The sequence below is a fragment of the Copadichromis virginalis genome, linkage group LG14, assembly GCF_057382275.1.
Source record: "Copadichromis virginalis isolate Kocher_CV1m ecotype Utaka linkage group LG14, C_Virginalis_male_GT1.1, whole genome shotgun sequence".
NCBI classification, from domain to species: domain Eukaryota; kingdom Metazoa; phylum Chordata; class Actinopteri; order Cichliformes; family Cichlidae; genus Copadichromis; species Copadichromis virginalis.
Window position 1 is genome coordinate 7,000,069 of NC_140631.1, and position 72,089 is coordinate 7,072,157.

At 41.5% G+C, this 72,089-nt stretch overlaps 2 protein-coding genes and 1 pseudogene across 2 annotated transcripts; 2 read left to right on the forward strand and 1 right to left on the reverse strand.

The window, feature by feature from the left end:
• Positions 1-13,653: 13,653 nt before the first annotated feature.
• LOC146693317 (uncharacterized) lies at positions 13,654-17,288 on the reverse strand (annotated as a pseudogene).
• A 5,145-nt stretch (positions 17,289-22,433) lies between these two features.
• LOC146693318 (UDP-sugar transporter protein SLC35A5-like) lies at positions 22,434-43,985 on the forward strand. Its single transcript, XM_085479113.1, has 4 exons — positions 22,434-22,802; positions 22,956-24,259; positions 42,223-42,491; positions 43,115-43,985. Exons 2-4 carry the CDS (start codon positions 24,172-24,174, stop codon positions 43,181-43,183), a joined length of 426 nt encoding a protein of 141 aa, XP_085335239.1. The 5' UTR covers positions 22,434-22,802; positions 22,956-24,171; the 3' UTR covers positions 43,184-43,985.
• Positions 43,986-46,375: 2,390 nt separating this feature from the next.
• Positions 46,376-47,984, forward strand: LOC146693319 (syncytin-2-like). The gene is made up of 3 exons (XM_085430069.1): positions 46,376-46,387; positions 46,662-47,618; positions 47,880-47,984. The coding sequence occupies exons 1-3, from the start codon at positions 46,376-46,378 to the stop codon at positions 47,982-47,984; spliced, it is 1,074 nt and encodes a 357-aa protein (XP_085286195.1).
• The last annotated feature ends 24,105 nt before the right edge of the window (positions 47,985-72,089 follow it).

Sequence of the window (72,089 nt, forward strand, 5' to 3'; positions counted from 1 at the left end):
TTCTTGTCTCGTCACCGTCAACTCCTAATGTGTGTTTCCAATCCAGCTCAGTCATTCAGTTCAGCTTAGTTTAGCCTTTTATGTTCAGTTCATCTAACCACTATAATAAACACTGTAAACTTTCTCAGCCATCCTATGTTTGGGTCCTCTCTTCTTCCATCCATTTTAGCTCTGGGTTTGCCACTTATCTGTACTCTAATTTTGATAATTGCACAGTACCAATTGGCAACTATTTTCAATGATGTAAATATGTAAAAAAAAAATAGTGTGCTTCTGTTCTATGTCCTGTCCTGTTTTTTTTTTTTTTTTTATATATGTGTCTTTTTGCTGTTGTTACAACCAAATTTCCCCTTGTGGGACAATTAAAGGATACTCTACATATGTGATGAAAAGAGTTCCAATCAGCCCATAGATGAAAAAGGCATTTTTATCAAAGTTGGGGATTAAAGATGGTTTTACCTTTTTACAAGTAGCTTGAAACATTATTTATATGATACAAGGATCAAGAAGTGGTCAATTTAAGATCAATTCAGAATTCAAGATGAATTTGATGATTAGAATATCGGATCTTCCTTTCGGAATGGTTGTAAATCATGATGTTATGGCATAGTATATGGTTTTTAATCTTTTTATCCAATACTTTACAGGTGTGGTGAAAAGCATTCCTGAAAAAACTCAGTTCACAGTGTCATTGAAATTAAAGTTTGTAATTCATATAATTTATACTTATCAGGGGCAGCTGCTATCACGCTGACATATGTTACGAGACCACATCATCAGAGAATTGTCTGCTGGACTGAATGAGTAAGCAAAGGTTATAATCCTTTTAGATTAGGAGATAGACAGTGGGGAGTCAGGTAGGTGAATCATTCAGCAGTCTAATGTAATGTAAATCAGTTTAACAAATGCAATAGTTATCACCTTCTTCTAATTCAGGAGAGTAATGCAAACTAAGACTACATAATAATTCACAATCTTTAATTAGGGGTATAACATGGCATAAAATAATATTATAATCTCACACTGTTGTGTGTGCCTTCGCTCCGCTCTTGTGGGGGGGGGGGGGGGACTTTTTCGCTTTATTTTGACCACGAAAATGGCGCATCAGGCCAAAATCCTTTCCACGCCCACCCCTGTGACATCACGCTCCAAAGCCATATGGTAACTAATGTTATAAAAATGCTCCGCCCCTAATGAGCATTTGAGCAGCCAATCATAATCATCTATGTCATGTGATCATGAGTAAGGCAGCGGATTTTTCTACTGAAAGTTTCGAAGCACCATGGATGAGGAATTTGAAGGTACCAGCTCTCAGGTATGAAGCTAACTTTCAAAAGTTACATGAATATAAACAGGTACCTTGTCAGGGGTTTCTTTGTTTGTTTTTGTTTGTTTGTTTTTTTTAACCCTGTCCTGTCTGGCAGGTATATTGCAATCAGACTTGTGATCTGAATGCAGGGCTCTAGAGTGCGACCAATTTGGTCGCAAATGTGACCAAATTTTTCAGTGGTGCGACTAAAAATAAATATTTCGTCGTGCAACCAACTATTCTGGTAACAAAAAAAATATCTCTGCAACTCTCGGTGTGGTCAACAACAGACACACATTATGCCCCTATCGTGGACTAAACCAATCAGAGATAGTCACCGGCGGGACCTCTCTGATTCACAGATATCACAGAGCGGACCCCACGCATCAGAATCAGCTTTGTCTTTCTCGGCTTTCTCACCCGACAGCCCGAACACGGACACACTGTCGGAGCTGTCGGGTCCGTTCTGTGTTTACGTCTGTTTTGCGCTGATTCTGAGCTGCAGGTTTTGTTTCTCTCCAACCAAAATTCGCCGAGCCAGCAGCAAAAGAAGCAGCAAACTACGCTTAACATTTGATCAATGTCGTCATGAATTCCCTCTGACTTTTGCTGTTTTGCTTCCACCACGATAAAAATCACACTTCGTGCAGAGCTCTCTCTTCAGGAACAGTTTCCCGTCTCAAATCTCTGTTTTCGGCATTATTCATTCGCTTGTTACCCATCAGTCTACCGTTGTTTACAGCGCTGTCTTTTTCTTTTTTCACTTAAATGACCTCGGACAAGAAAGCCTAATTTCTGCTGTTCAATACTGAAGAAATTTAAACTTCTTAAAATTATGCAAAATTGCAGAATTTTGCAGAATATTTTTAAGGTTATCTGCTATAAAAAGCCAGACCAGGAAAATCTTCTTCATGTTTTTCTGTGTTTTATTCTCAGTTACTTTCACACAAAGGCATGTGCTGTGATGTTCACAATTCTGATGAAGTCTCACATGTATTAGTACTGATAAATGATCAGAACTATAATATTTCTGACTGCCTGAGGCTAAATTGAATCAAATCAGGACTTTGAGAACTGGAATTGAATGGATTATAGAAATCAGTGATGATACCCAGCCCTAGTGAGCAGCCTAGGCCTGAGAGAAGTGGATATAGCTGTGGGTAATAAGAAAAGATGAAAAGAACTATTGATAACTTTTTTGTTAAGGCCTGATCTGTCTGAAATTCATAGCCAGTGATCTGACACGGTGCCATCAATCTTTGAATGCTGAAAAAGCACAGTGTATCCAGGAAACACATTATATGCTGCAATAAATGCACTGCCCAAGTGTCCCCTCTCCCCACTGCCTTTCAGCAACAGACAGCAGCAAACAGGTCGTCAGAGGAGGCCGAGATGATGATTAAGTTTAACATTTTCTACAATATTGACAAAGCACTTTAAGCACAAGTTTGTTAATTAATAATTTAGAAATGAATATTGTTTGTATGGACTTCCCCCCCTGTGATGGACCAAGTTGAAAAACAGGAGGAGTCCCAGGAATTATTAGAGAAATATACTTTTCATTTATTTAACCCCAAAAAATTATATTTACAAAAGCAATAAATGTTGAGCTCATAAAAGAGGTCAAAGAAACAAAACTGAACACAGGCAAAGACTGCAAACTTAACAAACCAAATGACTGCCCAAACATACATAATTGACCTAAACATGAAATGACATACAAGGGTATATTTAATGGCTGATCAGACCATTGTGACACATGAGGGGTAACAAACAAAACACAATCATAAATCACAAACAATGCAGTACAATCTAGTTTGTTAATAAACTAAACACTAAAGAAGAAAATCAAAAAACCCCATTAAACCCTAAACTCAAATATTTAATTAAATACAAATACTTTGTAAAGAAAACACACATTCCCCCCCTTCAGCAGGAAGTGGTGGTGTGGTCCAATTATCTTCCTTCATATTTAATGGTTTCAAACCCTGGCTACCATCTTTTGTCCAGCAACTCCCAGGGATGATGGCAGGTAAGAAATAAAAAGACAAAGGTTAGTCAGAAAGCAAAGAAATGAAGTAGTATGAATTAGAGATGGCACGATACCACTTTTTTATGTCCGATACCGATATCATAAATTTGGATATCTGCCGATACCGATATGAATCCGATAGTGTTTTTTAATCAACAAAACAGTTTTTTTAAATATCTTGCTGCATTTTGTATAAGTTCATACTCAAGTTTAAAACAACAACTACACTAAAGCTATTCTGTTATACCTGTATGCAAAAACAATATTTCATAGTTCAGCAATACTGATCAATCTAATAAACTTAAACCTACACCATCCTCCCTATTCTGGTATTTTAAAGAGTACTTAGCGTAAATATTAAGCAACCTAACTAATAGGATTCCAACTCCCAGCAACAACAAAAATAAATAAATAAAAAATAGGGAACCACCCCTCACGCTCCACCTCATGATGCTTAATCGACGTAATCAACCTTAATTTGATGCAGTGTGAAAAAAAATGCACAGAAATCAATTATTTTTCAAGAAATATTAAATAGATTCAACATCTTTCTTCAACAAAATTGCAGACTCCACAGATGGTACCTTCCCAAAGGAAAAAGTACTATAGCTTACTAGGGTATACACTCAACAAAAATATAAACGCAACACCTTTGTTACTGCTCCCATTCCCCATGGGATGGACGTAGAGACCTAAAATTCATTCCAGATACACAATATAACCATCCCTCCCAAACAGTGGTCACAAATCAGTCCAAATGTGTGGTAGTGGGCACATCTGCTATATTGAGATAATCCATCCCACCTCACAGGTGTGCCACATCAGGATGCTGATCTGACATCATGAGTAGTGCACAGGTGTACCTCAGACTGCCCACAACAAAAGGCCACCCTGGAATGTGCAGTTTTGTCTCACAGCAAAATGCCACAGATGCCACAAGCAATGAGGGAGCGTGCAATTGGCATGCTGACAGCAGGAATGTCAACCAGATCTGTCGCCCGTGCATTTAATGTTCATTTCTCAACCATAAGCCGTCTCCACAGGCGTTTCAGAGAATATGGCAGCACATCCAACCGGCCTCACAACCGCAGACCTCGTGTAACCACACCAACCCAGGACCTCCACATCCAGCAGGTTCACCTCCAAGATCGTCTGAGACCAGCCACCCAGACAGCTGCTGGAACAATTGGTTTGCACAACAAAACAATTTCTGCACAAACTGTCAGAAACCGTCTCAGGGACGCTCAACTGCATGCCCGTCGTCCTCATCGGGGTCTTGACCTGACTCCAGCTCGTCGCCGTAACAGACTTGTGTGGGCAACTGCTCACATTCGATGGCGTCTGGCACGTTGGAGAGGTGTGCGCTTCACGGATGAATCATGGTTCACATTGTTCAGGGCAGATGGCAGCTGAGAATGTCCCAGTTCTTGCATGGCCAGCATACTCACCGGACATGTCACCCATTGAGCATGTTCGGGATGTGCTTGACCGGCGTATACGACAGCGTGTACCAGTTCCTACGAATATCCAACAACCTCGCACAGCCATTGAAGTGGAGTGGACCAACATTCCACAGGCCACAATTGACAATCTGATAGACTCCATGCGACGATGTGTTGCACTGCATGAGGCAAATGGTGGTCACACCAGATACTGACCGGTTCTGGGTCCCCAGACCCCCAATAGCGCAAAAAACTGCACATTCCAGGGTGGCCTTTTGTTGTGGGCAGTCTGAGGTACACCTGTGCACTACTCATGATGTCAGATCAGCATCCTGATGTGGCACACCTGTGAGGTGGGATGGATTATCTCAATATTCTTGAGATACCCCAATATTCAGCAATTTCCTAATGTTGTAAACCTCAACATCTGGCAATAAACCCCATTCTGATTCTGATTCTGATTCTGAATATAGCAGATGTGCCCACTACCACACATTTGGACTGATTTGTGACCACTGTTTGGGAGGGATGGTTATATTGTGTATCTGGAATGAATTTTAGATCTCTACGTCCATCCCATGGGGAATGGGAGCCGTAACAAAGGTGTTGCGTTTATATTTTTGTTGAGTGTATATTAGACTTAATAGTCACTATATACAGTAATTGACTTCAATTCCTTTTACATCAAATTAAAACTTTGGGTGTCAGATAATTATTTATTAAAAGCTAGACATTTTAAATGAGAATAAGAAAGAAAAGTATGTCTTTGTGCCCCCTTTTCCCTGTTAATGCCCTATCGGCCCCCCTGGCTAAACTTTGCTAGATCCGCCCCTGCACAGTTACCAGCGTCAGCTACGTAGAAAAAGATCCTGGTGTAGAAAGTAATATTAAATACATTCTAACAACAGCTTATCAAGCTTAAACGTGCTGCTGTTGTTCAGCCGCTGGTTTCCTCTTTCTGGTGCAAAGTGGGCCAAAAACAAACAAGAGAGACGTACTGGCGACAGAAAAGCTGATCAGCTGATCATTAAGCAGTTTCATGATTGAAGTAGCATCAAGAAGAGGCAGTCGCTTGTTAAGCTTAACGCAGGAATGCTTTACAAACATTCAGAGATGGACTTACACACTTGCTGTACTTCTCTCGGGATAACTTTGTCGGAGATGAAATGCCGGGTTGCTAACGAAGCTCCAAATGCTATCCAGACCACTGACAGGTCCTGTATGGCAAGCCATTAGAGCCAAAATTCACCACTTTCCTAACCCGTTTGGTTAAGAAATGGCGTAAAAAACGCCGTTTAATTATTCAAAACGCCAAAAAAAAAAACGGCGTTCTGTTCCGACAAACGCCGCTTTTTCCGCCACTCGGATGGCGCCCTGAACGCACCATCCGAGTGACGTAAAAAGCGGCGTTCATAGACAGACGGAAACGCCGTTTTTTACGCTACTCGGCACAAAACGCCGTTTTTATGCATCTTTGAACGGCGTTTTTTACGGCGTTCTCTGCCAGCTGTAACGGCGTTTAAAACGGCGTTTTATTGAAATTATGCAGGGCACTCCCCATGGTTCCCTCATCCAATTACTTTCAACTCATTTCACCCAATCAAAGAAGAGGAAGTGCAGACCACACTAATGCATCACCGATTCACCTTGCTGCTAAATGATTGCCTATTCAGTACCAGTGCTTGTCACAGTATTCACTTGTATTATAATCCCACTATGCATTTTGATGTGTTTAAGGCATGATCGAGCAAACAAACGACAGAATACTTTTTCTGAAACCTTAACTGTGTTACCTGTTATGGCAGCTAACAGGTAATGAGCAGAGCTAGCTCTGCTCATTTCTGAGCTTCTTTCTTATTTTCCTCTTTACTTCTCTTAACCTTTAACTTATGTTTTAGCAATCAGATCCTGCCATCTTGCATTACCGCTTCGCGCTAGTTATGTTGACTTTTCTCTTCTTTTGTCTCCACTTTTTTCACCCGTGTTTGGACACTCGGCGCATGGCTCCTTTGTTTACATTAGGGATCAGCTGTTAGCACTGCGCCCTGCAGCTGCGCTACCGGCAGACAGACCCTACATCCCCAGTGAGGGAAGAAACGGGGGTGATGTCTCCCGAGGACACCTCACACACCATCTCTCCTTCCTGTAATCACTTTAAATGTGAGATCGCTCCCTGATATGATTGAGGAGCCAATGACGCTAACCCGGTCACAGTGGCAGTATCCCGGCACTGCCCGGTACTCCCTCTGTGAGTAGACTGCCCGGCTTCCAGCTGCTGCGGGCGGACAAGACGAGAGACAGCGGTGAGAGGAAAGGAGGGGGGCTGGCAGTGTTTGTTAAAGACGGTTGTGGTATCTCTGGGCACATCGCTGTGAAAGAACAACTCTGCAACACAGACATTGCGCTATTAGCCGTTAGCATCCGTGGAGGTAGCCTGTGACTCTCTGTGGTCCGCAGACTGCAAACGCAATCTCCGAGAGCTCTTCTTCTAATATCAGGGGACTTTAATCATGTCTCGCTGGACTCCACACTGCCCACCTTCACCCAGTATGTGACCTGCCCCACCGTAGGCAATAAAACATTGTACTTAATGTATGCCAATGAAAAAGTGGCATACAGTTCATCACCTCCCCCTGCCCAGGGAAGATCCGATCGTAACCGAGTGCGTCTTGTCCCTGTGTGCAGCCCTTACTGTGCAGGGAGCCACTAATCACCCACGCAGTGCAGAGATGGTCCGCAGAGGGCATATAAATAAATAATAAAAGCAAGTAAATGACAGTATGCTCTTTTTTCTTTTCGAAATAAGTGGAGACATTAACTTTGATTAAAATTCTTTCCCCCGCCATCTCCCTCCTAAGTGGTTAAACTGTCACACTGCTAGACTGCAACTGCACTCTTTGGTATCAACTTCTGTAATCCTGTAATTTCTGTGTAAAAGAATTAGATTGTGTATTATATTGTTAGTTTATACACCTGTGTGCGTGTGTATTTATGTATGTCCATACACATATATGGATTGTGTTTTACTTTTTTGTGCTTGAAAGACGCCCTCAAATGGAACCAAATTCCTTCTATGTGTCTTAGCAGGGCAGGATTGCTTTGAGTAATTATTATTATTTTTTTTAATACAATGCTTTGCATTGTATCCTTGCCCAAGGATATTTGGCATGCAGCCAGGAGGCAGCCTGGGATCGAACCACCGACCTTCTGATTAGTGGCTGACCTGCTCTGCCACCTGAGCTACAGCCACCCCAGAAACTTACTTTGCTTATAGAGCGCTATTTTGAAACACAGCCTGGGGTGATAATGCACTCATAGCCTGACTCGAGCACAACAGGCAAATTGTTCAGAAGAAAATGGGAAAAATGTTGAAACTGGGAGTGATAGAAGAGTAACACATTGTGTAGTGTTTCCTCATAATTCTTGTAGGGAACAAAGATGCGTCTATATAATCTATAATTGTTAATCAGTTCTTGATAATCCCCTTTCCGAAACACAGACTAATCAGTGATTACTACCACCTGGACTATTGAGTCTTGTACTAAATTAATCTGGATTAAGTTAAAACCACTAGTGCTAGGGTGACTTAACCAAACTCAGATTGCCTATAAAACATGGGGTGGAATCAAATTAGCTATACCAATGGCTGCAGAAAAGTGACAGTGGTCAAACAACATCATTGAGCATGACAAAACACTTTTGAAGACAGCAGTCTCCAGATACCTCATCATTGAAGACAAACGACACACATCTATTGTGGAGAAAATTCGGTTCAAATCAATTTTATTTATATAGCGGCAAATCACCACAACATTCGCCTCAAGGCACTTTATATTGTAAGGTAGACCCTACAATAATACATACAGATGTAAACCCAACAATCATATGACCCCCTATGAGCAAGCACTGTGGCCAAAGTGGGAAGGAAAAACTCTCTTTTGACAGGAAGAAACCTCTGGCTGAACCAGGCTCAGGGAGGGACGGGGCCATCTTCTGCGACCGGTTGGGCTGAGAGAAGGAAGACAGGATAAAGACAGAAGAGAGAAAGAGATTAATAACAGATATGATTCAATGCAGAGAGGTCTATTAATACATAGTGAGTGAGAAAGGTGACTGAAGAAGAAATGCTCAATGCCTCATTGGAATCCCTCAGCAGCCTACACCTACAGCAGCATGACTAAGGGAGGATTCAGGGTCACCTGATCCAGCCTTAACTATATGCTTTAGCAAAAAGGAAAGTTTTAAGCCTAAACTTTAAAGTAGAGATAGTGTCTGTCTCCAAAATCCAAACTGGTTCCACAGAAGAGGGGCCTGAAAAGTTATGGCTCTTCCTCCTATTCTACTTGTAAAATACTCTAGGAGCAACAAGTAAGCCTGCAGTGCGAGAGCAAAGTGCTCTAATAGGGTGATATGGTACTACAAAGTCATTAAGATAAGACGTGGGGCTGATTATTTAAGACCTTGTATGTGAGGAGCAGGATTTTGAATTCAATTCTGGATTTAACAGGGAGTCGATGAAGAGAAGCCAGTACTGGAGAAATATGCTCTCTCTTTCTAGTCCCCGTCAGTACTCTTGCTGCAGCATTTTGGATTAAATGAAGACTTTTCAGGCAGTTTTTAGAACATCCTGATAATAATGAATTACAGTAGTCCAGCCTAGATGTAATGAATTCATGAACTAGTTTTCCAGCGTCGTGCTGAGACAGGATATTTCTAGAGATGTTGCGCAAATGAAAGAAAGCAGTCCTATATATTTGTTTAATATGTGCATTGAAGGACATATCCTGGTCAAAAATTACTTCACGGTTCCTCACAGTGTTACTGGAGGCCAAGGTAATGCCATACAGAGTAAGAATCTGGTTAGATACCATATTTCTAAAATGTTCAGGGCTGAATAACCTCAGTTTTATCTGAATTTAGAAGCAGAAAATTAGAGGTCATCCAGGTCTGCCCTGGGACAAACTTGTTGGACTTACAACAGATGGAGCACCCGCAATGTGTGGTGAAAAAAGTGAACTATTTGGCAGGATTCGAGTAAAAGATGCAGGATGTGAAGTGTACGGGTGAGTTAACAGCATATCACTGCATCATACACCAGCAAACGCTGTGTAGTAAAGTCCTAAAAATGGAGCATGTAATGAGTACTGTAACGCAAAAAGGTCAATTGTATTCTAGCTAAAGGTTTAAATTAGAGATGGCACGATACCACTTTTTTTTTATGTCCGATACCGATATCATAAATTTTGATATCTGCCGATACTGATATGAATCCGATATAGTGTGTTTTTTAATCAATAAAACTGTTTTTTATTATCTTGCTGCATTTTGTATAAGTTCATACTCAAGTTTAAATAAACAAAACACTAAAGCTATTCTGTTATACCTGTATGTAAAAAATACAACAAAATATTTCATAGTTCAGCAATAGTGATCAATCTAATAAACTTAAACCTACTCCATCCTCCCTATTCTGGTATTTAGACTTAACAGTTACTATATACAGTAATGGACTTCTATATATTTTGCGCAAGATTAAAACTATGGGTGTAAGATTCAGATAATTATTTATTAAAAGCTAGACATTTTAAATGAGAACAAGAAAGAAAAGTATGTCTTTGTGCCCCCTTTTCCCTGTTCATGCCCTATCGGCCCCCTGGCTAAACTTTGCTAGATCCGCCCCTGCACAGTTACCAGCCGTCAGCTGCATAGAAAAGGATCCTGGTGTAGAAAGTAATATTAAATAAATTCTAACAACAGCTTATCAAGGTTAAACGTGCTGCTGTTGTTCAGCCGCTGGTTTCCTCTTTCTGGTGCAAAGTGGGCCAAAAATATATTTATTTATGACTTTTAACCATTATTTCAAATTCAAATAATCCTGTTTGAAATATTGATTCAACTTATAGAATCAAATTTCTGCTAGCTGTTTTCTGTTGCAAAGAAATCTAGTACAATAATATTTAAATTTACATATATTTTTTCACATTTTCAATGCCAATTTTGTGTAATATCGGAGTTTTCCACTACCCGTGAATGCCTCTTTCTTTACGTCTCCGGGTCACTCCTGCATCTCCGTCCACTTTCTCACCGATCACTGCCGGTGTTCCAGATCTACTGGCGTTTAGATCAACTGGCGTTGGTCGAACAGATATGTGGCAGTCTTGCGTTTCAGGAGCTGCTACCGACAAACCAGCGAAAAAAAAAAAAAAAAGCCAAATGTGTCATCTGTGACACTTGTGAGGTTATCTCAAACACACTCTGTCAGCCTCGATGCTGTTGAACAACAAAATGTTTAAAAATGTCGCGAGTTTACCTGGTGATATCTTCATGGGCGACGCGATCGCGAAAACAGCAAACAATTAACACCACGCCGATGTTGTAAACGATCGGGAGACTCTTGTCGTCGTTATCGTACCCCTCGAACGTTTTATTTCTCCGGTTTCAGCGTTTTTGCTTCACAACTACAGCGTGCAGTTTACTTTGTGCACTAACATGGACTCAAATCAACCAGCGTCACCTCTGACCAAGTGCCACAGCCTACAGCCAGATCAACTTGTGACACACATCTGCACGACGTTTGAATTCGTTTCATGCACATTTGTACCTTTCAATTGTGTCTGTTTGTGCGTCATGCAAATAAACCTTTGAAATGAATGAAATGACACTAATATTTCACTAGTGTTGTAACATCACATGTTGTTAGCGTAGTCTGCCTGTGTCTTTTCTCCGCGAACAAACATTTTAGAGTTGGTTGTACAGTCTGCATAAGTGTGGTCAATCTAATAAACATTTGTAAGGAGATGGCAGTTACTGTGAATGTACAGCAGGTGATTAGTAATAAACAGTCAGACAATGACTCTGACAATCTCTTTCAATCTTGCAGATTGAATGCACTTTCTGCGGAAAGTGGTACCACACAGTGTGTGTGGACTTCCCCTGTGCAGAAGGCGACTACAAATGTTGTGGGTGCTAAATAAACAGAAAAAAAGTGATCCCTGTTGTCTTTGCTTACTGATTGTTTTTAGTGTTGACAATCCACATTGCTGGCATTGCATCTTTCAACATATTTGTGGGTAGATTTGGATGTACCAGGGGTTAGTGCAGCCACTCAGCCTCTACTCAATGTGATCATAGCAGCAGGTGCAGATGTGTCACAAGTTAATCTAGTAGTAGGCTATGGTACTATGGCGTTATTTTTGTGCCACTATTCTGAGCGCACGTAAAAAAAAAATTGAGCGCACGTAAGAAAAAGTTTGCAGGTGCAAATGATGTATTTTGAGGAGAAATTTATTTTGAGCAAAGAAAAGCTGAATTTGAGCGAACAAAACTAATTCCTGCATGCAAAAAATGTATTTCAGTGTTTGCTATTATCCACACACACACACACACACACACACACACACACAGGCAGCCCCTCTCGCTCAGTTTTTGCATTTGCGCTCGCTCGCAATGTGTCGCTCGCGCTCTCAACATTTCTGCCCATGCGTGCTCAACTCTCTTTCTCTACGCCGTTATATTTGTCCCACAAAACCAGCCAATCACAGACTGGCCCATCGCGTATAGGTGTAACGGAGTAACAGCCAATCAAATCGCAGCTTTTCAGCCAGTGTAAAAAGAAATATTTTTTTTCCACTGAACCGTCTCAGCGCAGGTTCGAGTCCTGGTTGGGACAAAGCCTGTGTTACATTATCAAAAGATAAACACCATTTTTAATTTAGTTAATGTGGATAAAATTTATTTTTCACTTTGCTTTTTCTTATTATTTGATTATCATTCTATTTATATCATAGTGTTTTTGGCCTGTGGAGTATTATGTACCAATACTGTGTAAAGGAATATCTTTTATTTATATTTATGTATTATTCACATTATTTTATTGTACAATGCTTTGGTGCCACGGGCTTTTAGCATGCCTCAATGTCTCACACATTCATGTTGCTAACGGAAGGTATCTCAGGAAGCTGGAAGCAGGCATTCACACGGGAAAAGTTCATCTTTTGTCTTGTTTATATCTATTCATTTTCCAGCACAAACTCAGCACTGACATCATTACTTTATTCCAGTTATGCTCTTGCCTGCCTTCACCGAGCATGCCAGCCTCCACTCTGCATGCTTTAAATCTGTTGCTCTTCTGCTTCTGCCATTCTGCGTTTCAGATCCTCAGCTATGCAGCCCGCCTCCTCTCCTTTCTCCTCCTCACCGTGGTCACTCAGAACCCTGTCCCAGCTTCCATCTTCATCACTACCAGCATTTTGACTCTGGGGTGTGGCTTGTGCAAAATCCTGTCACTGCTGAGATTTCTTCTGCTATGATGGGTCATTGGAATTTAACTGCCTAACAGTTACATTTATTTCTGTATCTCAATAAATCATGTTCAGTATATCCACATGATCTCTCATGATCAACAGTTTCTCCCCCATTTCCGTTTTTCTTCCACCCATCTTTGTCTCTCTGCCTTGTAGAAAGGAGACTCCTGAAACTCCTTCCAGGTCATCTCCTTGGCCATGCCCTTGTCCCTGTACAGAGAATGCACTTTTGAAGGGCAGTAGATATATTTCCCTGCCACTCCAGGGAAGCCTGTGTGAACATGTGGGCTATTTGGGCCCTGTTTCAGATCCATGTGGCAGAACCTGTAGAGGCGGCCTGTTTGTTGGGTTTCTGGCCTTTTCCTCTTTTTCTCCATCCTTTCCTCTGACCTCTTCCTGGTAGCATCCAGTTCCCTTTGGAAAAAGTCTGTCTGGGCAAATTCCTCAAAGGGCATTTTAGGGTCAGTGATTCCCTCAGCAGCATAAGTTTGATGCACCTTGTTGGAACAATAGAAATAGCGCACAGGCCCTCTCTGGTAAAAATAATGGACGGTGGATCCATCTGTCTCATATTGAGACTTGGGCTGTCCACAGGCAAGACAAGTCTTTGTCTGCCTTTTTTTCCCCTCAGTCTGCTGCTGCTGCTGCTGCTGCTGCGGCTGCTGCTGCTGCTGCTGCTGCCTTTCTAAGATGCCCTCCACAATCTTCTCTATTGAGACTTGTGTCAGTGGTGTAGACAGGGCAGGAGGAGGCGGGTTAAAGACGGCAGGCTCTACGGTGACTACAGGGACACTAGTTGTTTCACTGCCTTCAGTTAAAGACTGCCACAGCTGCTGAGTCTCCAGAAGTTTTTCTGGGCTTATGTTCAAAGATGAATTGGTGTTGAGAAGTTTTGCCAAGTGCTTCACATACCGGGATATGTGCGCCTTGGATGTGGGATGCAGCAGGCTGTTGGGATCATTAGCAGAGCAATGGACCATGTCTGCATGATCTTGATCCACAAGCTTCAGCATGTCCTTCTTCCCATGGTACTTTTGCAACAGATCATGTATTGCCTCTTTCATGGGTCATGGCCAGCGTGTGTGGTCCAGCACAAAAACCCATCCACCTGTTTTTATAGGTCCAGTGCGAGCACTCCTTGGTGAGGCCCGCAGCGGCAGAGGTAGAGCTTCAGAGATTTCTGGGAAACAATAGTAATAGTTACTCATATATCATGTAATGAACTAATAATAATAACTTACATATTAATAATAATAATAATAATAATAATAATAATAATAATAATAATAATAATAATAATAATTACACGGAATTATTTAACAATACCATTATGTTAACTTACCCATGACTGTTGTATTTATTTAGTTATTTATTTAGGACAGTGCATGTTAATGAACATAAATGTAAAAAAATAAATTACATGCCAGATTATAGCCAAAGGCTAATTTCCATCTGTTGTCCTTAAACATAAAAAAATAGACATAATAATTCATAAAAATTCATCATTCATTCATAATAAAAACTCCATCACCAAACTTACACACACACACCATTCTGTTCCCAAATAAAACATTAAAACTATACAGCTCATACATGATCACACACTTGATTTGTCTATAACCAGTTTTTAACCTTTGCCTTAAACAAATTGAATGTCGAGCATTCTCTTATGGGTTGAGGAAGACTGTTCCACAGCTGGCCACCCTTAACAGAGAGGACGTTCTGCCCAAATGCTGTCCGTCTGTGGGGTATAAACAAGCCTCCTCGGATTGTAGCTCGAGTGGTCCTGTCTGAGCTTTCTTTATGCCTAATGAACTGCTTTAGTGGTGGTGGAGCAAGGGAGTATAAGACTTTATATATTAAACACACTCTTTTAAGTTTCACTAAGTTATTGAAGTTCAGTAATTTGTTTTTTTAACACATGACAGTGGTGGTGGGAAGTCGGTTTTTTGTCAAGTAGTTTTAAACTTCTTTTATAAATGTTTTCAATAGTTTTAAGTGTTGTTGGACAAGCAAGTGACCAGGACGTCAAACAATAGTCCATATGAGAGATGATCATTGAGTAAAAGTAAGTTTTTGTAGGTTGCTGGGTGTCTTCTGATGCTAACTCCTACTTTAAAAGTGCACCAGAGAAAGGGTGGGTGACAGGTGGTGCTGGGTGCGGAGGATGCCACACCAAGCGGTGCCAGGCTGGAGAAGGGTCCCGCTGCTGGAACCTGAAGTTGGGCAGCCACAGGTTTTGGAACAGAGGATGGGGGCTGAAGGGCAGCTGGTTCATCTTTTCTCAGAGTTTTGTGTTTGTCCCAGTTCAGAGGGACTGGACGGCAGCCTGGCTCTCTGTATTCAAGCCCAAATTGCTCTCCAGTGTCTCTGTCAGAGAGGTGAAGTGCAGTGTACTTCTCCTGACCAGTCACTCTTCTGGAGGCTGCATTCAACTCCACCACTAGAGCTGGATCAAAAACACAAGGTAGCATGACACCTGGCTGCTTAAGGTCCACCAGTCGTTGGTAGTTCCATCGTGCCACCCCTGTCATGCCCTGGGCCTGGAATAGTTCAGTGGAAACGTGAGTCCCGGTGATCCACTGGGCCTGGTGGAAATGATAACCCTCCTGCTGTGAAGTGCCTCGGACAGGAATCCAGATGGGGACCTTGGCACCTTCACCAGGGACATGGTTAAGCTGAAGAGTCCCACCGTACCTAAACATTACACCCTCTGAGAGTTCAGGGTCACTTAGGCAGCCACGCAGAATGTGCACTGCGTCACGTCTTCAGCATGGATGGCTTGAAGAGTGGGACGTTGTTGGGGTCTGTGGCCAGGTGAAAATGGTTCAGGACCTTTTCCACTCTGTTCAGCAGCTCAGTGGGTTGTGGTATTTGGATCCTGCAGTGCTCCCTTATGTGTTGCTTTGTGGGATTAGCAGGATGGATGCCACAGAACTTATAAGCATCCTGGAGCCTCTTCAGGTCTGCCTGATCAACCACTGAGAATGCCGCAGAGAGAAGCTGGCAGAAAGTGCTGAACAGAGGAAGATGCTCAGAGGTACACTCCCGCAAAAATCGCCTCAGGCAGTGGAACAGGTCCAGTTTTACAATAATGTTCTTGTTGTAGTGGGTTCGAGAGGCACAGCTGTTTGCCACTGGTCCAGATGTGGCCGCAGCAACAACAGCAGGAGTGGTTTTTCAGGCATCCCACGATAGATTTTCGACAGGGATGCAGTCTGGGATCTTAAATGGAGCACAGCAATCCCTAAATGTAAGAAATACAAATACATGTAAGTATATGGAATATTATGTGTGTGCATCAAATTGATCTGAAAAAGAAAAACTCAGTTTTTCCAGACAGATTAGCAGTTTGAATGACAACGATGATTACGGTTTTTACCTTTCCACCCAGTGGTAGCCGGCCTTTTCCACTCCTGCATCACTGTACCTCTTGGCCATTCCCTGGTACATGGGCTCCAAGGACCTTTCTGTGTCAGACTGAACCATGACCCACGAAACAATCAGCCAGTTTTCATTCATTATGGAATAACTGGACATGACCCCAGATGCCAGCATGACTTTTCGTGCCACCTTCCTGATGTGGTCAGACCTGGAAATGTGGCCAAAAGTGCCCTGGAGGAGTTTGGATATGGCTGGATGTTGACGTCGGAATTCGTCGAGCAGGCAGTCAGTCAGGTAATGGCTGGACACAGAGACGCCACACCAGGCATGTGGGTCTTCATAAGACCTGAACTCCTGTGGCTTATTTTCCTTCCTCAGGAACTGCCCAATGGTCCTCTGTCCATGAGCTCCTGCCTCAGAATCCCAGACCGATCCTGTGGCATGGAGGTACGTCAGGTGAGCTCGCTCGTACTTGAGGTGCATGAGTTCATTTATTTGGTTTGCCATGTCTGTTGGAGATTTGCCAGTCCTCCTGAGCTCATCCATAACAGACTTGCAGATGGCCTTTTTGTTTGTAAGAAAAGGGAGAAGGTTGGTAAACCTTTGGGCAGTTTCTCCAGCCATCGTGGATTGTCAGCAAACCAGTTCCTGCGACAAGCCCTGCAGCAGAGTCGTGAAGACAGGATGTAATACTGACCACTGGTGCCAACAATTACACGTGGCCTGCCCACACCAGCAGAGACCACTTGTGAACGAAAGCACCCATGGAGACATGGCAAGATATAATTGTTTCTTAACCTGACCATGATAGCACTCTCAGGTTTCATTTTACATTTTATGCACAGGGCGATTACATCTGATTGGGTCACTTCCAAACTCGTCCTGCCTTTGTCATCATCATCATCTTCATCTTCTTCATCCGCTTTATCCGAGGCCAGGTCGCAGGGGCAGCAGCCTAAGCAGAGAGGCCCAGACCTCCCTCTCGCCAGCCACCTCCTCCAGCTTATCCGAGGGAACACCAAGGCGTTCCCAGGCCAGCCGAGAGATATAATCTCTCCACACCCTCACCCTGTACACACCCTCAATCCTGCTGCAGGTGCGAAGATGGTCTGGCAACGCCTTGAAGAGTGCTACGGCTCACATGAGGCTATTGAAGACGCACTCTTAAAAAAGGTAGAGGACTTTCCCAAACTCACAAACAAAGACAATGTTAAGCTGCAGGAACTTAGTGACATCTTATTGGAGCTACAGTGTGCTAAACAAGATGGCGCACTCCCAGGACTTGCTTACCTGGACACAGCCAGAGGAGTCAGGCAAATAGTGGAAAAACTTCCCTTCAACCTACAGGAAAAGTGGACAACTGTAGGAACACAGTACAAGGAGACTCATAGTGTGTCATTTCCTCCTTTCTCAGTTTTCACACAATTTGTCCAGCGGTAAGCGAAAATGAGGAATGACCCAAGCTTTGCTATGTCCAAGGCCAACACCAGTGTCCCTTCCCCCACAGAAAAGCTGAGGTCTTATAGTCGCAAACCTACCGTGTCAGCACACAAAATGGACATTACGGCAGACCCGGACCAGAATAATCTCAGTCCAAAGAAAATGGAGGAACCGGATCGCCAGTGCCCAATCCACAAAAAACCACATCCACTCAAAAAGTGTAAGCTCTTTAGAGACAAACCTATTGAAGAAAGACAAGCCTATCTCAAAGAGCACCACATATGTTACAGATGCTGTGGGTCTGTCCAACACATTGCGAAAAACTGTAAAGCAACGGTGAAGTGTATTGAATGTGACAGCCTTAAACACTTATCTGCAATGCATCCTGGTCCTACTCCTGTCCCTAAGAGTACTACACCAGGAAACAACGACAATGAAGAGCAAATCGAGAGTGCACCTTCAGTCGAGTCAAAGTGCCCAGAGGTATGTGGCCAAGGTGATAGCCCACGTTCATGTTCTAAGATCAGTCTGGTCAAAGTGTATCCCGCAGGCCAAAAAGAGAGAGCTGTAAAAATGTACGCTGTAATAGATGATCAGTCAAACAGGTCACTGGTTAAGTCAGAGTTTTTCAGCCTTTTCAAAATCAATGCCAAACCCACTCCATACACCTTAAAGACTTGCTCTGGCAGAGAACAAGCCTTAGGTAGGAGAGCTGTAAACTTCTTCCTCGAGTCCTTGGATGGAGAAGTCAACATCCAACTACCCCCTTTAATTGAATGTGACTCTGTTCCAGACAATAGATCTGAAATACCCTCTCCAGAGATTGCTCAGCATCACCCACATCTTCTTCCAGTGACAGATAACATCCCACCTGTCGACCACCACGCCCCAATCCTTTTACTCCTTGGAAGGGATGTCATCAGGGTCCATAAGGTACGTGAGCAAATCAACGGACCCAATGATGCACCATACGCCCAAAGGCTAGACCTGGGTTGGGTTATTGTGGGGGAGGTGTGTCTAGGAAAAGCACACGGTCAGTCAGAGGTCAATGTCTATAAAACACACACCTTAGATAATGGACGTGCATCCTATTTTGAGCCTTGCCCAAACACAATTCACGTTAAAGAGAATTATGGGGTCACTATGAATGCAACCTGCATCACAGACAATTTGGGACACTCTGTGTTTGTTAGATCTGAGGGTGATAACAAACAAGCCATGTCTATCGACGACAGAGCATTCCTGACAATAATGGACAATGAAGTTTATCAAAACCAAGAGAACAGCTGGGTTGCACCTTTACCCTTTCGCTCACAGAGAAGGAGGCTCCCTGACAACAGAGAACAAGCCCTAAAACGCCTCTGCTCTCTCCGAAAGACTTTGGAAAAGAGACCAGAAATGAAAGATCACTACATCCAATTCATGCAGAAAATGTTGGATAACGACCAAGCCGAGCCTGCCCCGCCTCTGCCGCAAAATAAAGAACATTGGTATCTGCCCACGTTTGGTGTATACCACCCACAGAAGCCACAACAAATACGAGTCGTGTTTGATTCAAGTGCAGAATGTGGTGGAATTTCGCTCAATCAAGTGCTTCTTGGTGGACCTGATTTGAACAACTCCCTGTTGGGAGTGCTGTTGCGCTTCCGCAAAGAGCCCATAGCCCTGACAGCCGACGTGCAGCAAATGTTTTACTGCTTCGTTGTGCGCGAAGACCACAGAGATTATCTCCGTTATCTGTGGTATGAGGACAATGACATTACAAAGAGCATAGTCGAGTTTAGAATGAAGGTCCACGTGTTTGGAAACAGCCCGTCACCAGCTGTCACCATCTATTGCATGAGACAGGCAGCACAGCAGGGTGAACGAGAACACGGATCTGATGCAAGACAGTTTGTTGAGCGTCAGTTTTATGTTGACGATGGTCTCACATCAGTCGCCACACCAGAGGAAGCAATCAACCTGCTCAGAAGAACGCGAAACATGTTGGCAGAGTCTAACTTACGCCTTCACAAGGTGGCATCAAACTGCAGTCAAGTCATGGAAGCTTTCCCTGTTGAGGATCGTGCAAAGGACCTGAAAGATTTAGACCTAGGAGTAGACCCTCTTCCAGTTCAGAGAAGCTTGGGACTCTGTTGGAACCTACAATCTGACAGCTTCACTTACCAGGTGTCAAATGAGAGCAAACCATTCACACGGAGGGGAGTATTGTCGACAGTTAATAGCCTCTATGACCCTTTGGGATTTGCTGCTCCCATAATAATGCAGGGCAAAGCATTACTCAGAGAACTGTCATCTGATGGAAAAGACTGGGACACACTCTTACCCCCTGAGAAACAGGAGAGGTGGGACTCATGGAAAGACTCTTTGCAAGCCCTTGAGAACCTCCAAATACCAAGGTGCTACAGCCCAGGTACGTTAAGCACAACGAAAGTGAAAGAACTTTGCATTTTCTGTGATGCCTCCACTGTCGCTATAGGTGCAGTAGTCTATCTGCGTACAGTTGACAGTGAAGGACAGTGTCATACTGGGTTTGTGATGGGGAAGTCTAAACTCGCACCTCGCCCCGCACACACTGTACCACGCCTGGAACTATGTGCTGCTGTGCTCGCGGTGGAAATGTTTGAGCTCATCAGAGATGAGTTAGACATTAAAGTAGACAATGTGACTTTTTACACAGACAGTAGGATTGTGTTGGGGTACATACACAACACCTCCAGACGATTCTACATGTATGTTGCCAACAGGGTTACGCGCATTAGAGCATCCACCCATCCGAGTCAATGGCATTATGTACCAACTGAGTTAAATCCAGCTGATCAGGCCACTCGGTTCATTCCAGCAGCAGACCTGCAGAACAGCACCTGGTTCTCAGGTCCACCCTTTCTGTACTCCGACCCACACAAAGAACCGCACACTGGTCCTTTCACGCTCATCGAACCTGAAAGAGACGGAGAGATACGTCCGGAAATAAAAGTAATGAAAACTACTGTAGCAGAGCCACAGTTGGGTTCTGACCGTTTCAAAAAGTACTCAAACTGGATCACTCTTTGCAGAGTCATAGCCAGACTCATTCATGTAGTTACATCCTTTGCACAAAAGACAAGTGGACAAAGGGGATGGAAAGGTTTCAGTGAGACACCGAGCGTCCAAGAACTCACCCGAGCCCAAGTAGTCATCATTCGAGCTGTCCAACAAGAAGCTTACAAAGGGACGCTTGAAAACATTAAAGAAGGAAGGAAGGTCAGTGGCGTGTTTGATACACTCAAAAAGCTCGATCCTGTGGTGGACAAAGACAGTCTCTTGCGAGTTGGTGGACGTCTTTCCGCCGCCGATCTCACAGAAAACGAAAAGCATCCTCTGATTATCCCATCTACCAGCCACATCGCTATGCTAATTGTGACTCACTACCACGAACAAGTGGCTCATCAAGGAAGACACATAACTGAAGGAGCTATCCGTGGTGCTGGGTACTGGATAATTGGAGGGAAGCGGCTTGTGTCATCTGTCATTCATCGGTGTGTCACATGTCGCAAGTTGCGAGGCAAAATGCAGATCCAGAAAATGGCAGACTTGCCTGCAGACCGAGTCACCCCTGAACCACCCTTTACCACTGTAGGCCTAGATGTATTTGGGCCATGGACTATTGTGACGCGTCGTACAAGAGGTGGTTGTTCCCAGAACAAACGTTGGGCTGTGTTATTCACATGCATGTCAACTAGGGCTGTGCATATCGAACTGATAGAGACTATGTCTGCTGATAGTTTTATCAATGCATTAAGAAGGCTCTTCTCTATTCGGGGCCCAGCCAAGTTTCTGCGCTCGGACAGAGGCACGAATTTTGTGGGCGCTTGTAAGGAATTAGACCTAAACTCAGGAAACAAAGCAGTAGGAAAGTACCTGCAAGAGAGAGGGTGCGTTTGGACTTTCAATCCCCCTCATGCGTCTCATATGGGAGGCTCGTGGGAGCGCCTTATAGGCGTCGCCAGGCGGATTCTGGATGCAATGTTGCTACGAACTGAACAAACACGCCTTACTCATGAAGTGTTGTGCACCTTCATGGCCGAGGTGATGGCAATTATTAATGCAAGGCCTCTTGTCCCCATATCCACCGACCCTGACAGTCCTGCAGTACTCACTCCAGCAGTGCTACTAACGCAGAAGATGAGTGCTGTGTCCGCCCCACTTGGGAACTTCTCATCAGGGCAGCTGTTTGGGAAACAATGGAAACATGTTCAACTCCTCGCTGACACTTTTTGGAAAAGGTGGAAGGGAGAGTATTTATCCACCTTACAAGGTCGTGCAAAATGGACAGAGACTAGACCTAATGTCAAAATAGGAGATGTGGTCCTGCTAAAGGACTCCCAAGCCAGCAGGAACGAATGGCCCATGGGACTAATAGTAAAAACATTCCCCAGCAGCGACAAGAAGGTCCGAAAAGTGGAAGTGCGGACTGTAAAAGATGGGACTGTTAAAATGTTTCTCAGACCAGTTTCAGAGATTGTTTTGCTTGCAGAGACTGAATGAATATTCTTCAATGCTAGATGATGTTTGAATATGTTGTATTGATGTTTATTGTGATATAATGTGTGTATATCAAGCGGCGAGTGTTATGCCCTTGAGTCAAAGGTCAGCGGTTGGTGTGTGTGCTGATTGAGCCACATAAGCAGAGTGATAAATAAGCTCAGAGTGAGACATCATTTCCACAAGAGATCTTTGTATCCTATGTGCGGAAATGGAGCGAGGGAGCGTCCTGTTCACTAACCTATCTTTGATGTACCCTTTCGTTTATGATGTCGTGAAAAGTGCTCCGGCAGTTATTAAATAGGGACTAGTTCATGTTCACACTAAGAGTGCTCTACACGTTCGCACCTCGGAAAACGTTCGTCTTTGTGAGTATTGACATGTGTAGAGACAGTCGTTATATGTGTTTACATGGAGCGAACTGTATGCTGATGTAATGTACATGTTAAGCTAGGCTAATCGGCAAGTTGTTATTAAGATGTGTATTAGCTAGCAACTTATTTTTATTTTCTGTGTTTCAGTTACAAATAAGAAATAGCAAGGAGAAGCCTTGAGAGACATAAGGCTTTAAAAGGATCTTCAATAAAAACAAGAAAGTCAAGCCTTGTGTGGAAGACCTCTTCTATTTGTTCGCTAGCTGTCTAACCTCACAGGGTCACGTGTCGTGAGGGCAGCATAATCAGGGTTTCTTACCATCACTGGCTCTGAACTTTGCAGTGATATACTCATCTCCAGGGAACTTGGCTCTTTTCTTGTTGGCTGATGCTCTGGGACAACCTGACAGACTGAGAGAAGCAGCTGATGAGGATCAAGAGCTCTTACATTCTCACACAAGGCTGAAATAGTGGACATGGATGAGAAGGGAGACACACACACACACACACACACCTTGAGCAACCCCTCACTTTTTCAGATTTTGCCAGGGAAATGGAAAATAGGTTTTTATTTAAATGTACAAACATACATGAAAATACAGCAAAAATAGAATTTGTACATTTCAAATGAGCTTTATTGTAAATATTTTGCATGGCCACCTTTATTATTTGTCAAAGAACAATTCAAAAAACCCTCATGGAACTGAGTTCTTGGGGCTGGTTAACCTTAAATTGTGGCCCACCATTGGATCCAGCCCTGGGTCCATGGGGCCTGTTCGGGCACAGCACACAAAAATAACATAGTTTTGCCACCCTGTGGATCCACCACCCATGGGTGCAAGCACTGTGGTTGGGTGCAATGTTTCTCTATAGAGACTTCAGTGCCCACAATGTTATTGGAAATCTGTGCAGTGAGTGAGTGAGTGAGTGAGTCCCATCCCAGGGGAGGGTGGGGTAAATAAAGTCATAATGGGCCATGTTCAGGACCAATTCGGAGGAATCCAGCTCATCTGTACCTGTCACGGCAGTGGGACCAGGGGTGTTGTGAAGCAGTAGAGCAGTATCAGAGCACCAAAAGGGCTGTGGCTTTGACAATTGTAGAATCATGGGTGTGAGCACCATGTTTGGATGAGATTCACCCTCGCATCTCAACATTGACACTGACATTGTGGGGCTGTCAAATTTAACAAACAAATGTAACAAATCTAAGCATGTTTTCAGCAGGTGTTGGATTCAACCCCTTGTCTCTAACATTCTTGATTTATATTGACAGGATTGCAAGGCATTTCCAGGTTGAGAAGGGTGTGGAAGAGTAGAGCGCAATCTTCAGCATGCACTGGTGCAGTTTGCAACAGAGTGTGAAATGTCTGGGATGAGAGTCAGCACACCCAAGAGTCTGAGGCCATGGTTCTTTGCCAGAAAAAGAGTGGAATGGTCTCTCTGGGTCAGAGGTGAGAGGCCTCCTTAATCAAGGGAGTTCAAGTGTCTTATTCATGAGTAATGAGTAACGGAGTACAGGTTGGACTGGCAGATTGGTGTGGCATCAACTGTAATGTGAGCATTGTACTGGATTGCCATAGTGAAGAGGAAGCTGAGCTGAAAGGCAAAGCATTCAATTTACCAGTCCCTCTACATCACAAGAGTTTTCTCTGTAGGATGGCTGGGTTCGGCTTTAGAAGAAGGTTAGGGAGCTCAGACATCCAGAAAGATTTCAGAAGAAAGCTGTTTCTGCGTGTGAAAAAGAGCCTGGGCACCTCCTTTTGGAAATGTTCCAGGCACATCTAACTTGGAAGAGACCAGATCTCCAACCCTACTGGCTGAAATGTACCACTAAACCATGACAGAGTTCCAGTTTTTAAAAAAAAAAAAAAAAAATACAACTCCCTGTAAACAACTACTATTACACCTGACCTTTTCTGAAAATATTTTTTTTATAATTCCAAATTTGAACTCATTACTTCATAAGACCTATTGCCTCTGATTGCCTCACCTTGAGGCAACAGTTGTTGCCTCAAGGTGAGGCTCTAAATGGGTGATATGGTACTACAAGGTCATTAAGATAAGATGGGGCCTGATTATTAAATACCTTTATGTGAGGAGCCAATGAAGAGGAGCCAATATAGGATAAATCTGCTCTCTCTTTCTAGTCCCTGTCAGTACTCTTGCTGCAGCATTTTGGATTAACTGAAGGCTTTTCAGGGAGTTTTTAGGACATCCTGATAATAATGAATTACAGTAGTCCAGCCTGGAAGTAAAACATGCATGAATTAGTTTTTCAGCATCACCCTGAGACAGGATATTTCTAATTTTAGAGATATAGTACAAATAAAGCAGTCCTACATATTTGTTTAATATGGGTATGGAAGGACATATCCTGGTCAAAAATGACTCCAATGTTCCTCACAGTGTTACTGGAGGCCAAGGTAATGCCATCCAGAGTAAGAATCTGGTTAGATACAGTATTTCTAAAATGTTCAGGGCTGAATACAATAACCTCAGTTTTATCTGAATTTAGAAGCAGAAAAATAGAGGCCATCCAGGTCTTTATGACCTTCCTGCAGTTTAAATAATTGGTGTGTGTTATGGATGATAGATAAAGTTGGGTGTTATCTGCATAGCGTATGTATGTATTAATAGCTCTAACCTTAATCCTACTATTGATCTTGTTTTTAATGTGTCTCTCTTACTTTTTGGATCTTACTGTGACTCTATCCTGGGCATAGATATATTTGGCTGTGACTGACCTTCTTGCTTCTTCATGATGGTCCCCATTGGCCTGTTGGGTACCTATGTACCTGGAGCTGTGCTACACGTATGCTATCGCACCTTCTGTGAACTTCATCCCTTTGGTTTGGATCACCTACAGTTAACTGATGTCTTGCTCACTCCTGGTGTATAGTTTCATGACATCCTTGTACAGGAGTGGCTGAGGGTTATTCCACTCATTTCACTCCTGAAACGATATCTGTATCCGCTCTTAATGAACTGGCTTAGAAGGTTGAGGTCTATCCAGGCTAGGTCCACATGTAGATGGTTCTTTTTTCTTTCTTTTTTTTTTTTTTTTTTTTTTTTAAACGCAGCTTTTTCTATGTGTTTGGACCTTTTGTCCACACGTAAACAGCATTTTGGATCACTGAAAACTGAGATTTTTAAAAACTCCTGCCAGGGTGGAGATTTTTTGCATTTACATGTGGACAAGGAAAACTGAGATTTAGTCACGCAATGTCAAAGGTGTGCGCCACATTATTGTTTACATGAGATGAATTTCAACAATGGTGGATATAGACAAAATACTGTTGCTGTTAATCTTACAATCTACAGTTCTTACACGCTTACATATCAAAACACAGTTACTGTCCCTCCATTTACAAAGACAGAGGCGTCAGAGTGAACTTTGGACGTGGCTTCTACATTCAGCTAGTGATGGGCAGATGAAGCCCCATGAAGCACTGAAGCTTTTCATCCAATTGGTTCACCCCAACGCGAAGCTTCATGAAGCTTCATTTGCTCTAGCAGGACACCTACTGGACGTAAAAATAATAGCTGGCATGAATTTGAAGAGTGTGGCATTTTGCACACAGCCTGTAAATGTCAACAACAAAAGGAGTGTGTAAAACATGTATATTGTAGTGATGGCAGTATACTGTGTATATTTATAGTGGCAGTATGGAAAATGATCATTTGGAAATGCTTGAAATGGAAATGATCATTTACTGTGAGGTGAGGTGTGGACAGTAGTTGTGCTTTTGTAACGTTGAGGTATGGACAGCTACACACTGAGCCTCAGTCCTGCCTGTTCACATTTTATTCTGTAAAATCTAAATTTTCACTGCTTTTACGACCTTTTTAGTGGGGAGAACATAGCTAGGATTTAATGATTTAACAAATCTTTTAAATCCTTTGTCCTCCACAATGCTAAATGGCTGTGAGTCCTCAATCACCATGCTGACCAGGTCTTCTTCTATTTGAGATTGTTCTCCTGAGGAAAGACAATAAAGATAAAGCACAAATATAAATATCACACACGTAACTTATAACAGTTGTATAATATTGTTATATCATTTAGTAACATTACTGCATGCTATATTATCCTGGCATTTGATGGCTCAGCTGGTCTTGCTCCACAATCGGTGTTCCCCTTATTCTCATGCAAAGCTCTGTAGTGCCTAAGCATGGATGAGGTGTTGTTGTTATATCCCAGCTCCCTGGCACATAGCAAACACTTCACCTTGTACAAAAGTAACGACAGCTTAACATAAATTGTATTGCACCATCAGTATCATGAAAATACATCTTCTGTAGAAATTTACATACCTTGTTGGGAGGAATAAGATCAAAATGTTCCCACACAGGGGAGGACATCCTCCTCTTCTTAGCTGGCTCGATTCTCTCCTGACTTTCTCTCCTCACTCTCCTAACCCTCCAAACTCTCTCCAAACTGTCTCTAACTCTCACTAACCGCAACTCTCCATCAAACACCCACATTTTGAATGGAGTCTGAGGGGTTTATATCGCTGTCATATCTCGCGGCAAAGTTCGAACCGCTTCATGAACCAGTCACGTGGTACAGCCGGGCAGCGAGGCTTCGGACGTCATCATTTTCAGCTCCTCCCATAAATGAAGCAAGCCTCGATACGCGCTTCGCGGAAACGCCCCCTCCATTACTCGACACACGCTCCGAAGCCTCGATACAGAACGTCCCATCACTACATTCAGCACAGACACTTTCACAACCCAAATCCTGATGCCAACGCTGTCGTTGGGTTTGAATACATAATTAAATCATGTATTCTGCATGGATTTTGTCCATTTTTGAGTTTTGAGTCTACACTAGCCATATTTCACAGCACTGTGACTTATGATTATGAATCACTCAGACTAATGTAAAATTTTCAGTTTCTTTCTTAATTGAATAAACTCTGGCCAAGAGAGCCAGTGAGACAAAATTCAAAATACTGTCTTTACTTTTTAACATTTGAAATGATACAGAAGCTTGAAAAGTAACACAAAATTAGCTGTGTTTCCAGAAAAAACACAAAAACTTTTCAGAAGTACTTAAGGTTTTGTGAGGGCACAAAACCCTGTTTAAGCTTCTAGACTTCTGATTGGCCAACATTTCTATACGGTTAGGATTTGCCATGTTCTTGACAGCGTTTGACTTTATTTTTTGCGTTTACATGTAGATGGAGATATTTTTCAAAACTGCATGTGTGGATGGGATTTAAAGTAAAAAAAAAGAAAACTGAAAATATCTGTTTCAAAAATACGCACGTAGGTGTGGACGTAGCCCCAGAAGAGCAGTGGGGACAGTACATCTTGGTATTTTCAATTGAATTAAATTTTAATCATACAGTGCTAAATCATAACAACCGTTACCTCAAGATTCTTTGTATTATCGCGAGTGATGGGAGAAGGGAGCCGGAGATCGACAGACGGATTGGGGCTGCAGTAATGCAGACGCTGCACCGGTTCGTCGTGGTGAAGAGGGAGCTGAGTGTAAAAGCGAAGCTCTCAATTTACCGGTCGATCTACGTCCCTACCCTCACCTATGGCCACGAGCTGTGGGTAGTGACCCAAAGAATGAGATCGCGGATACAAGCGGCAGAAATGAGCTTCCTCCGAAGGGTGGCTGGCCTCTCCCTTAGAGATCGGGTGAGAGGTTCGGCCATCCGGGAGGGGCTCAGAGTAGAGCAGCTACTGCTCCACATCGAAAGGAGCCAGCTGAGGTCGTTCGGGCATCTGACAAGGATGCCCCTGGGCGCCTCCTGGGTGAGGTGTTCCAGGCATGTCCCACCGGGAGGAGGCCCCGGGGCAGACCCAGGACACGCTGGAGAGATTATATCTCTTGGCTGGCCTGGGAACGCCTTGGTGTTCCCCTGGATAAGCTGGAGGAGGTGGCTGGGGAGAGGGAGGTCTGGGCCTCTTTGCTTAGGCTGCTGCCCCCACGACCCGGCCTCGGATAAAGCGGATGAAGATGGATGGATTGTCCTCTTCACAGGGTCAGTGTGCTGTCCTGTGACAGCCCTGAAGGTGGTGTAAGAACTAAAACTCCATCATTCATCTGAATCATCATAATTCATCTTCTGATACTTAATATCTATGATACATTTCTTTTGAGCCAAAGTAAACCAAATTATAATCTGGCAAACACACACCCAGTGCTAATGAGCTATTGTTGCCAACCTGAGCAGCTCAGAATCTTCTTTGTCATCCTTGGTAGGAGTTGATTTGACTCTACTTTTCTTGGCTCGGGGGCATCCAGACAAACTGGCACAGAGGAAGAAAGTGGACCACACAGAAAAGACAAAGCTTTGCTTAAACATGGGCTAAATAAAATTCTTTAAAAGAATGATCTCAAAAAGTAAAAAAGTCATTTGTATATTTTGAAACATGTAAGCTAATATGGGTGAGGCTGATTCTGTTTAATGTGCATTTTAACAGTTTACAAGGACTCAGTACATTTACAGTGAGTTTATGTGAACATTATATTCTGTTAGCTTAATGTTTGTCACTCAATGTCAGCTTCTGTCTTAGTGAGACTGGTGGACTGTGTAAGCAGTAGGGACCAAGAAAATAAGTCTACACACTCTACACACAGACTTTTTTTTTTATTATTGCCAAAGTGTGACATAAATACACTGAGTAACTGATGTAGTCTGTAACGAATATGTGATTAGAGAGGCAAACTCTCACCTGCAATGTGAAGCATAGTTTCCAGTGATGTGGCCTGATCCATCACAACCTGGAGTTGGACACCTGAGACAAACACACCCACACCTATCTGTGTGTGCGTATGTGTGGTCGATTTTCATGGTGGAGTTGGTCAAAGACCTCCCAGGCAATGAAGCATGTGGTGCAATCCAATTAGGCTGTCAGTAGTACTTCAGGTCTCCCAGCCCTTTGCCACACCTTTTGCCAGACAGGAGGAGACACCAGGTGTTGCTGTGGATAACAATATCATCCAAGTAAGCAGCAGCAAAGTCAGAGCAGTCATGTAATACCTGATCCATCAGCCGTTGGAAATTTGCTGGAGCTCCATGTAGTCCAAATGGTAAGACTGTAAATTGGAAAAGCCCCCATGGTGTTCTGAATGCTGTGAACTCTCTGGACCGTTGAGTGAGTGGGACCTGCCAGTAACCCTTACACAGATCTATTGTGGTCAGGTACCTTGCTTTTCCCAGACGTTCAAGTAGATCATCAATTCTTGGTGTCGGGTAGGAGTCAAACATGGATATGGAGTTCAGGTACCTGAAATCAATGCAGAACCTCATACTCTCATCCTTTTTGGGTACCAAGACCACAGGGTTGCACCATTCACTCTTAGATCTTTCGATGATCCCTAGGGATAACATCAAATCAATTTCCTTCTTCAATGAAGGCAGCAGACGTTCCGGGATCCTGTAACTTAATCGTCTCACAGAGGCACCTTCTCGTACCACAATATCATGTTCGACAATGTCAGTTCTCCCTGGATTCTCTTGAAAGACTGCTGATTTACACATTTCTCTCACCTGCTGCTGCTTGTCCTCTGGGAGATGGCTGAGATCATAATCCAGAGAGCCAGCAGGTGGTAGATATTGCTCATCTGCTTCATCTTCTTCAGGCACTCGCCGTATGAGCATTGCATCTGCCTTGTGTTCAATACGCTCCACCCACTCCTTCAGAAGGTTTATATGCAAGACCTTGCTTGAGCGCAACTGCCCTGGGGTGGACACCTCATATGTGGTGGGTCCCAGCTTCCTCATGACTTCAAATGGCCCCTGCCACTTTGCCAACAATTTGTTGTTGTCACTGGGGAGGAGCACGAGCACCTTTTGTCCTGGCTCAAACGCACGCTGACGAGCAGATTTATCATACCAAGACTTCTGCTGCTGCTGGGCCTCCACCATATGTGATTGAGCAAGTTCACTCATTTTCTCCAACCGTTCTCTCATCTGAATGACATAAGACAAAATGTTCTTGGGTCCCTCCTCCGCCTTGTCTCCCTCCCAGATCTCCTTTAACAGAGTTAGAGGGCCGCAAACCTCATAACCATACAACAGCTCAAAAGGTGAAAAACCTGTGGAGGCTTGGGGGACTTCTCTATAAGCAAAGAGTAGATATGGCAGCCATTGATCCCAATCGTTACCACTGTCGTTGACAAACTTCCTGAGCATCTGTTTCAATGTCTGGTTAAACCGTTCTGTCAGCCCATCAGTTTGAGGGTGGTATGGTGAAGTTCTCAGACTCCGGATACCCAACAACTGATAAACTTGCTTTAACAAAGTAGACATGAAGTTAGTGCCTTGATCAGTTAGTATTTCTCGTGCAAAGAACTGCACTAAACAAAATGCAATGGGCTTGGCCTTTATAGATTTTAAAGGGAACACCTCAGGATATTTTGTGGCATAATCTGTTACAACAAGCATGTAACGATTTCCTGCTTTGCTCCTCTCAACAGGCCCTATTCATCCATTCCAAGACGCTCAAAAGGAGTGCCGATGACAGGGAGAGGTTGGAGTGGAGCTCTATGGGGGATTTTAGCAGATGTTATCTGACACTGTGGGCAACTTTTACAAAACTGAGCCACATCTTTGCTAAGACCAGGCCAGTAGAAATGATGTTTGATGCGAGCTGTGGTCTTGTGTTTACCAAGGTGGCCAGCCCACGGAATAGAATGCCCTAAGGTGAGAATGGCGTTTCTAACCTTCTGGGGAACCACCAGCTGCAGCACCGACCCCTGCTGACGATAGAGAATGTCATTTTGCAAGATGTACTCACTGTTAAGAACCTGCTCCACTCCAGCTTCCTTTTCTTTGGCCTTCCGGAAAAGAGATATTAAAGATTGATCAGATTTTTGGAGTTCAGCAATTTCAGTTGGAATATTAAACCCTAGGGGTGACGGTGTTGGCTCGGCGTCTGTTAGTGTATCCACAGGTGAAAATTTGAATTTCTCCTGCCTTCTTTGTCTGCGGGTCTTCCGTGGCTTCACCACAGTTGTCTCAAACTCCTCATTAAAAAAAGGCAGGGCACTCAGGATCTCAGAGTGGGTACTGACTTGCTTAGCCTGAGCTCTGGTAACAGCTACATTACACTCCTCAGTCTGCTCAGACTCCAACAAATCAAAAAGCACAGGAAGGTCACGCCCTAACACGACAGAGTAAGGCAAACTGTTCACAACACCCACATTCAGCAGATACATCTGGTCCTGAACTTTAATGTAGATGTCAGCTGTCGGATATCTTTTCTCATCTCCATGGACAAAACAGATTGAAATTGTATCACTGGTGCGAACAATATTAGGTGGGGCAAAATCTGAGTGAATAAGAGACCGAGAACTGCCAGAGTCAAGAAGGGCATTGAGTAGAACCCCATTCACTTCAATCTGACTCATTTTGATGGATTTGTCACTCTCCTGCTCAGGATCAGCATTAGAACGAGGGGCAAAGCACATTTGCACCATTTTAGCAGAATTTCTTGGGCACATAGGTTTTGTATGGCCCTCTAATCCACAAAGATAACAAATGAGCTTCTTACCAGAGGCCTTTGGTGGTCTAGTGATAGACTGAGAGGTCTTACTGGTGCTTGTATTTGCTGAATCCAGATGGTTTTGCTGAGATATCTTCCGGGTGTCCCTCGATGCCTTCCATGCATTATGGCTCCATGCTTGCCCCTTCTTTCTGGCAGCAACAAAAACATCAGCTAACCGAGCCGCTTCCATTGCTGAACCAGGGTTGTGTTCTCTGATCCAAACCTGAAGCTCAGGAGATAACATTCTGAGAAACTGCTCCAAGATTATAGTTTCACCAATGTCATGAATAGTTTTACCCTTTGGCTGGATCCATTTCCCATAAAGCTCCTTCAGTCTCGCATATAGCTCACGAGGGCTTTCATCTGGTTGAACGTCCAGGGATCTGAATCTTTGCCTATATGTTTCAGGGTTAATGTCATATTTTGGCAGAATAGCTGATTTCACTTTATCATAGTCTAATGAATCATCAATGTCCATGTGAACATAGGCACCTCTAGCTTTACCAGTAAGCAAGGGTATCAAATGAAAAACCCAATCTGATTTCTGCCATCGATAAGCTGTAGCCATACGTTCAAATGTGATCAGGAAATGTTCAATATCATCAGCTTCAGTTAATCTTTCCAATCTGCCCTCTATTTGTAGGGGAAACTGAAATGCTGGTGAAATGGCTGGATTGGAATTAGTCATAACTGGTTCAGCCTGGGCCTGCTGAGCAGAGGAAGAAGGATGAATATCAAACTCTAATGATTCAGAGCGAGCTTCTGCAGAATCTGATGGTGCTGTTCTGACTTGGATTTCTGACTGCAGAAGTCTAAACTGATGTTGAAAGGCTTTAAATCGCTGTTCTTGTCGTGCATTTAACTCACTCTGTTTTGCATCCCGGACATCCTGTTGTTCCATGTGAGCATGTAGCATATTGACTAGATCAGACAAAGTAGGCTCCTTTTCCACTCTCTCCACAACTTCAGTGACTCCTGAGGCTCCATTTTCCTCCTCTTCGCAGGTTTGCTGAGCAGATCCCTTTTTCTTTTCATTCTTGCCACCACGATGCATTCTTCTTCCTCATGGGGAAAACAGAAGAAAGAAAAAAAAAAAGACCTGTGTCCAATACTGGATGATCCCACTGCTGCCACCAATTGTCAGGGACCAAGCAGTAAAGCATAAAGGACACAGGTGGTTTTAATTCAAAAAATGGGTTTTATTGACCCAAAAATATGAAAATATATATTTAACAAAGCCAAAACTTAAACAGGCAGACCAATAAAAGAGGTCAACTCAATAAACTCAAGATTAGTGATGTGTCCTGTGTGTCGAAGCTTCGAATCGTGCGTCGGGTAATCGCGGGGGCGTTTTTCTGAAGCGCGTATCGAGGCTTGCTTTGATTACGTAGGCAGTGACGTTCGAGGCCTCGCGGGCAGTCCGTACCACGTGACTGATTCAGGGACTGGTTCACCGGTTCGCGCCAGATTCGAAATAACATGGGCAGGAAAACAGCTGATTCCCCATCACACCGTGTTGTGGAATTGGATTACGTACGTGCTACATAGTTACTTGTGCATTTCTTCTTCGATGGAACCAGCAAGGAAGAGATGTTTTGTTTTTTTTAAATTTTGTCTCTCCTAATAAAGTATGCACACAGTAATAAATATCACAAATGATAAACACCAAAATATAAATAAACAACACTACACATCCTATAATCTGATTTCTGTCTTTTAGTTTATTAAAAAGTGAAGCACCAAACACTAGTTTTTGTCATTATCCAGATGTACATAAGGTTTACACATCATTATAATCAAAGAGCCCGCTTCACTTGAATTGTCCACTTGATGGCGCAGTAGAGCAAATGAATCATCACAATGCTTCGAACCATGAGTCGACCAATTGGATGGAAAGCTTCAGTTCATCATGAGGCTTCATCTCACCATCACTACTCAAGATAATAATTAACAGAACCTCAAACAAACATATGACAAACTGACCTGCTGAAATGACACACAGGGGGACTTAAATACTGGTTTAGCTAAACCAAATGACACACACGGGGGAAAATAAGATGGCTGCCATATAACCAACTAATACAAAACATTTAAACAAACATGAAACACCCCCCAGGCAATGAAGCATGTGGTGCAATCCAATTAGGCTGTCAGTAGTACTTCAGGTCTCCCAGCCCTTTGCCACACCTTTTGCCAGACAGGAGGAGACACCAACCCCCAGGTAACTCAAACAAAGAAAGATGTATTAATATAACATAAAACAGAACTTTGACCTTGCAAGGTTAATATGTGTGCACGCCATATAAACATTGGAAGGTGTGATGGAAAAATGAATACATTTAATAAAGAAACGATATTGAACAATAAGTAGAATATTTTAAAGTAGTGACTGTAAATTAAACTAAAGTGAACAGCGGGTGGTGAGGTGTGGAGCTTACCATGTGTGGCATGCCATCACAAAGTGACACTGTACAATAAATTGTACAGAGGTGCTTACCTGTTTGTTGACTAGTTTAAAATTAATCAACAATAAATTATTTGTCCTGATGTGAGTCTTTAGAACATTTCAGTACTCTGTCTTGGAAAACAAAGTCTTTCCTTATTGGAGCCGCACCAACTTTAGGTCACTTCCTTCTGCTCCACACTGTCAGCTGCTCAGTGATTCAGAATGGTGTAATGCTCAACTTCCCAACTCGAAACCTATCCAGTTGATCAAAATTTGAAGTCCAGAAAAAAAAGCACTAATTTCATGTTTGACTAATGAGTTTGGCAGGCACGTCTGTTGGATCACTGATGGCTGTGTCTTTTAATTTCTCTTATAGCTGCATTCATTACTGTAGTGCTGATGTCTTTCTTTAAAGAAACTGTTTGAGATTTTAGGGAATTTTGCTTATTTGCTTCCTTGCTGCAAGTAGGATGAAGAGATTGATCCCATTCTCGAGTTTGTTTGGGAAATATATTAAGTTACAGCTATTGGCCAGTTAGCTTAGCATAAAGCTGGCTGATAGTTGTATTTGACAGAAAACTCAGTTAATTACTGAGGAGATATTTAGATTATTACAGAAAGGAGGCAACATCAATTAATTACTGAGGTAATGCTAAATCAGAAATTAAATCACATATCATGCTTCATCTGTTGGAGCCATTTTTTGGCTGGGTGCAGAGAAGTCCATGCTATCTGCTTATCAGGAAGTGGCTGTGTTTGAAATATAATAGGCTAATAAGCAACTGTTCCAGATGCCCATAGTCTGACATTTGAATTCATCTGTATTTTGGCAAGAAATCAAATAAGCACTTTGGCCAAAATGTTAAACCTGTCCTCACACTTAGCGATGGTGCTCTGAGTACTGACATTTCCCTCTGGCCAAAGCTCGAAGCCTGGAGTTTTGCCAGGTGAAAGAGCCTCTTATGAACTGTCAATATTATGTCATGCTATTACGTCTCACCAGCAGCCGCCTCCTGTTTTCAAAGTAATCCAGAAAGGAGGCAAGGGCACCCTTTGGTGGTGGCGTTGGCTTTTTAGTGGGCTTTGGATAGTCCACTTTGACGCCTTCTTTCCATTTTTCTTTCCCCCAATCTTTCCCTCCTTTCCTGGCTTTCCTCTTCTGTCGGCTTTCTTGGCACCCTTGTCATTCGGTTTCTTCTTCTTGTCATGCTTATCGTGCTTTCCCTTCCTGGTAGGAGTGATAACAGTGATGACTTCTGACTCCTCTGGATTGCTTGCTGTTGGCTTGCTAGGCTCATACTTGTCTTCATACTCGTTAGTCAACACCAGCGCACAAAAGCAGATATTATTTTTCATTTTCTTCACTGATTCAAACATTGTGAGAATGATTTGGTCTTGAGCTGGTGTCGTGGTAAACTTTTCTTTGTACACATAAAAAATGATGGTGAAATGAGTTATGGATCAGCGGCCTTTTTGTGGTGGGTTTTCTGGTTGTCATTGTAGTTGCTCTGGTTGTTGTAGTAGTCGCAGTGGTGGTCGTGGGCTGGGTTGAAACCCAAGTTAGTAAAAATAAAACAAGCCATTAGTAGGATCAAGAAATTGAAAGCCAAAATTGTGTTTCTACAAGAAACTCATATGCTAGGCAGTGAGACAAATAGAATCAAACACAGATGGCCAGGTCAAATTTTATCACCTCCTTACTCCTCCAATTCTAGGGGCGTTATGATAATGATACACAAATCCATACCTTTTCATGTTGAGCATGTGCTTCAGGATTCTAATGGACGTTTTTTTTTAATACTACAAGGTAACCTACTATCTACTAGACTAAATTTAATTAATACTTATGGCCCAAATGAAGATAATCCACATTTTTATAGCAATTTATTTCTTAAAATTTCAGATTTACAAGGTAAATGTATAATTGCTGGGGATTGCAATTTGCTTTGAACCCACAGAAGGATAAATCGTCAGGCATGGATAACACTTACAATAGAACACTAAAGGTGATCAAACAATTTATGAAGGAGTTCAATATAACCGACATATGGCGCGATCAAAATCCAACCAAATTACAATATTCTTGCTGGTCAGGTACACACAAAGTGTATTCCAGAATAGACTACTTTTTGGTATCAACTGAGCTGGCTCCTTATACAAAAGATATAGTATACAGTATAAGGAAATAATAATATCTGACCATGCAGCCGTTACTTTGACTTTCATAGAGTCAAAACTGATTAAAACTCGAATTGAATGGAGGTTTCAATTGAAGTGGATGCAAGACAAACAGTTTCTTGAGTTTTAGGCAAGCAAATTAATGAATACTTTGAGCACAATTCAAATCAAACATCGGCAAGTGTGAGATGGGACGCCTTCAAGGCATACTTAAGAGGGCAAATTATAAGCTATACTAGTAAGAAAACAAGAGAACGAAACCAAAAGATAAAATATCTGGAATAAAAAAATAAAAATGTTAGAAGAGACCAGCTTTCAATCAGGCCAGAATAAGGAGGACAATGTCAAAGAATTATTACTATTGAGAACGCAATATAACGAAATGACAAGCGAAAAAGCAGCTGTACATTTATTGAGATTAAAGTAACAATCCTATGACCAAGGTGAAAAACCCAGCAAACTCCTGGCTTAGCGTATAAAACAGCAGCAATCTGAAAGGGCAATTACCAAACTTGAAACTTCAAATGGAAATATCATAATAGACCCAATCGAGATAAACAATGCATTTAAAGTTTTTTATGAAACGCTATATAATTCAGAATGCAACAATGAGGGTGCCCGCAGGATTCACCATTATCTCCACTTTTATTCCTTTTAGCTATTGAACCTCTGGCAATAGCGGTTAGAACCAGTGGACAAATACAAGGTGTTAAGATTGGTAGAAAGGAGCATAGAATTGCGTTATTTGCTGATGATGTCATATTATTTTTAAAGCAACTAAAAACTTCTGTGTCTGCTGTAAAGGATTTAATAGACCAGTTTGGGGCCTTCTCAGGGTATAAAGTAAATGTAACAAAATCATCATTAATGTTACTTAAACAAGAGCTTTACTGTTAATTCTGAATTCACTCATCTAGGCATTAAAATAAAAGATGTGGTGGTACTTAAATATAATACAATTCTACAGAAAATTTCCAAAGATCTGGAGCGTTGGATAAGTTTACCACTATCTATAAGTGTTCTTAAAATAAATGTATTACCTAAACTCTTGTATATGTTTCAGAATGTCCCACTGGCTCCTCCTGCTGGATTGTTTACCAAACTAGCGTCATTAATCAGAGAGTTTATTTGGAACAAGAAGCATCCCCGCATTTGTTTGTCTTTGTTGTATCTTGCCTTTGATACAGGGGGGTTGAAATGCCCCAACTTTTACTGGTACTATCTGGCTATTCATCTAAGGACAATAATGTTTTATTTTTCATGGAAGCAAATTCTCTTAAAATGCCATTAAACTTGTACTTATACTCTGCACAGCCAAAACAATTAAAGAAAGAAACAAATAATCCTATAGTCTGAAATATGATTGAAGTTTGGTTTACAATAAAAGAAATTTTGAATATTAAGAATAATCTCTCTCATTTTAGTCCTATTTGGGGAAAATGCCTTATTTGCACCAGGAAATATGGACGCAGGGTTCCAGGGTTGGGCAGAAAAAGGTGTTAGGAAAGTGGGTGATCTTTTTTGTGATGGAATAATGGTTCCATTTGAGGATTTAGCCTCAAAATTTCAAATCCTCCAAAAACACTTCTTTAAGCATTTACAGATTTGAAGCTTCATTTCTTCCATGCAAAATCAGTCTCTCAACCTTCCCCAGTTAACTAATTTAGAGGAGTTAATGGTGGAGGGAAAAAAAGTGGTAACAAAGGCTTAATTTCAACATTCTATAACTGGATTCAATTCAATTCAATTCAATTTTATTTATATAGCGCCAAATCACAACAAAAGTCGCCTCAAGGCGCTTCATAGATACAGAGAAAAACCCAACAATCATATGACCCCCTATGAGCAAGCACTTTGGCGACAGTGGGAAGGAAAAACTCCCTTTTAACAGGAAGAAACCTCCGGCAGAACCAGGCTCAGGGAGGGGCGGCCATCTGCTGCGACCGGTTGGGGTGAGAGAAGGAAGACAGGATAAAGACATGCTGTGGAAGAGAGACAGAGGTTGTCTCTGCCTCCCCAGAAACATCAGTTTCTAAGTTATAATCTTGGAGAAATGACCTAAATATTAATATTTCTGAGGAGACATGGAAGTCAATTTGCTTAAAATGACCCCAGGTATTTAAACTCATTTACCTTTAATACCTTTACTCCTTGCATATTTCAGATGAGCTGACCATCTGATGTAAAAGAATACATATTTTGGTCAAGGCATTGAAACCGAGGACAATTTTGACCTTTTCCGTGGCCAGTGGTCAGTGAAAACACTAAAAACAAGTGCAAGAACATACATTACATACTTTTCTCTTGCGCAACTGGTATGTCACTTTTTGTAGATGCTCCACCTCCTTTTTCAAATCCTGTTTAGTTTCTCTTATTGTGGCTCCGGCACTACCGGCACCCTCACCCTGACCTGGGCTCACCATCTGTTTATGGTACAAATTAAATATGTTTTGTTCATGATGGAGTAAATGATTATATATGAAAGAAGTCCAAACAATCAAAACTCTTACCAAGGGAATCAGGGCACACATTGTTACTGCTACACTGGAAGAGCGTTCTGTCTAAAAGCTCCTCTGTTCCTGATGACTGCTGCTCTTGCTGGGAAGCATGTATAATGTAAACAGAATTGGTCCTAGCACTGAACCCTGTGGAACTCCATAATTAACCTCAGTGTGTGAAGAGGACTCTCCATTTACATGCACAAATTAATTAATTATCGGAAATAATTAATTACATAAATATTTACAACAAATGTAATTAATTAATTATTGACACATTTAATTATTTATTTATTTATTTATTTATTTATTTCACATTTTAATTAATTATTGCCACATTTAAATAATTATTTAATTGTGTATTTAATTAATTCATTTTGGCACAGTTGACTCCTTCAGGTCTCACCATGAAATAATTTTATCTGTCAACCTCACCCATCAAACTCAGGAGGCGGGGTTAACACTGATCGAGTCAAAACCATTGCTTTGGCCTGGTGGCCATTGTTTTTAGCACACAACAACCAGCATGTGGAAACTCACAGAACTGAACTTTGAAAAACCCTGTTTGTGTGCCACCAAATACCGTTTTAATATTTTTTTTAGCGAGAATGTAGTGATTTAATCTTCATATGTCTGGTCGGTTTGTCAAGATACAGCCTCTTTGCAAAAGTGCTTCGATGATTTTGGAGATGTCTGCCCAGGATAGACCCGTTTGCCTCGCAAGCAATCAAGTTGTTATTACCACTGACAAAGCGCAGGCCCCGGTACACAGCTGTAATAACCCCCGCTGACACTGACTTCTTTTACTGAGGTTATATTTATCGGGGTTTTATTTCCTGATGTTCAGTCGCCAATTCTGAATTATAACTAACATTAAAAACATGTTTAAGGAGGAGAGAGAGCAAATAAATTTGATTAAGAGCTGATCTTTGGGTTTTTGTTCAGTAATCAGCGTGACCTGCGTATAAACGTATAAATGAGATAATGTTGGTGTTTCCGTCATGTAGTAACTGCTGGCTTTAACTGTACAAAGGTTGTTCGACACTATGAAACACATACAGACTTCATGATGTTCGGCTAATATTTTTATTGTGAATAGTAATCATGAGGGTAAACGGCCCTGTACACCACGGAGCGAGGTCAGCATATCCACGATATCTTCAGCTCTATGAGTTAACAGTTTCCCAGCTGACTAGTCTAACTGACATGTACGAATATGTCACGGGTCATATCAATATGATTTTACAGAAGATCATCCTTATTACTGCCAACTATTCCAGAGACGTGAAAATCTACAGCATAAAGAACAAAAAAATATAGCAGTCTAACGCAACACTGTAACAGAGATGAACCGTCAGTTTGTCGCAGATCAAAGTGGAATGAAAGTGATTGGTTGAACAGGTGTTCGTGATCTGTGTTATCTGCATTTTCATCAGCGTAAGAGACTCAGCAGCAGATTAGAATAACAGTTACACATTTAATAAATCACCAAATGAATACACGCAAGAAACGAGCAAACCTGTTCCGACAATTTGAGTTTGTGTTCCCTCAGCTGCAGACTCGCTACTGTTTAAATGTTTGAGAGGAAGATTAGATATAAAGCAAACGTCAAACATAGACTCAGTCTGCGTTCACATTTGATATGAGGCCAGGACGGATAATGGCTGTGTCCTGTTTGAAGATCATATATGTAAAATTGTTGTCTGACCTCCGTCGATCCAGCCGCTCAGAGTCCGTGGTTACCATGGTTACTGCATAAGCACCTATAATGTAAACAGCTGACACAGCGGAAACCTACCGGGAGCATGGGTGTTTATGTTTTTCATTGCAAAAGAACTGTCTGTCTATGTTTCAGTGCCCTGGTCTGCCGCAGTTTCCACCAGCCCCACTCCAGTCTCAGCAGTTTAGTGACCTGACTGTTCCATTTTTAACTTTTGGTGTTTCTGCCTATCACAAGATTGATAACTTCAGTCAGCACTGTAGTGCATCATTCTCACATCAGAGGGACATTTGAATACTGTTTTATACAGCATATGACTGGAAGATGAATATCAAGCAGGCATAAGTGTGATGTTGATTGAACTGAGATCTCCTACTGTCATTTCTGTTGCTGGAGATGTCCACTCTAATTTAATTTAATTTAATTTAATTAGTTTGCTGCTTTGAATTATATGCAAACATGTCCATGTGGATTATATAAGTTGCTTGAGGAAGAGAAAATATGTTCATCAAAAGAAGACAGTTGAGGTATCTAACCAGGATTCCTCCTGGACTCCTTGGTAGGTGAGATGTTTTTGGCCATGTCCTACTGGGAGGAGGTCTCAGCGGGCTTGGGGAATACTGTGTCCTCCAGGATGAGCTGGAAGGCATGGCTGGGTTGAAGGAAGTCTGTCAAATTGATAAGCAGAGGAAGTGGTGCAGCACCTGGTTCTGTTTGTAGAAGCTCAGATGTAGGGGCAGCCAATCAGATGAAAGCTGGCGTAAATAGAGGAGGGGTTGGGGTGGGGGCTCCAAAAGACTGTAGCATGCAAAACCACTACTTTGTACAATTTCTGTCGTCTACAGACAAAATCATCTTAACTTGTGATCTTGTAAGCTGCTGGTACTTGAGTTGTTTTATGCCTTTGAACAGAGCCTGGTGGGTATTTGGTCCTGCTTCTGGCATCAGTGCTAAGTTACACTAATCCAGCTGCTGGGTGTAATTTGTTATTAACTGGACTAGTTCATTTATCTATCTCTAGTATGCATTTGAAGAACTCATAATCTTCTGTGTTCTCCCTAGCTGCCCTGGGCTTATCCGTGGCCTTCATCTTAAAATTCAGAGACAACATGTTCCATGTGCTGACTGGCCAGTTCACTACTGTTCTGGTCACAGGCCTCTCCCTCTTCCTCTTTGACTTCCACCCTTCGCTGGACTTCTTCCTCCAGGCACCCACGGTCCTGCTGGCCATCTTTATCTACAATGCCAGCTGGCCCAAGGACCTGGAATATAGCCTGCAGCGGGAGAAACTACGGGTCATCAACGGGGAGGTGTTTGAGAGGTCAAGAGGGGTAGGAGACAAACCACAAATCCTCAGTAGTCACGCACACAAGCCCACACACTCCTTTTCCTCACACAACTTCGCTCACCTAACCCCGATGTATATCCACTTCCTCTACTCCCGCCCACATACCAAGTGCTCTGCAGGAAACTTGGCTCTTGTTTCTCTGTAATGTCATTTCTTGAGTGCAAGAGGAAACCTGATTCCCAGCTATGAAAATAGCATCCAGGCTCATGCTGGAGCCTTACGTCATAGAATTCCTTTAGTAGTCAAGTGTTTTTTGATGGAAGAAGCTATTTAACAATACAGTAGTCTGTGGGGATACTATCCTGGAATTCTTTTCATCCCCAGCGTCCTGTTCTGTATTGAAGAAACCCTGTAATTCAGGTGAAATGCCAGGTTTCAGGTGTTTGTTTCTTTGCGAGAGCACTAACAAAAATACCCTCTCCATTGGCAGCCGTGGCTTTAAAATGCACGGTACTTCCCCGGTGTTTTTCGGGGAGTAAATACTGCCCTCCACTTTCTGAAAACAGAAAAAAGATGTGCACAGTGCCTCAATGTCTGCAGATTTGTCCACTGGATTTGATCACTTGTTCATTCATTCTGATGCCTTGTCTCTTTTTTGTGTTGCAGGACAGTGAGGAGCTCGATCTCCTGACAAAGGTAAATGCAGACAGTGTTTCTGATGAAGAGTCCTTGTAGTAATGACAGAGCTCACTCCCAAGTATCCAGAGGATACTCTGCATCTTTCCTGCTGCTGATATCGAACTGGACAATTGACTGGATGGAACATGGTCACAGATTGTCTGTGAAAGCATTTATTTGAACAGTGATAAGCAGGTAAACGGTGAAAGATACTGTTGATAGATTATATGATAGACTCCTAGTATTAAAAACAAAGTGTTTAATAACAGAATTAGCGAAATGTGTATATTTTGGAAACGTGCCTGTCTGTGGATGACTGCTGTCATTCATATGGGGGAAAGTACCAGCAACGCTGTTTGTTGGAAAATAAGTGATACTTTTGGATTCATTATGGATTCCTTTTATGGACAGTGTATTTCTTTACATGATTCCTGTTGTACATGCTGCTATTTGACTGCTTGCTGGTGCTGGACGTCTAAGGACCAGAAACTGCAGTTTCAGGATTGTTTTGATAATAGATTTGTTTGAAATTGTGGTGATTTTGAATCTTTATCCACACTATGATGAATTCAGTTTGTATTGTACTGTGGAAGAGGCAGTTTATTTTTTTTATTTGTTTATTTTCTGAGCCAGAATAAGTGGTATTGACATAATTGCCACTAATGCCTGACTTTCTGTCAGCACCACAAACTCCCTGCCTCTCTTACTTGGGGCTTGAATATTTTCTTGTTAAACTGTAAAATAACATTGTCTAAAGATTGTTGTTTGTGCCATTAAAATCCTCACGTGTAAATGCATTTTCTTGTAAAATAAATGGCAAGTTGTTTTACTTCTGTGCAAGTAATGCAATTTAATACAATCGCTGATGTCTTGTCATAAATTTGTGCATTTATTTAAATACTGAGGTTTTCTGGAGGAAGACCTAAAGGGTACTAGCTGCTCTAACTCCATGTTTTTCTTCTATTACTTTGCACATGCTTGATAGCTGTTTTAGCTCCCTATCAGTTCCTTTAAGCCAACTCTTAGATATTTTACCCACCTGCTGAATAACAGTGTTCCACACCCACTAACATTATACAGATCCAAGAGAAGAGAGACTGTAACGCAGTCTGATGTCTAAGCTTTAACCCTTGTGTGGTGTTCATATTTTTGTTACTCAGCCAGTGTTCATGCGTCTGGTGGACCCACTAGAGTTTTGGCTTTCCAAATTAACACTATCAAACAATTTTATGTTAAATTACTCAACAGATGTTTACTTCATCCCAATTACAAGCCATATGAACAGCAAAGATGGTTAATTTTTTTCCCTTTCCCTTTGTTAGATCACATTTATGAATTAATGTGCTTCTCGTTTTTTTTTTGTTTTTTTTATAAAATGTTATAAAAAAAATAAATCAGTTATAATCAAGTGGAGTGAGTGGAAAGACACAACACATTTACACGTGAAGCAATATGTTTCACAACTAAATGGGATCAGCTGCTCATCAATGGTGACATTAGGCCCAGGGTTGTAAAACAGGGGGAGGTGGTGCACACACTTATCCCACACTGTCCTGATGGCAGCTAGCTTGTCTCTCTGCCGTCGAGCTGGTCTGTCGTCTCGGTTATCAAAACGGATAATCCTGGAAATTTTGTGGAAGTTTTCCAGAGACATTGATGCACGGAAAGGTTCTTGCCAGTTTCTGCATCCCACAGGGGTTCTGTGGATTCCCCTTCGGACCTGAAAACTCCTGCAAGGATAAGAACCCCAAAGTAGGCCTTTGGGGTTCTTAGATGAATTTGTTCCATCTCCTTCCACCTCTCTCCAAAAACACACCTTCCTTCTAGATTACTGCAATCCAGAATAATTTTCTGGATGGAATCTGGGATGAAAAGCTCAAATGAAGACTTGATGTCCTGCACATGAGTAACTGTCAGCCGTGTTGGCCCTGGCCAGTAGCAGCTCTGCAGGGTGGCTCATTTCTTGGGCAAGAAGACCATTCAATTTCACCAGTTATTGACATCCATATTTCTTCACTTGCTGTCTGGTGGGCTTGTTCTGGTCCTGGAGCTGGCAGCAGATGGGGTGCTCGTCTTCGTTTTGTTACTAAATGGTGCTCAACCTCATCCTCTTCTTCAAAGTCCCTGTCAGACTCTGAATTTTCAGAAATGTGAAATATTCTGAAACCTCTTTGTCAACATCATCATCCGAAGCCCCTCTCTTTTCCAAAATCAATTGGATGGCCCTCACAGCAGATAATCTTTTGCCATCTTGATCAGTTGTGATAAAGAACCACACTGGCAAAGTCTTATTTATAGTATTATGCCCCTAATTTGCAGGTAATTTGCAGACAATCTGCTACGCAGCAAAAAGCAAGACACAAGGCTCTGGTTTACTCATGCATGAGGGAGATCTGCCTGGAGCCAAGTGTCGTCCCACCACTTGACCTCTGTCAGACTCTCAGCCAGGCTCCCCATAGCACTCCTTTTATTGTGGTTACATGAATATGCATAGGGTCATTAACATATAGCATCTTACATAGGTATACATGTGAACAAAGAATACTGTGTGTGTGTGTGTGTGTGTGTGTGGTCAAAAGGGTCATATAACATAAAAGCACGAAGGCAAACATCCCATCCTTGGTCAGGAAGAGGGTAGACTAGACTAGACTAGGGCCAAAATACCAGCTACTGTGTGTGCAAACCTGGTAAAGACCTATAGTAAACGTTTGACCTCTGTTATTGCCAACAAAGGTTATGTTACAAAGTACTGAGTTGTATTTTTGTTATTGACCAAATACTTATTATCCACCCTGATTTACGAATAAATTCTTTACAAATCCTACCATGTGAATTCATGGATTTTTTTTTCACATTCTGTCTCTCACAGTTGAAGTGTACCTCTGGTGCAAATTACTGACCTCTGTCATCATTTTAGGTGGGGGAACTTGCACAATCGGTGGCTGACTAAATACTTTTTTGCCCCACTGTATATTTATATGGCTCTTTGAGAGGATATTGATTGACAGTAATGCATTCCCAAGTCCCTCCAACAGGACTTGAAATTGGTGTGAAATATAAGAGCTGCCCAAAAACATGTAACGTTTAAGAATTTCATCACAGCGTGAAACCACAGTTCTCAAAAAAGCTCACCACACCACCTTCTTCCTTGACAACGTCACATTCAGTGAGTATATGTTTATAACTCTTCTTTTCAAAACAAAAATGTGAGTGTGTGTGAATCTCCAATCATCTCCTGGATGATTGAGAATGCATCAAGACGTGAGTGTGTGTGGTTCATTTAGGGGACATCTTTACATTTTAGAGTGAAAAAACAGCTTGACTTACATGCTTTCCAAATTCACACCGCATTAATTTAAGTATTCAACAAGTTAATTGATCTACACAGCACGGCCATTCTGTTATGGGGCTGCCCATCACACACTAGCTACTTTTGGCTGCCCCTTTATTATCAATATAACATGGCTTGATGTGACTGTGGTCTGGCCCTATTTACCTAAACCTGAATTAAATTATTCACAAGTCACTACAACAGGTATACTTGACCGATGCAAAGTGCGCTGAGAACTTGACATTAAGGAGGACTGAATGCAAGTCCAACCGGGCTTACAGGATACCAGTAAAGGCAAAGAGTCAGAAGTGGACAGGATGTTCAAGGACGGTGCCGAGCAGCAAAGGAACAAGAGTTTTGGCTGATTGGTATTTCCTGTGTGGACATAAAGCCTATCTATCACTCCCTGAGGGATGGGGAGGATTGTGTGCCGTGGTGAAATTATCCGATCATGTCTTCTTCATGGACAGAGTTGAACATCACGCTAGCAACCGACAGAAGCGTGAGGTGAATTTAGCCTCACCTGACTCGTTTGGAGTGACAGTAGACACTGGAGTGCCGCGAGAATTCCGCATTTGGAGTGGAGGAGCTAAGTTCTTCCAAAGTTTGATCCCAAACATCGGAGTTGCAGAGGTGCGGGATCATGTGGAGATCAACCGATATGCCCTACTGCGACACATTAATCTCACTAAGACTCTGGGAACAGCCTTAGCGGAGGAGCAACAGGCCATCAGAACGATGGTACTGCAGAACAGGCTGACCCTAGACTTGATAACAGCATCACAAGGAGGTGTGTGTAAGCTGATTGGAGAGACATGTTGTACGTTTATTCCGGATGGATATACGACTGGAGGAGACATCTATGAGGCACTGCAAAACTTGACTGCTCTGCAGAAATATGTGGCAGACCACACATCAGGAGGAGACGCGTCACAAGGCTGGATAGCCTGGTTGACATCTGGACCATGGTGGAATATGTTCTTAAAGTTTTTGACTCCCATTCTTACATTATTGGCGTTGCTTTGCTTGTTTACAGGTTGCATTTTGCCATGTGTAAGATCGATGGTGAATAAAATGATTGCTAACACCTTTACCAATTACATACTGTTGCAGCAGAGTGACATGGATACTAGAATAACTGTAATTGGTCGTTTAGTGTGGGTAAGACTACACATGCTTTATGTAAAGCATTATTTTTGCCTGCTTCATTTATTCTTAGCCACAGCACTGGCCATAATTTTCCTAAATCACTCTCGACATAGTCAGGTCACTCTTGGTCCTAGATTGTTGATTACCTGACAGGACAACCACAATAAATGCATCTTCAACACAAGGTGTCTGACAAGGTGATCAGCAAAACAGTGGCATCACAAGAGACGGTCCTCTCCCCTTTCTCTTCACCCTCTACATCACAAACTTCAGCCACTGCAAGACCTGCCATCATCATTTTCTGATGACTCTGCGGTGGTTGGATGCATCACTGAGGGTGATGAGTGCCAGGCTGTGGTGGACCCCTTTGTCATGTAGTGTGAGCAAAATCCTCTGCAGTTTAAAGTGAAAAAGACCAAATAATTGATTTTGTACTTTAGGAAGACCAGGAAACCCGTGACCCCTGTTTTAATCAAAGGGGTCAATGCAGACATAGTGGAGCACTGTAAATATAAGTACACACTGAAAATAAACTGGACTGGGTAAAAAAACACTACTGCACTCGAGAGTGCCCAGGTAATTTTCTGAGGTGGTTGACGATTTTCTATGAGTTTGTTGTGGCCAGTGCCATCCTCTTTGCTGTTGCATGCTGGGGCAGCAGGTTGCAGTTTGCAGATGCCAACTGGCTCAATAAAGTGGTCCACAAAGCCGATAATGTTGTGGGACAGTCTGAAACAAGGACAATGCTCTCAGTTTTGACAGCCCTATTAATTGCACTAACATTTGACATTTTCAAGGAGATTTGCAGAGCTAAGGACAGAACCACAAAAAGAAGTACAACCGAAGACAATATAAAGAAAAAGAAATGTCCTTTCAACATTAAAACACTGGGAGTAGAACCAGGAAGGGTGACTGTTTTATATCATCCCTCTAAAAGGATCGGAAGATAAAAACACTGAATCACCATAAAGTGGAAACTACTCACAAAAGTGCTGATGCTGCTCCTAATCATAGAGAAGGTTGGTTTTCCTGGGATACCAAACTTCCTCCATGCATCTTGAAATGATGTCAGCATCTTAGAATAAGGCCCTCCATCAGTGTTGGCAAAAATCAATTGTGATGATACACCAGGCTATCTGTGGTGGTGGTACACAAAGCGGTGAAACCATATGTATTCGTCGTTCATTAGCGGAACAAGTGCATGGCCAAATGTTTCTTTGGTCTTGTGCTCTTTTACCTGTAAAAGAATCAGCAACTAAATTACATTGCACACAGTCATTGATGTCGCTGGTAAGAAAAAACCTTTAATCAGGGAGAAAAAATAATTTCTTAATGATTTTACTCTGATTATCCGCCGGCCATCACCATCCGCTTCAGCAGTGCCAACTTCGTCAACTGTCATATTTGATATGACGCCTCTTCTGTGCCCAGTTGTGCAGATGACAAATCCAGCCAGAAGACCATAGAACCAGTCTAGGTTCTCAGTTGTGGGATGTTTCTCAAGCTCGACTATTGAGTAACATAGAGGTTGCACGATAAGACACAAGGGATAGGGGAGCATATCCCTTATATTGCTATATACTCCCCCTAATATAATCCTATATAAACCTCACAAATGCTACTGTTTGTATATGTATTATATATTTGAACAAAAATCAAAAGTCCAACAAGTGATTATAAATGAGCAGTCTGTTCTAATTGAAAGCAAAAAGTTCTGTCATATATTTCTGTAAATCTGAGATTCTGAACTATATATATACATACAGATTACAGCTGGTAAGTAAATATTATATAATTTCTCATTAACAGAGATATTATTGGGGTTATTAGAGTTGTCCTTATGGATAAATGAACTAAACACTTACCAAGTGCTTCAGGGATGTGTGTGGTGGTCTTCTTGAGAAAATCAGTGATGTGGACAGGATCTACAAGCATTTCTAAAAGACACAGAATGTTTTTATGTTCCTGCAGCTCCAGTCATGCTCATTCATGCTGCACGCAATGATGTAAATATAAAACAAGTTGTAGTTTAGACCTAATTTTTTTCAAAAAATTATTTTGTAAGGAAGAAGAACTGGCGATCAGAGCTCACAGTATATGAAAATGAATTGGATTGCCATTTTGAACTTAAATCTTACTTTCCCAATCCAGAATACTAACCCTTTCAATTTATTTATCCTACTTCCTAAATTTTCGAAGTTTACTAAGCTTAGTACTGAATATAACACATTCATGTGAAAAAAGGAAATATCAATATCCTAAATTTTGATAGTCTCATTTCCTTTACCATTTTAGTCTTTGTGTTTTTTGACTGTATAGTTCATTTTATCATTAGGTATCTTTAATTTGATTACTAGTTTGCTTATTGTTTAGATAGACATATTTTAGGTTTTTTCTTTCTGCGTTTGTATGTTTAGTTATGTTTTCCCACTGGTTAGTTGCTGGTCATGTCTCCTGTTTTTGGTGACATTTTTCTTTTGTTTAGTATAACTTTTACCCCTCACTTTCAACCTACCACAGATGTAGACAATTTTGTTGTCTACATCTGTGGTAGGTTCTCTCAGCTATCTTTACTTCCTTCTTACTTTGGAATAAGTAGCTTTGGTGTGCCACTGTTTCCTTGTGGTGACAAACTGTTTTGCTGCCTGCCTGTTTGTGTTACTCTGCATTTCCTAGTTTCTATTTTGTACAATGTATACCTTTCCAGTGTACAAAATATATACTTAAATACAATTTATACCTTACATTATAACATTTTGAGTCCTCCTTCCTCACTACATCACAGTAATGACATCATGACATTTATAAATAATGTATTTATTACACATGCTAAGTAACGACAGTGATGAATAAGTAGTAAAGTTGGATCTTACGTGATTTTTTGATTTGGATGTCTTGCCTGTGGGTTTGTAACTCCCTTCTGCTCTTCTTCATCTCCGACTGAAGTGCAAATAAAGTCCCCTTTAAAGCCTTACGGGAGGCTCTGACCTCTGGCAGTTGTGCATCAATCAGAAATTGCAAGAACGCCCTCACACTTCCAATCCAGATCCTTTTGGTTGTTACAGCATATTTATTCAGATACGTTGTCCATCTAAAAAGGCCCACAAACAAACACAAATCAGTAATCACTTTAGTATTATTGAGATTACTGGACTAATATATCACAGAAATTTGTAAAAATGTACTCAGTCAGTCTTTCTCTGTTGTCCATAAATGCAAACGTCATTGCAGGAACTTGATTGTGAGACATGAAATATGCCCAGGCACGGACATATTGGACCCGTTGTTTGGCATTTTCAACGTCCTTTTTACCTGTCCCACAAATGTGCTGAAACCAAGCATTCAGGTCTTTCTCTGTTTAAAATAAAGTGTAGTAACAACATAGCAATTAGAAGTGTCATGACAAACTGATGAGGTACAGAAAACATTCTTCTAATTCAATTGGTTGACAATGATATTTGGAAGATATTGCTAATTAGTAGTATCTGTTTAATTAGCGGGATGTGAGTTCCAAAATAGAACAACCAGATATACAAATTCAGATTACACTACACAAGAAACAATATTATTGCCAAAGAATTCATACCAAATTTAGGAAGCCGGGCTGTTGGGTCACGTTTACTTCTTTCAAATTTCTGGCGCTTTGGGGGGCTGAGAGGTTTGAAGCCAAGTTTATCCTTAGTGGATTTCAAACTTTTCAGATTCCTTTTCAGGAGTTGAAGTAACAAATCCTGTTCTTTGCACTTTTTGCAAGTCTGATGTTGGACTTGAGCATCATCTAATTGATTGAGAGGGGAATGGACTGAGCTGTCTTCTCTAATCTCCACACAATCTTCACTGGTATCACTGCTATCACTTCGCTCCTCTTGATCACTGCTTTCAGTCAGCTGCTCTATGTCCAGTGAGGTCACCATTGGAGGCTGTGGATTTGAACGTCTGAGAGCTTTGAGGGCTTTCAGATTAGCCAATCGTTTCGCTGTCCTTATTACTTTCTTCTGATCTGATTTCTGAAAGGGTATAAACAATAGAACAGCAATGTTTGAGAAAGTTAGTGAAACATGTCACATAAGAATGCATTCTAATTTAACAACAAAATGTAAGCTATACAAAACACTAACCTCAATCTCACAGTGGACATTTTCCAAGTGCTTATCCAGTCTTATACGGTTTTTAGCTTTACATACTGGACAGTCCAGCCTGCCCCTGTAACTGCATATCACATCCAGTTTGACAAATGTAACTACAACTTTAAATTGTTGCAATGTTTTGTCATATACTGTATGACAGTGACTTACACTGTAGAGCAGTAATTTAGCAGTAAATGTAATTCTTCTTTGTTTACAACATGGTGGGTTTTTTTTAAATGCTGCCCAACTGCAACATATGGAACCAAGCATATTGGGCATTCTGTCATCTGACGTGGCATTTTTCCTGTAGAGAAGAATACACACCAGAACAGGTGAATTATTTGTTGAATTATTTGTCTTGTTGGTATATGTATGATTTGTATACATTTTACGTCAGATAAAAACTTTGGTTGTAAGATTCAGATAATCATTTATTAAAAGCTAGCTGACAGCTGGTAACTGTGCAGGGGCGGGTCTAGCAAACCTTTGCCAGGGGGTCAGGTAGGGCATTAACAGGGAAAGGAGGGCACAAAGAAATTTAGATTCAGATTCAGAAGACTCTTTATCCCCGAGGGGCAATTTAGAGACTGACTTTGCCAACCGTACATACAATACACAAACATCACATTGGGGAGACAGGTGTAAAAAGTGGAATATTATTTTATGCCATGTTATGCCCTTAGTTAAAGATTGTGAATTATTAGGTAGTTTTAGTTTGCCTTATGAATTAGAAGAAGCTGATAACTATTGCATTAGTTAAACTGATTTGCATTACATTAGACTGCTGATTTATTGTGGATGAATGATATTGTTTTATGATGCATTATACTGCTGAGTTATGGGAAATACTGTTCGCAGAAAAGACATTGCCTTATTTGTCTGATTTCAGTGAAATCAGAAACAGTGAGACTTTCTTCGGTTGGACCCGTTATGGTTAAATTTGTCGAAATTTGTTAGGTGCTGAATCTGTCAGGCCTTTCAGTGGTTGTAAATATAAGACGTCTTTGTAATATAAAATAATAGAGTTTTGCCTGAGCTTTGTGTGAGACTCTGTGTGACGTGCAGCTGCAGCGCTGCAAGCTATTTTTAGACTGTGTGTGAACATGCAAATGAGCTGGGAGGAGTACAGAGGACTTTTGTTGCTGTTTAGCGTGTTATTGAGTTTTATAATTTTGATTTGCAAACAATGATACATGCCTGTAATTAAAACGCTGATTTTACTGATTATAATATTATAAATAAGGTTTTGAATGACTACGCTGAATGTTTGATGTTCGGCTGGGTTTTGATATAGAAGAGACAAATCGTATATGATTAAGACCGGCACCTCAGTCGGCAGATTAAGATTGTGATGAAAATGATATTAAATAAATCTCTCAGTGTGTTGATACAGGTGGCTACGGGCCTGGACCAACTGCCCCCACAAGCACAGCGGCCGAAGCAAATTATAGTTATGGAAACCAAATTCAGCAAGAATCAGCAGCTGTGGAAAAGACAGCAGCTAGCAGAGAGTTAAAGGAGAAATTAAGAGGAGTTTTTAACATATAACATTGGGCCCAACAAACTTGTGGAGGTTGGGAAGGCGTCCGGAGCATCACAACAAAAGGTGAAACAAAAACACACACAAGCAGAGAAATGTGAGAGAAAGGCTCCTTTTAAGGTAACGCCTAGTTTGAGAAAAGTTGTCTTGCTTTGGGTTGTTTTTTATAAGAACAGAAGAATGACAGAGACTAAAGGGGGAGGCTGCAGCGTCACATGAGTGTGAACTGCAGACTTAACCCTTTGGTTGCTAATTTTGAGTTATTGATGTTTGCATTAAGAAAATTGTGTTATAGTAGCTGTGTTTCGATTAATGTATCATTATAAAATTGTTGGGAATGTTAAATGCTAAAGTGAAGAAAAGGTCCGTTTTCGCCCATGACTGAACATGTTATTGTTAACCATAGCAGGCCATTGTAAAAATTCAATTAATGGTTATAAAAAAACAATAAAATAAAAAATCCTCCACTGAGGTCTATGAATAACAGGGGAATGATAGACTTGCCAAACTCAAAAGAGAGATATATAATGATAAACACTGGCCCCCGCCTTTTGGGTGCTTTTTGAAATAGTCAGCAATTTAAAACTAAGAGAGAACCGATAGGGGTGGTGCTGCACAAGAACAAGAGTAAAATAAAGTAAAATATTGTGTTTAGCTTTGAGAAGTTTAAATTAAAATGTAACATTACACTCAGAGGATCAATATGAAGGTCAATATATCTTAAGTTTGTATGAAGTACATGACTGGTGACTGTTCTGTCTTGAGCTTTTGTTTTTACAGCACCCACTTGGCCACACCAACAGTTTCTCGCCACCGAAAAAGGGTACTTGCAAAGAATAGAGAATGGGGAGGAATATCATCAAAACTGGGAAAGGTAAGCCCCAAAGGGGGTGATAATGCCATGACTTTCACTTATGGTCAAATTCTCAAAAGTTGACCCCAAACTTGAAATTTCTTCAAACATTTAGAGACAGAGTACATAAACATAATGACGTAAACCACATAAGCATGGAGTATTTGACTCAATAAGATAGTGAAATAACACGCAGTAAAATGTTGATCATGTTGATTATGTTTATTCCAGTGTGCAGAGCAGGGTTATTATTATTAAAGAAAATAAATGTTATTTAAATGAAATAACGAAAACTAGAGGTGGAACAACGTTTGCTTTAACGGAAATAAAATCAAAACAAAAAGGAAAACTACCTAAAACTGTAATGAATGTTCACAAAATTAGCCAAAGTCAATTGGATTTATTGTAAAATGTGTTTAGTTTCATTGATGTGTGCGCGCCCTACAATAGCTAAGTTAAGGCGCTACGGTAGTCGAGTCGTCTGTGCGGCTGCTCCGTCCACGCGCAGAATCATGTCAGGAAAGTCGGGAGAAAGCGCCAGAGTCCAATTGAGGATCATTTTAATATGACTGTTCTTTAGACATAACAAGAGTCTTGTAGTGGAGAGAGACATAATGTCCTCCTGAGACCCAGAGAAAAAGATAAAACAGGGAGAAAAATATTTTCGTTTTTTCTTCTTTTTTTTTCTTTTTTCTTTTAAATAAATCAAGTGTTATTAAAATAACAATCTCATAAGATGAAGATCAGGGACCAACCCAGAAGTCACTGACACTTCACTAGCTGTAAACTACTGGTTCAGGAATAAGTGATGGCACTGAACTTTCTGTTTCACAAAAGTCAATTTATTTAGGATATCTGAGGAAGTACTGATTTTATTTGGAGACACAAAGGAACATTTGGCATTTCCCTCTTCACACATCTGTTTCATTGTTACACCCAACCATTCTATAATTGAAATGCCTTGGACTGCTAAACAGTTCAGGCAAGTGGAGTGAAACGTTTGGTTACACTTTCGTCTGATTGGAACCTCCTTTTCTTGAGTTTTGGAGAGAACTCTTCATTACTGATATCATTCAGGTCATACCCATATGTTTGTCCCAGGTTTCTCAGTTAAGAGGACCCTGAACTCGAGATACAGTGAATCCTTTTCGTATATTGAGATCACTGATAACTTTCAGCAACGACGTGATCTTGTAGAAACAATTAGGGGCCATGGATTCATCTATAATTGCGACTCTTATTTTTACTTTAGTGGAAAACATTTCTGCATTTCACCCAGATTTTATTTTTAACTTAAAAATTAAAATTTCCGGATTCTCCTACATATCGGTTTTGAACCAGATACGATGATAGATATCAGGTGGCCCTGTGTTTTTCTCTAATACACCTGCCACTGCATCTCGATAATCTTTGTGTAGTTCCTACTGGGGTCTCACTCTCTCCTATTTGGCTCACATGACTCTCATTCCTTGAAAAAACTATGCTTGAATCTCGCTCAGTTATTCTGTTAAGAATTCTCCCTGCCTTTGTCAAAGAGTTCTCTACTAGAAAAAAAAAAAGTGAAATAAATAAATATAAGTACCAGGTCCCAATGTACATTAGAGCACACATTAATAAATTAGTCATGTTTTCTCTGAAACTAAATAAGCCTAATCCTAAAGATAACCTAAGATCATTTACTAGATGTTTAGTTTTGAAAATTAAGTAAAATCTGAGTTTAAATAAAAATATCTTAAATGTAAATATCATGCTTACCTTTTTCTTCCAAAAATGTGCTTGTGGGGATGCCAGCCATTTTGAATAGGAAGAACAGTTGGCAAGGCCGTACCCCCACATATGGGATAAAAATTTTAACATCAGGACTTAGATGAGTGGTAAGTAGAGTATGAGAGCTACAAGCAAAACTAAATGTGTACTACAGTGTGCAAAAAATGAAATACTGGGTCATCAGGGGTTATGAGGGACATTTATAAAACAAAAGTCCCACAAACCTTGAAGTGCATTTGAAAAGCTCACACAAGAAGGTTAACCTAGTTTACCTAGAAGACCTCATCAGGGGGAGCACACTCCCCCTCCTTGAAGAGCTCACCCACTCAACCCGCATCCCCAGAAAACAGCTAACCCCAGATAAGGCAGCGTGATGCATCCCGAGACAACAGGACTGGGACATCTAAATAACTGTGTGAGTCAATCGCCTTCAAAAGTTTATCAATTTACTTGAACCAAAATTAGGAACACCCGGTGCTGCAAGAGTTAATAGTCTTAATACCCAAAGATAAGCAGAAGAGCATGACTGATAGGATGGAGCTAGGATTTGGCGACACTTAATTTTTGCAAAACACAACTAAAACTATAACTGGCACTGATTAAAACTGAAATCTAAACTAAGGATTTTCAGAAAATAAAAACTAGACTAAACTAGCAAAGAATTGGTAAAAACTAATTGCAACTGGTATAAACATCAGGACTGATGATTATTGAAAATCTGGAGGTAAAACTAAATGAAAATAAAAACTAATGACAATGGCGAAACGTTTAAAACCCTGGTGCAGAGATTGACAAATCTGACCAGGAAATGTTATAAAATGGATTGTCAGAACAGTCAGCGTTAAAGTTACTTTTGACAGTCCATACTAGGATGGCATTGGACATTATCAGGGCGGAAAAGGGTTAGTGTGACCAAGGTGTGGTTTGGCTTGTTGTATGTATATTTCGAGATCATGTGGCTCTGGATGGACCAGTTACCAGGGCATGGAAGGAGGACAGACTAATTTAAGAGGAGAAGGAATTTCCTGGGATTGAAGATCCTCTGGGTGAGTGGTTGATTAAGAGCATGTATAAAATAAAAGCTATCTGTTGTTATTAATTGGTAATAGATTGATGATTGGCCACATCTACAGCTGTATTGACTTGTGGTGGATGTAGTCTGCTTCATGTTTAAGTAATCTAATTAACAGATTGAAAATAGACCCATTAAAGGAAGAGTAGGCAGCGCCACCCTCTCAGATGTCAGTCATGAAGGAGCTCAGTGATTAATTAGGTGAGCTGCATTCATGGCTGAATCAAAACAGAGTTTCCCCCTGCTGTGGTCAGTGAGGAAGAAACCAGGGGAAAATCAAATTTAAGAGGACCATCTATAAACATTTATGTGTCAAGTTAAACGGGACAAAAGGGGGTGTTTTACTGTTATTTTCACATCGGCATTATTATTGTATCAGAATCAAGTACTAAGCATTGCATTGATCATCATTTATTGAAGTTTTTGACATTATACTAACATTTGTGTTTCAGTGATTGTTATAACCTCAGGTTGATCTTTTATTCACAGGTGTTAGGGTAATCAGATAATCTTTCTTCGCAGGTGTAACCATGATTATTTTTATACATATTGCAGTTTGTTGCTCATTATAGAGTTGTGCTCAAGCTAATAAGGGTTAAAAGCTACAGTCAGCGCGATGTTTGGCTGATCTATGGATTTGAGTGACTTGAAGCAAAGAAGGCCGCACGCGCTTACACACCACTGATATCATCTTATTGTTTGTGATTTTTATTCAATTATGTCTTTTGCTAAGTTTAAGTAGTGGTAGTTGATTGAATGACATTTATAAAAATATTAAATACCTGAGTCAGAACATTACACGCAGATCAACTTAACAATCTGGGAAACCTTGTAGCTGCCTAACCTTTTCTTTAAATGTTCTAGCTCCGTTGATTTGACACATTGGAATGTGTCAAAAACTTGATTTGTGTCTTTAATAATTTAGGTATGGTAAAGCTTAAGCTAATAGTGGCCCGAGAAGTTTCTGGACTCCTTTTAGAGAATCAGTGAGAAGCATAAATCATTATTTCCATGTTTAAGCATCGATCATTGAAATGAACTGAAGAGCGTTTAGAAGATTCGTTAATTTGTTTGCCTTTTGTTAAAAAGAGTGGTTTCAATAATTTTCAGACAAACCTTGCAAATGTGCTTATAATGAGTTGGCACTCGGCCTTTTGAAGGTCAGAAGCTTCGTTCGGCGTGATTGTCCGGACTGATAAAGTGTAGGAAATGCCTTGAGTGCAGAGGGCTAAATGCAAACACGCTTACACACACATAGGATATGATTAGAATAAGTCCCTGGAACATTCTGACTGTTTTAAACCAATTCTGAATCACTAGAAGGTCAGTAGATAACAACATTAGATTATTAGAGCTAGGCAGAGAGGTGTTTTGGTTTTCTGTCTCTTGCAGAGAAAGGAACAGACACCAGACGAGGTTACAGATATGCGAGGATCCTTCGCAGCGGAAACAGATACGGTGACTGCCGAGACACCACCTGGGTCCAAAGGTCATGGCGTTTGGGCTCCAGCTAGTCACCACAAAAGGATGGATCCCATAAACACAGCAATAACCATGAAGGGGTTGGCGGAAATTCGGGAACACCAGACCAACGAGGTTCGAGAGGCTCTTGGGCAAAAAGGGGGACACGTTCCTGTTCCTTTTTCTGGAGGATACACAGATCGTTGTTTGAAATCGGGGCAGAATAATCCCCTGATCTGTGCCACGACTGAAGGGTTGTCTAACCCCTGAGGTTGAAGAAAGAAGAGCAGAGGATCACCCAACTGGAAGACACTGGTAGCTGCAGCAATAAAATAAAGGTTAAAAGTCCCTTGGACAGAGGTTCTAGTCTGAGTACGTCTGAAGGGTATAAGGTAGCACCAAATAAAGTTGTGGGAGAACTGGGGAGTGTCATCTGTACCTGCTATTGTTGTAGTGATAGTTTGTCTTGCACCTGAACTGCGCAAACACAGAGGTCATCTCACATATGGTTCGCCCATCAGAGGGACAAAGGACCTCAGGAGTGAGAAGAGATGATCCCGGCCACACTGGATTAGAGGGTGTTGGTGAGCTCATTATTCTAACGAGCTCATCAGGGGGAGTGTAAAAAGTGGAATATTATTTTATGCCATGTTATGCCCTTAGTTAAAGATTGTGAATTATTAGGTAGTTTTAGTTTGCCTTATGAATTAGAAGAAGCTGATAACTATTGCATTAGTTAAACTGATTTGCATTACATTAGACTGCTGATTTATTGTGGATGAATGATATTGTTTTATGATGCATTATACTGCTGAGTTATGAGAAATACTGTTCGCAGAAAAGACATTGCCTTATTTGTCTGATTAGAAGAGAACAGAACATGCTGGAGTTTTCTGCCCCGTCTCAGCAGGACCAGATAAACGGGGAGCCAAGGTCGTAGCTTAGGCGCCGTGTGAGAGAAAAGTATGTGAATGTTTAGGCTTTTATGATAAGGTGGAGGCTCCAGAGGCTATAAGAGTTTGAGCAATGCTCCACCATTTTGAGATCTGAGACTGTCTGCATACAGTGTCCATCTCCCACGTGTGACCATTAAAATCATCGTTTGACTCAACCCGACCGGACCAGTGTTGTTATTGTGGGTTTTTCCTCTGGTGTCCATCCCCAATATTTTGAACCTTAACACAGGTCAGGCTAGGTAGTTGGCCGGTCAGCCGCATGAGCAGCGACCTGGAATTGAACAATGGGAAATACACAACATCAAGAAAAACAACAAGAAAAACGAACTCCCCCAAGACTGAGCTCGAACAGGGAGATCAGTTTGACAACAGAAAAAAACAACTCTGTGCATAGCACATGAAAAAACTCTTAATACACCACAGAAACACATGACAATCGGCATGGATGGGTAAAAGGTGAGAGACAGCCAGTTTAGACAGCACATCTAGGCCTGCAGCATATGCGCTGGTCCCCTTTGATCTACCGTTTGCATCGGGAGGGAATAAGCGTCGAAGGCATTTGGAAGGAGAGGGGGGATGAGTGTATATCTGCATGTGTACAGTTGTGGTCAAAAGTTTACATACACTTGTAAACAATATAACATAATGGCTCTACCGAGTGTCCCATTATTTCTAAAACTCTGATTTTCCTCTGATAGAGTGATTGGAACAGATACTTCTTTGTCACAAAAAACATTCATGAAGTTTGGTTCTTTAATAACTCTATTATGGGTTAACAGAAAAAAGTGATCACATCTGCTGGGTCAAAAATATACATACAGCAACATGAATTAGCAATTTTGGTGACTTAGAAAGTTGTCAGTGAACTGAGCTTCATAGCATGGCCTCTTAACTTCTTGTGAGTGATTATGAGTGACGACAGCTGGTGACTTCTCTTAGACCAGTTAAATAGGGCTCATTGGATACAAACGCCCACAAATGCTACAATGGGAAAGTCAAAGGAGCTCAGCATGGATCTGAAAAAGTGAATTATTGACTTGAACAAGTCAGGAAAGTCACTTGGGGCCATTTCAAAGCAGCTGCATGTCCCAAGAGCAACAGTGCAAACAATTGTTTGTAAGTATAAAGTGCATGGCACTGTTTCGTCACTGCCAAGATCAGGAAGAGAACGCAAGCTATCACCTGCTGCTGAGAGAAAATTGGTCAGGAGGGTAAAGAGTCAACCAAGAATCACCAAAAGGCAGATCTGCCAAGAATTAGAAGGTCCTTATGAATAGTAAGTTTTCTTATAGAGACATTCAAGCCTTTGACTTTTTGCTTTCAGAAGCCTTAGTTCAGCTATAAACCCGGGTGCTGACTGAGAGAATGATACAGATTCAGTTTTGAGTGGGGCAACAGAGTTTAGAATACTGTTGAGACTAGAGTTATAATAGGAATCCAAGTGCTCTTGGCTGAGCAAGTTATGAAAATGCAAATGACTAGAGAAAGCAAAAGAAACGTTCTCAGGATTGATTTTCTTAATATTCCGAAAAGAAATTGTACTTGGTTATAGAAAAGGTAATTTTGCAATTGAAAGAAAGAAGCAAGTCATCAGAAATTAGCAGTTCATTAGCTTTGCAGTTGGAAGGAGTAAGTCCAGAGCAACAAACAAGGTCCAAAGTATGGCCTTTAAACGGTGTACATTTTAGGACATACTCAGGTCTCAGACAAAAAGTTGTCAGGTCACAGACAGAAAAATGTCAAGTTTCAGGAAAAAGCTGTCAGGTCTCAGACAAAACGCTGTCAGGTGTCAGGTCTCAGACAAAAAGTCGTCAGGTCTCAAAAGTTAGGTCTCAGCTGTCAGGTCTCAAAAGTCAGGTCTCGGGTCTCAAAAGTCAGGTCTCGGGTGTCAGAAGTCAGGTCTCAGGTGTCAGGTCACAAAAGTCAGGTGTCAGGTCACAAAAGTCAGGTGTCAGGTCTCAAAAGTCAGGTGTCAGGCCTCAAGTGTCAGGTCTCAGGTGTGGACGCTGCTAGCACGGGGTGCCCACAGAAATGCAAAGCAGGAGATGAAACATAGCTGAATATGTTTCAAAACCAACTTCATTCTAATCCAAAGACTAGAAAATATGGTGAAGCATATCTTCCCTTTGGCTTCACCTGCACAAGTGCCAAGGTAGGTCAAACAGCATCCCACATTCTTGATTTTTAGTTCACACACACTTGTTGTATTGACTAACTACTCCTGATATTTTGGAGATGTTAGCTCTTTATACAGTAAAGTTACAGCGGGATACAAATAATATCAGGCTGATCCTGCCACAATTTGTTCCCCCGGTTCAAATCACAAACAGTATCCCACAGTTGTTTATGTTTTTGAACCCATTTTGCACAGAGAGGCATTTTTTGAAAAATGTATTGATAGCAATGTTGAATATTATTACACAGGAAAAAAACAACGACATGTAAAACAATTACACCTTGACGCCTCTGCCTTTCTAAATGAAGGGACAGTAACTGCATGTGTATATGTAAGCATGTAAAACCTGAAGATAGTCAGATTAACAGTATTTTGTCTCTATCTGCCATTCTGCAAATATACTAAATATTCAGGTTAAGAAACAGTCTGGATAATTCTTAGTATTGTTCATGGTTAAATGTACAGTACTCAGTACAACTTACATCCTTTGAAAGAAATAATTGAAGCATTAATTTTTGTTGTCTGCAAAACTGTAGAACCGAAAAAATGTAACAATAGAACTTCAGATCCCCAGTGTGTGAGGACAGAGAAGGATTGCTTTTATTTCAATTTCGAGAAATAAACTTTATATTTCAGTTTGTGATGATTCTGTTCTCATCATGATTACAGAAGCTGCCATCAGATTCAGACCTCAGCACCAACCAGTGACAGCAGACAGAGCATCCAACATGTTCACAAGTTAACTGCAAAATTAATTAATGAAAACAGTACAAAGGTTCAAGTACCACTTGTGCTGTCAATGAAAGCTGCAACTGTTGTGTTGTGTTGTGATAAAACACTGCAACTGACTGGCAATACACAACAAAACACAAAAGCCAAGCCATCATGAGTAGTTTTTAAGTGTTTAGTTATCCATCAGTAAAACATGAAAAAAAAGGCCCTGAACTGAACTGCAAGTGTGCATGTCCAGGTCGGTCAAAAAGGATATAGGGTACATCAGTGAAGTAACAATTTTTTGTTGATCATAAGGAAAACTCGCTACTCCAGAGATGTGGTTGTTCTGTTTCTCAGCCAAGATGACAGCAGTTCACACAAAGAAAATATATTAATATATTATCATGCTGTTTACAACTACATGAATGAGATTTATTACTATTACTGAAGGTCTGCGGCTCCGAACCGTAGTAAAGGGACCTCTGGCTAATACGTCGTAGCCGAAAACTAGCTTTACTTTGTTGTCTGGGTCATCTTTGCTAGCAAGAGACAGAGAGAGGCGTTGAAAGGCTGCTCCAACAGAACTTATTGTTTCGGAGGAAAACACAAACACGGTGTACAGTCGAGTCTTAATAGCTTACTTACAACTGGGCTCGTCAGGCACTCTTCTTGGCTGCAGTGGTTATTATTATATTTACATGCTTCCAGCTCCCGTTTCTGCTCAATGACAGCTCGTACTTTTCCACTCTCCTTTTTCTCCCTCCTCGCACTCACAGACACATAACGGGTATGGCAGTCCATTCTCCCTGCAGCACGGACTACACTGCCGATGAGGCTACATTCTTTAGGGCTATGTCTGTAACACTCTCCCTTTTAGCTTAGCACAACAACAACAAAAAGGCGCTCTCTCACCCTGGAAACACACAGTCGCAAAGAGAGCGCGCGTCACCATGGCAACCATAACGCTGCTGCCTGGAACAACAGAGCATAGCTGTCAAACAAAACCCAAACAATCCTGACCCGCAACAATACAGTTACTCATATTTTGTATTTTAAATATGTAACGGCGGTACATGTACTCTGTTACTCCCCAACACTGTCTGTATGAATGACAAAGGGTTCAAACAACTTGACAAGGTTCTCCATCTTGGTCCAATCACTTGTGAGAAGTGTATCCATCCCCAGCTTCTCAAGTAGTTGGTTTAGTTCAGCTCTGGTTTGGTACTGTTCCAACAAGTGGTACAATCCCAGATCAGACTTTTGTCACACCTTTTAAACACTTCTTCATTTGTCACTGATGATTTTCTTACAGCATGTACCAGATTTCTTGCTTTAGTTATGACTGAATCAGCAGTTGGGTGTTTCATGGCATCTTTCATTGTGAGATGGAGAGTGTGCGCTAGGCGCGGCATTCTGTGGAACTTGCTGCTTTCCCCATATTCTTGCAGCTCAATGTCTAAAACCCCCCCCCAAAAAACAGACAATTATAAAACGTGTAAACATTATAAACATAGAAGCAATAATCTAAAAATCTTGTTATATTTCCACTTGAGGTATGTATTTGATTTGATAAAAACAATTTCTCAAACTACGGACATTAGCTCTGTGCTGCAGGTCTCTTCTGCAAGCAGACCTGTTTTAAATCATTTTATTTCTTAATAGTGTGAGTCACATAGCTATGAGTTAAACATAATCAATATTTAATACTGGACAAAAGATTAGTCAAGATTAGTTGGTTACGTTGAAACCAAGCACACCATTGTTTTTCTTTTGACCAAATTGTGCTCTGCCTAGATTGATTACAAGAAGGCCTATGACTCAATGCCCCACAGCTGGATACTGGAATGCCTAGAATTGTACAATCAACAGGACCCTAAGAGCCTTCGTTAGGAACTCAATGGGGATGTGGCGTACAACACTAGGCCAACTTCAAGCTCATAGCACAAGTCACCATTAAGTGCGGGATCTACCAGTTCAAGTTCAAGTTTCTTTATTTGTCACATGCATAGTCATACAAGTATAACACACAGTGCAATGTAGCCTGACACGCTCCTCGACTTGTGCACAAATTGGGGGGGTAGAGGAAGACCATTACATATAAATATATATATATAGTATGTACATTGGGTGAATGTGCAGTAGCAGCAGCAAGCTACTAATAATTATTTATAGCTACAATAATATAATAATATAATATAATATTATATTATATATATATATATATATATATATATATATATATATATATATATATATATATATATATATATATAATATATTAATATTAATATAATAATTATGAAATCCGGACTTCAGCAATTATTGACCTGTTGAAACGCTCAGCTGTGTCCAGGTTTCAAAGGTCTAAGTGGTGATTTAAGGAAAAGCTGAAGAATTAAGAAGAAAACAGACACTGTCAGGTTGCTGGGTCGTTGGTCCACCCTGACAGTGAGTTTATTTTGTATTTATGATTGCTTTTTACTGCATTTTTCAAGAAGTTCAAGTTTTTGCAGTTAGTACGAAGTTTTTTTGTATTTCTAGTTCATGTTTTCCTGCCTCTGGCTCATTCCTGTGTCTCATCTGAGAGTCTGTTATGTCCTTTGTGTATGTTTCCTCAGTCATGTCTGTGTTTCCCTCCATTTCTCTAGCTCACTTTCTCTTTCTTCGTCTCTCGTCTCCCTTTTCTGTTCCCATGTCTCCCCTGTCTGTCATGTGTATCCATGTGTGTTCTCCCTCAGTGTTTCCTGTTTTATTTTGACAGTCTCTCTCATCCTGCGTTCAGTGTGTTTAGTCCCAGCTGTGTTCCCCATGTGTTTCTACTTCCCTTGTCACTCTCATGTGTATATATTGTGTGAGTTTCCCTTTATGCCTGGTCAGGTTGAATGGGTCAGGTTAAACGTTTCAAGAACTTTTCATTTTACACAAAGCTTTCCCTCCATCAGGCAACCTACTCCACAGCGTCCCAATATACTCTTTGTTGATTGGCTCAAAGCTCTAACAGTTGAAAGTTGATATAATGCTGAATGGTCTATTTCAAAATGTTTTTAAAGACGTCATTTTTGATTGTTGATATGTTTTTGATTAACATCATTTTAATATTTCTTCGAATAAAGAGAACTGAAACATTTTTGCACACTGCCTCGATTTTTTCTTAACTTCCCTCTTTCATCCAGAAAGAAGAAACAACAACAACAAATATTACTAAGAAAAATGTGCACAGCAATCACCAAACGCTCGTGTTGTGCAAGTACTATACCAAACAGCTATACAGGCCTTTCATATATATAAAAATACAGAACTTTAAGATCTACTGTTTAAACTTTTACATGCTATCTGAACTTAAGCTATTTGAAGACTTAAGAAGTGTGTTGAATTTGATCTTGAGTTTAAGTAAAGAAGCCTACTTTGCCCTGTTTCACAGAGTATGGCTTGGTTCACTGCGTCTGAAAATTCACAAGTTTTCAAAGGGGAAAGAAATTATGTATCTCTATAACCCACAGATACAATAAAATAATTCTGATTATATGTCTTATACTATGTATTAAATACAAAATCCTGCTCTCTTACACACAGACACACAAGCAGTCACCACCACATCCATTAAAACCAAACATCAGCTGAGCACTCTGTGTTCAAGATGGTCATTGTGCAGACATATGAGACACAAAAGGAATTTGAAAGCCCAGTGAGCACGATTAAAGGGCAGGAAGCTCCAATTAAATCTGCAGGTCCACTTTATCCCCCCTGACTGATTACTCATGACTTACAGTACATATCTGAACTGATTTGGTAGATGAGACACTTTGATCATCTTCTTATTTTGTCATGGTACCAGCATTTCTAAGTCTTAGGCTTTTGTTTAAGTTTCCAGTTTAAACATTTGTATTTCTAATTTTCTTAGTTACTATCTGCTCAGGTTATATTTATAGTTCTAGTCTTTAGGTTTTTGATACTGTTCCTCCCCTGTTTTCCTCATTTCATGTTTAGTCTCTGTTATGGTTCAAAAATTGAGGAAGGAGAGTACAAACCACCATGGTCCAGAAGGTCTTTGGTCAAACAGTTGATTTTTAATGACACATGTGGGAAGACACTCTGTACGCAGACAGCCAGTTGTCTTCGACTTAATCAACACATACACAGATTCTTATAGCATCAGGGTTTGAATTTACTGACGCCCCTTCATACGTCACAAACAGGATATATACATACGTCAGATCAAAACCACAAAGACCTTTTAACACAGTTTTTAAGAACATCGTCTTCCATCTCCCTAACAGGTGCATCCTGTCCCTGCCGGATGCTCGCTTTGTCATCCTGACACCTCAGCAGCAGTTTGGCGACAAACTGCTTTTGCAAGCCAAGCAAAACATAATTAAACTTTCCCCCATAAATGATTCTCTCTAACTGAGTGTGTGTGTCTGTGTGCTTAACCACAATTGCACCCTGTTTCACCTCACGACTAGCTCCTGACCTCTCACCAGACAGAGAGACAGAAACCACTCTCGTATATGTAATAATCGAACTGAAACTATGGATATATCATCTACTTAAAATAAATGTTTTAATCAAGAACCTCTACTAAAAAGCTTAATACAAGAATATAAAAGTATAACAGAATCTTTTAAATAACCTAGCAATTAAAATAGCCTCGTCTAGCCTGCTCCTCAGAATAACTTTCGGTTTCAGTCCTGCAAACTCTCTGCAACTTCCTGTTTCCTGTCAGCCTGTCACTTAATCTTTCTGAAAGACACACACTGTTTAAACCTCTGAATACAATATCAACTCCAGATTATATTTTTAATGCAATGGTAATGATAATAATTATTTAGCAATAGCAGTAAAATAATTTCCCTGCTCCACATCTCCCTTGTCTTCATGTTCATTTATCTCCTGTGTCTGATTTCCGTGTTTCCTTTCTGTCTCCCCAGTTGGCTATGTCCCTATGTCTGTCTCGTCCCCAGTCCCAGTGTCAACCCCACGTCTTAGTGTGTGTGCATGTTTCCTGTTTTATTTTGATAGTCCCATGTCCTGTGTTTATTGTATTCAGTTTTGCTTCCTCCCTGTCATGTCTCTTTGTATTTAGTCCACCGCCTTCCTCTGCCTGTTGTTGTGTTGTCTCACATTGCTGTGTATTCCCCTGCTGTCCTTGTGTCCCTCTCTTCTCTTATTCTCCCCAGTTCCTGATCCTGGTTTCGAGTTTTCAGTTCTCAGTTTCCAATCACTGTTAGGTTTTGTTTACATGTATAGCTTAGGATTTTGGCTGTTCCCTGACTCAGGCTAAGGAGGCACTGAGAGCTGGCCCAGGTCATTGGTCCTCCTCTTCTACGGCGCTGCAGCTTAATTCCTCCATTACTACGTCACCACAGCAGCAGGAGTCTTCTACATCACCACAGCTGCAGCAGCGGAAGAAATTTTCCATGTCTCTCCTCCTCCAGGTCCCAAGTTTTTTTTTTAAAGACAAAGCTGTCCTGATCTGAGTGTTTAGATTCTAAAACTGTTTATTCTGACGCAGTTTCCTCCATTTTTAAAAAAAAAAAAAAGTTTTCATCATGCTCCTTCCAAGCCTGGAAGTATTACTACAGAGACTGGTAACTCCAGCTCAAAGAATTTAGAAGACTGTTTTCTTCACACTCCTCCCAAGCCTGGAAACTTTATAGCCCCTTTTGTGTTAGTACCTTCGCGCATTGACAGTTTACCGCAGTTTTCCATTAGGTCATAGTACCTGGTACCTGGTACGTGGTACTTTTTCAGATCCAAACGATCCGAGCAGGTACTAAAATGTGATGTCGTCACACTGCATGACACTGATTGGCTGGTCAGTAGTGTCACTCAATGAGTCATGAGAGCTTCTCATTCACGAAAGTCAAAACCGTCATCTTTGAAACCCAGCAACGAGGGAAATAGCTCCCAAAAAAAAAGAAATGCGGTGATCCTTGAGTCTGACGAAAAGCCACAGACCAAGCAGTAGGTATATTCTTGCCTAAATGTCCACCTTTAGTCTTCGTATCGCACATTATTGACGTCGTGGGACGTGCAGATGCATTGCTATGTTGACAAGCATGCACACAAGGTAGTACTAGGTTGTAATGGGAAACCAGTCATTCCAAGCCAAGTTGTGGTGATAAGGGGGTGAGTCGATCTGAGTAGCTGCTAATGGATAAGGGCCTTGAGATTGTTTATTCCAAGGCTTTGTTACCCAGTTCCGGATAATAACAGTTTTTCTGGAACTGTTGTGCAGCTAAACTGGGCCAATTACAAATTGAAACTTTACCCAGGCGGAATTCAGCAGTGTAGGGACTAACGCGTTATTAAGTAATGCGTTACAGTAACTACGTTATTATTGTGATAATGAGCACGGTAACTAGTTATTATGTCAAAATCAGGAACACGTTATCGTTACTGGGATTTAGATAGGCTCGTTATTCATTACTTCTTGTGGTGGCTATCGCGGCGCATCCACAGATTCATTAGCAAGTGGTGGAGGCCAGCAGGTGGATGAGGGAAAGGTGAGGCAGGAGGAGCAGAGACCCGAGGAGTCCGAGTGTCAGGTGAACTGAACTTCAGGTAAGAAGGTATGACCTGCAGTCTGTCTGGGTCAGATATAAACTACGTTTAAGTGGAGTTTATTTTCGTTATGCTGACTTTTTCGTACTGGGTACTAGCTAGCATCACAAGTTTCTATACAGCTGGGTGGGTGCTATGATGTTACTGATGTTGAACTTTATTTTGTTCATAAGGTTAGTTAGTAGAGTTTCCAACCGTCCCGTAAAAACGGAATCGTCTCGTATTCAGAGAAAATATTATGCGTTTCGTATTGAGGTGAAAAGGAACGTACACTCAACAAAAATATAAACGCAACACCTTTGTTACTGCTCCCATTCCCCATGGGATGGACGTAGAGACCTAAAATTCAGTCCAGATACACAATATAACCATCCCTCCCAAACAGTGGTCACAAATCAGTCCAAATGTGTGGTAGTGGGCACATCTGCCATATTGAGATAATCCATCCCACCTCACAGGTGTGCCACATCAGGATGCTGATCTGACATCATGAGTAGTGCACAGGTGTACCTCAGACTGCCCACAACAAAAGGCCACCCTGGAATGTGCAGTTGTAGTAAGTGTAGTTGTAGTGCAGTTGTACCCTCGGGCAGACTCACTACTACCTACCCCCAACAACAGCATCCAGCACACATTAACACAAGGCTCCAGCCTGTCTCTCTCAACCACCCAGGTTAGGAGGGAAATGAGGAGGATTAAAACCAAGTTGGCATCAGGTCCTGCGCAGACCAACTGTGTTGGGTGATGTAGAACATCTCTAACCTGACCCTGAGGCTGGGGAGAGTCCCACAGTTCAGGAAAATCTTGACATTCAGTGAAAAAATAAACAATTATATTAAACAAAATTGATTCCAAACAGAAACAAAGACATTTCAGGTTTTAATCTTGCTGCACATTGTGGCTGGGTTTAACAGCAGGATGCAGGAGAACAATGAAGAGACAAAATCTGAATCAACATTTGCGATGTAGTCATGGTAGTCATGGTACATAAGAACTGCAGGCACAATGCAGTTCTTCTCCAGGACTTTATCACGAGGAAGAGCTGCAGTCAAGGAACACGGATGCATAAGCTGCAGCAGTACCTGTGGAAGAAGCAGCAGTCTGCATCTGCTTCCACAAACGCTCCAACTAAGCCCCTGGGTAAGTTGTTTTAATAATATTTTAATAACATTGTTGATGTGAAATAAGTTCAGTATATATTTATCTAATTGTTGCCTGCATCACAGGGATGGATGAGGATAAAGACCTGGAGGACGCAATGCTGAGCATCTCACCTCCAAAACTAGACATGCAGAGCTGTAAGTACTGCGTTATTACTAAATGTCAGACATGATAATGGCTAAGTCTGTTTAAATCTCATATGCCTCTGTCCTCTGGCTCTGCATAACTAGTCACTGTGCCAGCAGCAGCAGAAGGGTCCACACCCAGAGGATCTTCAGCAGCAAACACGGGTTTTCAAATGAAAGGTTTCAGAACTGGAGTACAATTGTTTTCCATGAATTGCTCTCCAAAGCTGAGCCTGAACTTGAACTTTTATATATCGTCTTGTTCTTGTTTTTGTGTGTTCTGGCCACGTTCTGGCGATGTTCCTCTAATAGTATAGTTGTATGCTGGCATTATACTAACTGTCCTAAGGACTATGAATTGATACCTACCATCATGAATTGATACCAACCACAAAGGGTGAGTATGTGTTCTTGTTCTCTATGAATGTGTTAAAAACAAATTAAGTAGCAGTAGTTACAAACACCCGAATGCATTTTGTTCACTGACTTATACCGCTCCTCCTGCTTCGATGTGAAGAGGTTAAAATGATTTGGTTTGTCATTTCTCTTGCATATGAATAAATTACATTTGTTTTGCAATGAGAAACAGGAGACCAAGATGGCGCCGCGTATGGATGCCCTGGTGCTTCAGTGCGTTACTTTTGTTTTGTTTTTGTGCATTTCTTCTGTGTCTGGGCACTCCTCTGGATACTCTTACACCAGAGAAGTGCTTCTTAACTACAGGACTACAACACCTGTGGATTTATTTCCGATATTTGTCGCATCTGCGGCAGATTTACTGCAGACTCTGATCAGGAAAGTGAGACGCCGAAAGAGAGGGAAGCGAGCCGGCGCACTCGTGCGTCTGAGGAGACGCGGACTGCGAACTGCTCTTCCTGGGATCTTCCTTTCCAATGTACGCTCACTCGGGAATAAGATAGACGAACTGTCCCTGATGAGAAGCATGAACAGAGACTTTGCCTCCTCCTGTGTCTTATGTTTTACGGAGTCGTGGCTCAGCGAGAACATCCCGGACTGCGCGCTTGAGCTGGAGGGTTTTCATCTGCTGCGCGTGGACCGGCAGGCCTCTCTCTCTGGTAAGACCAACGGTGGAGGCGTCTGCTTCTACATCAATAGTGGCTGGTGCACAGATGTGACAGTGATTGCTCAGCACTGCTCTTCCTCTCTGGAATATCTTTCTCCGCGGGAGTTGCTTCATTCATCCTGGCCGCTCTTTACATCCCGCCAGACGCGGATGCGCAGGCAGCTCAGTGCGCACTCGCAGAGCAGATACTCCACATGGAGCGGACATTCCCGGACTCTCTCATCATTGCTCTTGGGGACTTTAACAAAGCCAATCTGAGCCATGAGCTTCCGAAATATAAGCAGTATATTAAATGCCTGACCAGAGAGGAGAGGACATTAGACCACTGTTACAGCATGATCAGCGGGGCCTACCGCGCGGTGCCCCGCGCTTCACTTGGACTTTCTGACCACGTCATGATCCACCTAATCCCCGCGTACAGACAGAGGCTGAAGCTCTCCAAACCTGTCGTGAGGACTAAAAAACTGTGGAGCAACGAGGCTGTGGAGGAGCTTCGCACGTGTTTGGAGTCCACAGACTGGGACACAATGAAGGCTGCTTCTAACAGCTTGGACGAGTTTACGGACACTGTCACCTCCTATATCCACTTCTGTGAGGACAGCATTGTGCCATCACGCACCACGGTGAGTTATAACAATGACAAACCCTGGTTTACTCCTAAACTCAAAAAGCTGTGGCTGGAAAAGAGAAAGGCGTTCAGAAGCGGAGACAGGGACTGCTACAGAGAGGCCAAGTACAGGTTCACTAAAGAAGTGGACATTGCTAAACATCAGCACTCTGAGAAGATGCAGCAGCAGATCTCAGAGAATGACTCGGCCTCTGTGTGGAAAGGTTTTAGGAATATCACGAACTACAAGCCTAAAACCCCCCACTCCACTGATGA

Coding starts and splice junctions, on each gene's coding strand:
- LOC146693318 (XM_085479113.1), top strand. CDS start 24,172: ATGTCTGGGATGAGAGTCAGCACACCCAAGAGTCTGAGGCCATGGTTC. Junction 24,260..42,222: donor ATGGTCTCTCTGGGTCAGAG/GTGAGAGGCCTC, acceptor TGTTCTCCCTAG/CTGCCCTGGGCTTATCCGTG. Junction 42,492..43,114: donor TGTTTGAGAGGTCAAGAGGG/GTAGGAGACAAA, acceptor TTTGTGTTGCAG/GACAGTGAGGAGCTCGATCT.
- LOC146693319 (XM_085430069.1), top strand. Junction 47,619..47,879: donor TAATTGGTCGTTTAGTGTGG/GTAAGACTACAC, acceptor CACAAACTTCAG/CCACTGCAAGACCTGCCATC.